Raw genomic sequence first — 66,617 nt, 5'->3', positions numbered from 1 at the left:
GGGTAACACAATAATGTAAATCAACTATGCTAAGTGCTAAGTCGCTTCAGTCGTGTCCGACTCTTTGCAACGCCATGGACTGTAGCCCGCTAGGCTCTGCTGTCCATGGGATTTTCTAGGCAAGAATACTGGAGTGGATTGCCATTTCCTCCTCCAGATCTTCCCCACCCAGGGATCGAATGTGTGTCTCCTGCATTAACAGGCGGGTTCTTTACCACTAGCACCATCTGGGAAGCCCCCAAATCAACTATACTTCAATTAAAATACAAAATGCAACTTAAAACAATTAGAATGTGCCATTTTTTGCCCACCAGACTTAAATTTTTTTTCATATTGGTGAAATCATGAGTGCACTTTTATATACTGTTAAGTGAAAATATAAATTAGTAGAAATTTCCTTGAAGAACAATGTGGTTGGTATCTCTCAAAATTTAAACACATGCTGTGAGGGTAACTGTTTACCCCAACTTGTGTATCCCATAAAGGACCTCTGCTCCTTCTAAGAAAAGTGTCCTCTACTTGCCAAGATTTCACTTGTGGTCTGCACTGAAGATTCTCTGATTTCTTTCTAAAATCACTTGTACTTAATTTTTTTTAATATTTATACATTTTATTCTTTGAATCCTTCCTTTTTAAATTGAAATACTGTTTATCATTCATCTCTAAATTAATAAACAGCTTTGTTCTCTTCAGTTCAGTTCAGTTCAGTTGCTCAGTCGTGTCTGACTCTTTGCGACCCCATGAATGGCAGCATGCCAGGCCTCCCTGTCCATCACCAACTCCCGGAGTCTACCCAAACCCATGTCCATTGAGTTGGTGATGCCATCCAACCATCTCATCCTCTGTCGTCCCCTTCTCCCACCCTCAATCTTTCCCAGCATCAGGGTCTTTTCCAATGAGTCCACTCTTCGCATCAGGTGGCCAAAGTATTGGAGTTTCAGCTTCAACATCAGTCCTTCCAATGAACACCCAGGACTGATCTCCTTTAGGATGGACTGGTTGGATCTCCTTGCAGTCAAGGGACTCGCAAGAGTCTTCTCCAACACCACAGTTCAAACGCATCAATTCTTTGGCGCTCAGCTTTCTTTATAGTTCAACTCTCACATCCATACATGACTACTAGAAAAACCATAGCCTTGACTATACAGACCTTTGTTGGCAAAGTAATGTCTCTGCTTTTTTAATATGCTCTCTAGGTTGCTCATAACTTTCCTTCCAAGGAGTAAGCATCTTCTAATTTCATGGCTGCAATCACCATCTGCAGTGATTTTTGAGCCCAGAAAAATAAAGTCAGCCACACTTTCCACTGTTTCCCCATCTATTTGCCATGAAGTGATGGGACCAGATGCCATGATCTTAGTTTTCTGAATGTTGAGCTTTAAGCCAACTCTTTCACTCTCCTCTTTCACTTTCATCAAGAGGCTCTTTAGTTCTTCTTCGCTTTCTGCCATAAGGGTTGTGTCATCTGCATATCTCTCCCGGCAATCTTGATTTCAGCTTGTGTTTCATTCAGCCCAGCGTTTGTCATGATGTACTCTGCACATAAGTTAAATAAGCAGGGTGACAATATACAGCCTTGACATTGTCTTAGTAGTGAAATATCATTGATTTTCACATTTGAAAATGTAAATCAGGGCTTGATACACTTTTTCTGTAGAAGGCCAGATAGTAAATATTGGATTCACCAAAAATTTCATTCAAATTTTTCCGTAAGATTTTATAAAAAAAAAAAAAAAAAACAAAACAGAATGAACTTTTTGGGCAGCCCAGTATTTCAGGTGATAAGAGCCATATGGTCTCTGTCACAACTACTCAACTCTCCTTCATAGTACAAAAGCCACCACTGACAATACATGAATGAATGTGTGTACCTGTGTGCCAATAAAATTTTCTTTTAAAAACAAATTTTATTTGTTTATTTATTTTTGGCTGTTCTGGGTCTTCCTTGCTGTGAGGGCTTTCTCTAGTTGCAGTGACTGGGATCACTCTCTAGTCTCAGTGCAAGGGCTACAGCTACTGAGCACATGCCATAACTACTGAAGCCCATGTGCCCCAGAGCCTGTGCTCCACAAGAGAAGCCACCACAATGAGAAGCCCTCGCATCACACTGCAACTCCCTGGATCTAGGGCACAGGCTCATTAATGGTGGCTCAGGGGCTTAGTTGATCTGCAGCATGTAGGATCTTTCCAGATCAGGGATCAAACCCATGTATCCTGCATTGGCAGGTGGATTCTTTACCACTGAGTCACCAGGAAAGTCCTGTGCCAATACAATTTTCTATGTGAACTCTGAAATTGTATTTCACATCTTGTTCTTGTCTCACTAAATATTACCAGCGTGCTAAGTTGCTTCCGTCATGTCCGACTCTTTGCAACCCCATGTACTGTAGCCTGCCAGGCTCCTCTGACCATAGGATTCTCCAAGCAAGAATACTGGAGTGGGTTGACATGCCCTCCTCCAGGGGATTGTCCTTACCCAGGGATCCAACCCGTGTCTCAGGTATCTCCTGCATTGACAGGCAGGTTGTTTTACCACCAGCGCCACTAGAGAAGCCATTAATCTTTTTTATTTTACTATAAAAAATGTAAAAGACATTATTAGCTCACAGTCCATTTAAAACCAGATGACAATTTAGACCATGTGCCATTTGTCCACCCCTAATCTTAGGGATGGAACTCTTTTTGCAGATGAGAGAAACAAGCTACAATATGGTCTTTTGTCCTTAACTCTAGATAGTAACAGAAAAATTCTCAACTAAATTTCTAACAGTTTTCTCAGCACTCTGTAATATGCATACATTACAGAAATATAATAAATTTCTTTTTTATAGTTTTGGGTGACATCCCTTAACAGTCACGCTGTTTCTAACATATGTGTGAATAAACTCAGGGATTGATTGGATTATCAAATAGTACAAACCAGGGACTTCACTGGTGGTCCAGTGGTTAAGAATCCACTTTGCAGTGCTTGGGACATGGGTTCAGTCCTTGGTGGGGGAACTAAGATCCCACAATGCCTTAGAGAAAACAACCCCATGAGCCACAACTAGAGAACCTAAGCACTGCATGGAAGACACTGCATGCTGCTACTAAGACCTGATCTGCTGTGTGCTTAGTTGCTCAGTCGTGTCCAACTTTTTGCGAGCCATAGACTGTAGCCTGCCAGGCTCCTCTGTCCTTGGGAATCTCCAGGCAAAAATACTAGAGTGGGTTGCCATTTCCTTCTCCAGGGGATCTTCCTGACCATGGATTGAACCCAGGTCTCCTGCATTGCAGTCAGACTATCAACTGAGCTACAAGGGAAGCCCTAAATAAATAATTTTTTAAAAATTATACAAACCAGTAGACATTTCAGACAGTACATAAAGGAATGAGATAAATATAGAATGAAAGAGGGTGAATTAATGTTTTAAGTGTTTTCCATTAAAAGCAGGGATTTTATATTAATATTTCAATAGAGTTGTTTTCATCACATCAGAGAAGGTAGATGCTAAAATCTCAGAACTGTCTTCTTGCAGGTGCACTGGTCAGGAAAGCAGAAGGAAACACACAAAACTGTTAAAACATTGGGAATTGTTTGGTGGTCCAGTGGTTAGTACCTCTCACTTTCACAGCAAAGAGCCTGGTTAACATAATCCCAAGTGTTTCAGGAAATCAGGGAAATTGGAAACCTTTCACTTTACACTTTAATCACTGCTTTATCATTTGAACTTGTTATGAAGTGCATGTATTCCTGCTTATGCATTAATCCAATAAACATTTATTTTAATGATCTTTAAGGTGTTGTCAAGAGCATGGTAGGAGTGTAAATCAGTCCCACCATTGGAGAGGGAAACTAGATCACATGTTGCAGAAGCCTGAAAAAAACAAACTCCTTTGACTCAGGGCTTCCCAGGTGGCACTAGTGGTAAAGAATCTGCCTGCAAATGCATGAGGTGTAAGAGATTCAGGTTTGATCCCTTGGTCAGGAAGATGCCCTGGAAGAAGGTATGGCAACCCATGCACAGAAGAGCCTGGCAGGCTACAATCCATAGGGTCACAAAGAATCAGACATGACTGAAGCAACTTAGCATGCATTAGCATGTGGGGGGAAATATAACCATGAGGATGTTCTTTGCAGCATGGTTTATAATATGGCCCTCTATATCCACAGGTTCCAAATTTAAGGATTCAATCAACTGCAGATAAAAAAAAAAATACTCAGAAAAAAAAATTCCAGGAAGTTCTAAAAAGTAAAACTTGAATTTGCTAAGCACTGGCAACTATTTACATAGCATTTACAATGTATTAGGCATTATAAGTAATCTTCAGTTCAGTTCAGTTCAGTTCAGTCGCTCAGTTGTGTCCGACTCTTTGAGACCCCATGAATCGCAGCACACCAGGCCTCCCTGTCCATCACCAACTCCCGGAGTTCACTCAGACTCACGTCCATCGAGTCAGTGATGCCATCCAGCCATCTCATCCTCTGTCATCCCCTTCTCCTCCTGCCCCCAATCCCTCCCAGCATCAGAGTCTTTTCCAATGAGTCAACTCTTCACATGAGGTGGCCAAAGTACTGGAGTTTCAGCTTTAGCATCATTCCTTCCAAAGAAATCCCAGGGCTGATCTCCTTCAGAATGGACTGGTTGGATCTCCTTGCAGTCCAAGGGACTCTCAGGAGTCTTCTCCAACACCACAGTTCAGAGATGATTAAAGCAATGGCACCCCACTCCAGTACTCTTGCCTGGAAAATCCCATGGACGGAGGAGCCTGGTAGGCTTCAGTCCATGGGGTCGCGAAGAGTCGGACACAACTGAGCGACTTCACTTTTACTTTTCACTTTCCTGCATTGGAGAAGGAAATGGCAACCCACTCCAGTGTTCTTGCCTGGAAGATCCCAGGGACGGGGGAGCCTGGTGGGATGCCATCCATTGGGTCGCACAGAGTCGGACACAACTGAAGTGACTTAGCAGCAGCAGCAGCAGAGATGATTAAAGTATTCAGGAAGATATGCATAGGCTGTATGCAAATACTGCTGCTGCTAAGTCACTTCAGTCGTGTCCGACTCTGTGCGACCCCATAGACGGCAGCCCACCAGGCTCCCCCCTCCCTGGGCTCCTCCAGGCAAGAACATTGGACTCGGTTGCCATTTCCTTCTCCAATGCATGAAAGTGAAAAGTGAAAGTGGAGTCATTCAGTCGTGTCCGACCCTCAGCGACCCCATGGACTGCAGCCCTCTAGGCTCCTCCATCCACGGGATTTTCCAGGCAAGAGTACTGGAGTGGGGTGCCATTGCCTTCTCCGATGCAAATACTATGCCATTTTATATAAGGAACTTGAGCTTCTGCCAGTTTGAGTATCTGAAGTGTGGTCCTGGAAGCAATCCCCATGGATACCAGGGGACGACTGGAATGAAAAATTAGGGCAAAATCTAAATTTGCAAGAATAAAAGGTTGGTTGAATGAATTATGAAGCCCAGACAGACTGAATAAAGGTATTCAACAGAAATAAGTGGAAAAAAACAGGATATAAACCAGTTCAAAACTTTATGTGATAATTTTTGCACAACAAACTTGGAACTTTAATTAGGCTGAAAAGTGTTGAGTTCTGTGATGATCTGGGTGCTATGGAATCAGCTGTTTCATTTTTAATAAAAGCACATTTAATAACGGTCCATAAGAATTTCATTAGTAACAGGTACAGAGTGCTGGAGATCTGGGGGTATAGCTTTGGTGTCCAATTAACAGATGAATAGGATTAACAAATGTCAAAATGCCCTCTGCTTTGGGGTTGCTTCAGCTACACCAAAGGCTCCAGAAGACCAAGCACAGCTTTTAAGGGACTGGCAGCAGCAGCCTCTGCAAGTGGGGAACGTGCTCTCAGTGCAGATGTCAGCATCCTTGGCATTACACATCCCTGGCCTGGATGGATGCGGCAGACCTAGGCAGGCATCACCTGCTGCAGTGGCAGCATGAACTGCAGGAGACAATGGTAAGAAGGGCCAACAGGGGAAACCCATGGTAACTGATAGGGCTGTCCATGAGTCCATGTGAGTCAACTGCACAATTTCCAAAATACACAGGGGACCCAGGGAAGGGAGCCAGAGCTCACATCACTGAAAGTATGTGCAGAGCTCGAGAAATACTATGTACAACTGTTGTTGGGTAGCTTCATTTTCCCCAGGCTTGCAGGGCTGGAGCTATACAAGTTCTATATCTGCATCACAGCCACTGGATACCAAGGGTATCTTCCATCTTCAACTTGTTCAGACAAGTTCTTTCCTAAAACAGGCTTCTGAAGACACAGCTGCTTGGAATTGCAGTTGTCGCCCATCCTTCTTACATTTCTTGCCTGTGTCCAGATGAGCTAAGAGGCGCTAAGTGTAGCTGAGGTCACTGAAAAGACTTTTAAATAAGCTATTTTAAAAGTTACTGACATCATCAGCTCAGAGCTGTTATTCCTGGGTCAGCAAAATGTCTTCACTGCAGCAATGCTGATCACTGCCTGACTGCACAGGACCACAGTAGGTACCAGATCTCAGTGGGTGCCAAGAACACAGTGGGATCACAGGCCTTCTAGAAGTTAACCTTCCATAAAAGACAGAGGAAACTATTTCCCAACAAAATTTAAACCAAGTGTTATATCAGATTATGGCTTGGTCCTGAAAATATTTGACACTTTAGAAATAGTAAGTATATATTTCATTCTGATTCAAACTGACTTCTCATTTCTTTAAAAGATGCCTTAGTCTCACAGGGAAAAAAGTTAAAATTGAGGTTTATTTAAATATTTAGTGAATAACTCTGGGAAGGAAAACTGGATCAGGTAACATCCAAATTATTTTTTGACACCTAGATTCTGTAATTCTATGAAATGGATAGGATTCACTCACATTTGCTTTGTTTAACTTTTTCAAGTCCCCATTTTCTGATGTTAAGGATGATAGCAAAAGAGAAATAATTCATCTCTTCCTGGGAAGGACAGAGGTCAACACATCTAAGACTTGTATTAACCTTCCAAATGCTATAAACCATTTTTTAAATGGCAAACTTCTAAACATTTGATCAACTTGAATAAATAACAATAATAATAAGCTAAGTTTTATAGAATGCTTACTATGTTTTGGCATTGTGCTAAAGCCTTCATTTATTTTAATCTCGTCTAATCCTCCCAATCTAACAAAGGCAAATGTGATTATTATTCCCCGCTTACAGATGAGGCAGCCAGCACAGAGATGTTAAATGACTTGCCCAAGGACCTACAGATTGTCATATTAAGTGAAGTAAATCAGACAAAGACAAATATAATATGATATTACTTATATGTAGAATCTTATCTGGAGTAGGAAACGGCAATCTACTCCAGTATTCTTGCCATGGACAGAGGAGCCCTATCATTTCATGGCAAATAGATGGGGAAACAGTGGAAATAGTGTCAGACTTTATTTTGGGGGGCTCCAAAATCACTGCAGATGGTGATTACAGCCATGAAATTAAAAGACGCTTACTCCTTGGAAGGAAAGTTATGACCAACCTAGGTGGCATATTAAAAAGCAGAGACATTACTTTGCCAACAAAGGTCCGTTTAGTCAAGGCTATGGTTTCTCCAGTGGTCATGTATGGATGTGAGAGTTGGACTATAAAGAAAGCTGAGCGCCAAAGAATTGATGCGTTTGAACTGTGGTGTTGGAGAAGACTCTTGAGAGTCCCTTGGACTGCAAGGAGCTCCAACCAGTCCATCCTAAAGGAGATCAGTCCTGGGTGTTCATTGGAAGGACTGATGTTGAAGCTAAAACTCCAATACTTTGGCCACCTGATGCGAAGAGTGGACTCATTGGAAAAGACCCTGATGCTGGGAAAGATTGAGGGTGGGAGAAGGGGACGACAGAGGATGAGATGGTTGGATGGCATCACCAACTCAATGGACATGGGTTTGGGTAGACTCCGGGAGTTGGTGATGGACAGGGAGGCCTGGCATGCTGCCATTCATGGGGTCGCAAAGAGTCAGACACGACTGAGCAACTGAACTGAAATGAACTGAATGGGCTACAGTCCATGGGGTCACAAAGAGTCAGACACAACTGAGTGACTAACACACACACTAACATATATATAGAATATAAAAAAAGATACAAATGACTATTTACAAAACAGGAATAGACATACAGACACAGAATACAACGTACAGTTACCAAAGGGGAAAGAAGGGAGAGGGATAAATTAGAAATTCAGGATTAACAGATACATACAATTATATGTAAAATACATAAGCAACAAGGTCTGACTGTAGACTATAGGGAACTATATTCAATATCTAGTATTAGCTTATAATGGAAAAAAATGCATATATAACTGAATCACTTTGCTGTACACCTGAAGCATTGTAAGTCAAATATACTTCAATAAAAATACTTAAAGGACAAACATTATTCATAAAAATAAATGAGAAAATACATACATACATACATACATACATACATACACAAATACATGGCTTGCCCAAGGCAGCTCAGCTCATGAGAATGATGGGCTGAGATTTGATTCAGGTCTACCTCTTTCTAGAGCCTAAAGCTCCATACAACACCTGGCATACAGTCACCTTAAGCTCTGGTGCTTGGCAGCCAAGAGAAATCAAGCATTAAATTCACATCAGCCTCCAAAAAGAGCCACCATTTCCACAGAAGGAAAAAAACTTCACTGATTCTTTATTTTTAAAAAATGCTTACTGTGTATTTTTCTATCAGTTCAGTTCAGTCACTCACATGAATCCAACTCTTCGTGACCCCGTGGACTGCAGCACGCCAGGCCTCCCTGTCCATCACCAACTCCCGGAGTCCACCCAAACCCATGTCCATAAAGTCGCTGACGCCATCCAACCATCTCATCCTCTGTCATCCCCTTCTCCTTCTGCCTTCCATCTTTCCCAGCATCAGGGTCTTTTCCAATGAGTCTGTTCTTCGCATCAGGTGGCCAAAGTATTGGAGTTTCAGCTTCAGCAGCAGTCCTTCCGATGAATATTCAGGACTGTTTTCCTTTAGGATGGACTGGTTGGATCTCCTTGCTGTCCAAGGGACTCTCAAGAGAATTGGAGAACCAGTACCACAGTTCAAAAGCATCAATTCTTTGGCACTCACCTTTCTTTATATAGAAGTCCCTGAATAAAATATCCCTACAATAAATGCAATCTTATGTTCTGGATAGCAATTTCTTAAAATTTCTCAACAAATCTGAGGTACAGAAATACTCACCTTCAAAAAGGTGTTAAAACAGTAGGAGTTATATATAAAGCTCTCTGCCATAATCCAGAAATAACACTTGAAAACACACACATGCACACACACACATATATAATCTGAAAGGAATATCTTTTAAGCAATTGTGCATGTAAATCATCTTTCATTAAAGTGCTTAAGATAAAAATTTGAGATTTTAGTCTTTGGCAAAGGACTTAGTGTATATATTCTAGTTGGTCAATTAGGAGCAGATGTATAAGCAGAAATAAGTCATTATTCAATAAATCAAAGTGGTGATAGCCATATAGAAAAAAACAGATACATTTAGATTCTACATTTCACACCTTATATCCCAATGACTTCCAGATGGATCAAAAATATAAATATTAAAAATGATATCAATAAAGTCTGATCAGAAAACACAAGATAAATTTATTTTTATCATCCTAGAGTGGTGATGCCATAAGAGATTGATGGATTTAATTACATAAAAGTTTTTAAAAATTATGTGTGAGAAAAGCATCACATACAAAGCAAAAAGATGTGTCAAGTCAAAAAACATTGTGCTACACATCCCAGACAAAAGACATTTCCTTCACACAAAGAAATAAAATATAGAGACCACAGAAAATGGGCAGAGAACATAAAGAGGAAAGGGAGTTCAAATGATTTCCTAAACTTATGAAAAATATGTGAAGCCATAAAAGGAATCACCAAAAAGAGATGAGATGCTATTCTTTACCTATCAGATGGCTCAGAGTCGAAACTTAGATAGCAGCTTGTGTTGATAGAGGTGTGGGGAAATAGGCACGTGGCTGGTAGGAGTGTAAAGGAGAGCGAGCTCCACAGAAGGAAATTCAGCTATATTTATGAAAATTCCCCAAAGCATATACTCTTTGACCCAGCAAATCTGTTTCTGAGCAAAAATCCTATGGATATATTTCAGTTCAGTTCAGTCACTCAGTCGTGTCCGACTCTTTGCGACCCCATAAACCGTAGCACACCAGGCCTCCCTGTCCATCACCAACTCCCGGAGTACACCCAAATCCATGTACATTGAGTTGGTGATGCCATCCAGCCATCTCATCCTCTGTCGTCCCCTTCTCCTCCTGCCCCCAATCCCTCCCAGCATCGGGGTCTTTTCCAATGAGTCAGCTCTTTGCATGAGGTGGCCAAAGTATTGGAGTTTCAGTCTCAGCATCAGTCCTTCCAATGAACACCCAGGACTGGTCTCCTTTAGGATGGACTGGTTGGATCTCCTTGAAGTCCAAGGGACTCTCAAGAGTCTTCTCCAACACCACAGTTCAAAAGCATCAATTCTTCGGTTCTCAGCTTTCTTCACAGTCCAACTCTCACATCCATACATGACCACCAGAAAAAACATAGCCTTGACTAGACAGACCTTTGTTGGCAAAGTAATCTCTCTGCTTTTCAATATGCTATCTAGGTTGGTCATAACTTTCCTTCCAAGGAGTAAGTGTCTTTTAATTTCATGGTTGCAATTACCATCTGCAGTGATTCTGGAGTCCCAAAAAATAGAAGTCTGACACTGTTTCCACTCTTTCCCCATCTATTTGCCATGAAGTGATGGGACCAGATGCCATGATCTTAGTTTTCTGAATGTTGAGCTTTAAGCCAACTTTTTCACTCTCCTCTTTCACTTTCATCAAGAGGCTTTTGAGTTCCTCTTCACTTTCTGCCATAAGGGTGGTGTCATCTGCATATCTGAGGTTATTGATATTTCTCACGGCAATCTTGATTCCAGCTTGTGTTTCTTCCAGCCCAGCATTTCTCATGATGTACTCTGCATATAAGTTAAATAAGCAGGGTGACAATATACAGCCTTGACGTACTCCTTTTCCTATTTGGAACCAGTCTGTTGTTTCATGTCCAGTTCTAACTGTTGCTTCCTGACCTGCATACAGATTTCTCAAGAGGCAGGTCAGGTGGTCTGGTATTCCCATTTCTTTCAGAATTTTCCACACTTTATTGTGATCCACACAGTCAAAGGCTTTGGCATAGTTAATAAAGCAGAAATAGATGTTTTTCCAGAACTATCTTGCCTGTATGCAAATAAGAAGTATGCAAGGCCTCTGCTCATTGAAGTATAAAGTAGCACCTTGCATCATTCTCTCTTTCTCCTTCTTGGTCATCATAACACTTAGTAACACTGTTCTTACAATACTCTAATCTGTTTTGTGTGTCTCCCCCTTAAGTGTGTGCATGTGAAGAAAAGGTGACCAGCAGGCTTGCTTGCAGAACTGATTCTGGGTTTGCTTTCTCACAGGGCTACTTCCTTTCATAAACATGGACTATTACATACTATGTTTTTGTTTTCTGTCTTGTTTACTGAGAGAGAAGCAGGCACTCAAGCCTTGGACTGACATATCCAGAATCATATAGAGAGACAAGAAGGGAACTAGAGCAGAAAAGTTTCTGTTTCAGGATGAATCACACATCTCCTGACCTTGTTCATGGAAACTGTTTGCACTCCCTGTTGGATCACTGATCAACCCGAAGATGCTTTGCGTGTTGCTTTCCATGACCTGTCTCTATGGACAGAGTAAGCTTAACACTAGACTCAGTCCCATTGAGTCCAGCCAGTTGGATTGCCAGTCTGAACCTGGAACTTCTCCTGGTAGAAGGACAAAGCACCAAAAAGCAGGCTGTGTGCCCAGCATCTAGAACAGCACCTGGCACATATTAAAGTTTTATAAATAGTACGTAAAGAATAAATGAATAGATGAATGAATATACTGGTAAGTGAAAAAGTGCAGGGTACACAATGGGGACACTGCATGCTGTCCTTTGTGCAAAAAAATTATATTGGTCCCATCTGCACAAGCTAGCTTCTGCATTTGGTGGTTGCAGAATGTTTTAATGTCAGGACAGAGATTCTTCTTGGAAAACAGTTGTTGGTCTATTATTCTTCCAAATATACAAATACGTAAATGACTAATCGAGGTTGTGTATCAGAAGCAATAATGATTTTGAACTAGAAAAGTCTCAAAGAGGATATTACTAGGATAGCTCTGTGATTTGCTTTCAGGAGTATAGTGTTCTAGTTCTCTGAGGGCATGAACATGCCACAGAAAGAAAAATTTTAAAAGGCTCTGAACAAAGCTGGGAGTGGGATGCAGTAGATAGGCAGATATGTAACAACATAAAGTCAAAGTGATCCCACCAAGACAGCAGGTTGGAAAGTAATATACCAAAAGTGACTAATCATATTGGTATTCTCTAAGAAATTGTTGAATGTCAGTCAATAAGTTTTGAGGGAAGGGACGCTGACAAAAAGTAATTGCTTTTAAGGAGCTTGTATTAAGCTTTCTGATCATAGAGAACAAAAATCACTGCTATTTCTTAACAACTAAAAGTATATCTATTGTAGCAGAGAAAGATTTTTTTTCTATTTCCTACATAACAAATGGGACAGATGAGGAGAAACTTACAGATGATCCAAGAGTTGTGAGAAAATCATTCAGAAATAAACTTAAAAGATAGGGTTAGAGCATTGCCTATCTTTATATCACTCAGAAAGATCATGTGATTTGATAGGTTCCTACTAACTGGTTATCATAGGATGAGCTCTTTAATCAGGCTCTAGGAATCAGCGAGCTGAAATGGACTGGAATGGGTGAATTTAACTCAGATGACCATTATATCTACTACTGCGGGCAGGAATTCCTCAGAAGAAATGGAGTGGCCATCATGGTCAACAAAAGAGTCCGAAATGCAGTACTTGGATGCAATCTCAAAAACAACAGAATGATCTCTATTCATTTCCAAGGCAAACCATTCAATATCACAGTAATCCAAGTCTATGCCCCAACCAGTAATGCTGAAGAAGCTGAAGTTGAACGGTTCTATGAAGACCTACAAGACCTTTTAGAACTAACACCCAAAAAAGATGTCCTTTTCATTATAGGGGACTGGAATGCAAAAGTAGGAAGTCAAGAAACACCTGGAGTAACAGGCAAATTTGGCCTTGGAATACAGAATGAAGCAGGACAAAGACTAATAGAGTTTTGCCAAGAAAATGCACTGGTCATAACAAACACCCTCTTCCAACAACACAAGAGAAGACTCTATACATGGACATCACCAGATGGTCAACACTGAAATCAGATTGATTATATTCTTTGCAGCCAAAGATGGAGAAGCTCTATACAGTCAGCAAAAACAAGACCAGGAGCTGACTGTGGCTCAGACCATGAACTCCTTATTGCCAAATTCAAACTCAAATTGAAGAAAGTAGGGAAAACCACTAGACCATTCAGGTATGACCTAAATCAAATCCCTTATGATTATACAGTGGAAGTGAGAAACAGATTTAAGGGCCTAGATCTGATAGAGTGCCTGATGAACTATGGAATGAGGTTCGTGACACTGTACAGGAGACAGGGATCAAGACCATTTCCATAGAAAAGAAATGCAAAAAAGCAAAATGGCTGTTTGGGAAAGCCTTACAAATAGCTGTGAAAAGAAGAGAAGCAAAAAGCAAAGGAGAAAAGGAAAGATATAAACATCTGAATGCAGAGTTCCAAAGAATAGCAAGAAGAGATAAGAAAGCCTTCTTCAGTGATCAATGCAAAGAAATAGAGGAAAACAACAGAATGGGAAAGACCAGGGATCTCTTCAAGAAAATCAGCGATGCCAAAGGAACATTTCATGCAAAGATGAGCTCGATAAAGGACAGAAATGGTATGGACCTAACAGAAGCAGAAGATACTAAGAAGAGATGGCAAGAATACACCAAAGAACTGTACAAAAAAGATCTTCACGGCCCAGATAATCACGATGGTGTGATCACTGACCTAGAGCCAGACATCCTGGAATGTGAAGTCAAGTGGGCCTTAGAAAGCATCACTACAAACAAAGCTAGTGAAGGTGATGGAATTCCAGTTAAGCTATTCCAAATCCTGAAAGACGATGCTGTGAAAGTGCTGCACTCAATATGCCAGCAAATTTGGAAAACTCAGCAGTGGCCACAGGACTGGAAAAGGTCAGTTTTCATTCCAATCCCAAAGAAAGACAATGCCAAAGAATGCTCAAACTACCACACAATTGCACTCATCTCACATGCTAGTAAAGTAATGCTCAAAATTCTCCAAGCCAGGCTTCAGCAATATGTGAACCGTGAACTTCCTGATGTTCAAGCTGGTTTTAGAAAAGGCAGAGGAACCAGAGATCAAATTGCCAACATCCGCTGGATCATGGAAAAAGCAAGAGAGTTCCAGGAAAACATCTATTTCTGCTTTATTGACTATACCAAAGCCTTTGACTGTGTGGATCACAATAAACTGTGGAAAATTCTGAAAGAGATGGGAATACCAGAACACCTGATCTGCCTCTTAAGAAATTTGTATGCAGGTCAGGAAGCAACAGTTAGAACTGGACATGGAACAACAGACTGGTTCCAAATAGGAAAAGGAGTACGTCAAGGCTGTATATTGTCACCCTGCTTATTTAACTTATATGCAGAGTACATCATGAGAAACGCTGGACTGGAAGAAACACAAGCTGGAATCAAGATTGCCGTGAGAAATATCAATAACCTCAGATATGCAGATGACACCACCCTTATGGCAGAAAGTGAAGAGGAACTCAAAAGCCTCTTGATGAAAGTGAAAGAGGAGAGTGAAAAAGTTGGCTTAAAGCTCAACATTCAGAAAACGAAGATCATGGCATCCGGTCCCATCACTTCATGGCAAATAGATGGGGAAAGAGTGGAAACAGTGTCAGACTTTATTTTTATGGGCTCCAAAATCACTACAGATGGTGGCTGCAGCCATGAAATTAAAAGACGCTTACTCCTTGGAAGGAAAGTTATGACCAACCTAGACAGCATATTGAAAAGCAGAGACATTACTTTGCCAACAAAAGTTCATCTAGTCAAGGCTATGGTTTTTCCTGTGGTCATGTATGGATGTGAGAGTTGGACTGTGAAGAAAGCTGAGCACCAAAGAATTGATGCTTTTGAACTGTAGTGTTGGAGAAGACTCTTGCGAGTCCCTTGGACTGCAAGGAGATCCAACCAGTCCATTCTGAAGGAGATCATCCGTGGGATTTCTTTGGAAGGAATGATGCTAAAGCTGAAACTCCAATACTTTGGCCACCTCATGTGAAGAGTTGACTCATTGGAAAAGACTCTGATGCTAGGAGGGATTGGGGGCAAGAGGAGAAGGGGACAACAGAGGATGAGATGGCTGGATGGCATCACTGACTCAATGGACATGAGTCTGAGTGAACTCTGGGGGTTGGTGATGGACAGGGAGGCCTGGTGTGCTGTGATTCATGGGGTCGCAAAGAGTTGGACATGATTGAGCGACTGATCTGATCTGATCTGAAATCAGACAGTGCTTGTCTATACAAGTTTTCTATAGACTTTGGCCCATTAACTGCTTGCTTCCACAAAGTCAAAGGTAAAGTCCAACAAAAAAAAAAGCAGCAAATATTACAAGGTTCTTCCAATCTGGCTGGTAGCAGTGCAAACCACTCCTGCACCCCCGCACCCCCACCCCAACCACCGCCCTTGAGCTCCAGGAATTATTCAGCCTTCTGCTTTCTGGTGGTTCTGTCCTAGTCTCATGGGATTTCACTCCGCACAGATTCAATCCATCAGCCAAAGATTCTTGAGGACTGCCCTGCAGATATCCAGAGTATTCTCTCTCACTCTCTCCCCAAACCTTTCCTCACTGATATTCTGTACTGTAAATTCTAGCCAGTTTCCACTAATTCTGATCTCTGCTCCTCAGTCCCACTGGAGGCCACTAAGCACTCTTTCCATTCTCCTTCCAGCTCCATGGCCTGGAAGTGGCTGTAGACAGCAAGCTGGGACAGCCGTTGAGCTTACCTTGTGTGTATTTCACAGTCTTATGCTCCCTGCCAATCCACTGTCTGGAAACAGTGTCATATATTTTGTTTAATTTTCTACCTTTTTTTCATTACAGGAGGAAAATTCTTGTTGCAGTTAAATCTCCTTGAGAGGAAGTACATGTCAAGTTTATTCTTCATAATTTCTCCAAGAGTATCTACTAGATCAACTTAAATGATATAATGATATCGTGGTCATGTTTTATACACATAGACACACCAATTCTTATCTTTTAGGGCTTCTGACTAAGTGATATAATTTCTGGGATTCGTTTCAAAAATATGGGTGAACGTGAAATTGCAATGGGGTGAACACTGACTATGAATGGATAATTATTGAAGTTGGGTGATAAGTACGTAGTGTCCACTTTTTAATGTTTAAAATTTTCCATAATAAAAAGTTTTCTGAGATCAATTATAAGAACCTCTATGTTTAAGGCCCACTACACAACTTCTACTATGTCAGCTGAGTAAGAACAAAGGAGCTGAGAGCAAGCCTTTATGGTCAAAAGGGGCAGAACACAAAGGAACATGGGGTGAATAAAAAAGAAACTGAAGGAAAAAGAAACAAGCTAATGGCAATCTTCAACTGCTGTATCTTATCAGTTCAGAAGAAACCCCTCCTGAAAGGGTATAAATGAACTTATCTACAGAAAAGAAGTGGAGTTACAGATGTAGAGAAGAAATTTATGGTAACCAGGGGATAACGGAGTAGGGAGGGATAAATTGAGAACTGGCATATACACCCTACTATACATAAAATGTGGGCTTCCCTTTTGGCTCAGACAATAAAGCGCCTGCCTACAATGTGGGAGACCCAGGTTCGATCCCTGAGTCGGGAAGTTCCCCTGGAGAAGGAAATGGCTACCCACTCCAGTATTCTTGCCTGGAAAATCCCATGGACAGAGGAGTCTGGTAGGCTACAGTCCATGAGGTCGTAAAGAGTCGGACACAACTGAGCGACTTCACTTCACTTCATATACACAATGGGCTTCCCTGGGAGCTCAGCTGGTAAAGAATCCGCCTGCAATGTAGGAGATCTTGGTTCAATTCCTGGGTCAGGAAGATCTCCTGGAGAAGAGATAGGCTGCCCACTCCAGTATTCTTGGGCTTCCCTGGTGACTTAGCTGGCAAAGAATCTGCCTATAATGCAGAAGATCTGGGCTCGACCCCTGGGTTGGGAAGATCCCCTGGAGGAGGGGACAGCTACCGACTCCAGTATTCTTGCCTGGAAAGGAGCTTGGCAGGCTACATATATCTACACATATCTATATATGTATATATCTATACATGCTGCTGCTGCTGCTAAGTCACTTCAGTCGTGTCTGACTCTGTGTGACCCCATAGGCAGCCCACCAGGCTCCTCTGTCCACGGGATTCTCTAAGCTAGGGAGTGGGTTGCCATTTCCTTCTCCATATATCTATACATATCTATATATAAATTATATATATATATATATATATAAGATAATTAGTAAGAACCTACTAATACTCTGTAATGGCCTGTAAGGGAAAAAAATATCTAAAAAAAGAGTGGACATTTGCATAACTAAATCACTTTGCTTTGTAGCAGAAACTACCACAACATTGTAAATCAACTGTACTCCAATAAAAACTTAAAAAACAAACAGAAGACAGCCCCTCCTGATCAACCCACACGTCCAGGACCTGGCACTAAGCCAGGCTGACAATAGCTTCCCCACTTTATGTGTGACTGGGAGGTCGCAGAAGCTCTACCCAACACCTTGTTGTTACTGCTGCCACCACTGCCTGGTCCTTAATTTAGAGAGTGAGATTTCACAAATCACAAAACCAATCTGTCCTGTTACAAACTCTGGCTAAATAGAACCTGGATCACCATGGTAACAGCAAAAGCAGGCGAGGGGGTGGAGAAGGGATACTACTTCATTACAGAGACAAAAAGGCTGGTGAAAAGCAAAAGTCAGAGAAAGCATCCCATCCATGCCTGAGGATCCATCCCAGAATTCTGCCCCCCTTTCAACCCTCCATGGCCTCCCTTATATAACTAGGTTTATAAAGAGCCTAGTCCGTGCACCGGGAAGCTATCATTATCTCCATTTTGCAGAAGGGAAAACTGAGGCTCAGTAAGGCCAAGAAATTCTCTAAAGGCTATTAGGCGCCAAAGCTAGGACTGAAGCCCAGATCTATCTAGTGCCAGGACTTATGTTATCCCACCCTGACCCTGTAGCATTTAGCACTTGAGACTGTCCATTTTGAAATTAGCCATATAAACCTATAAGTCATCCCTTATTAAAAAAATACACAATGGAAAACAAAAAAAGGCAAAAAGTAGACATAAAAATAATTCTTAAGCATTTAAAGGTCCAGAGTGTTTTCAGAACTCATATTTCATTTCCTTGCTCTCCCAAATTTCAACCATATAAGAATGAAATATTAGAGTATAATAATAAGAGGAAAGTCTCTTTCCATCATAGAAACCTGAAAAGAGACACAGAAACAAAGAGCTGAATTAAGGGTTGGCCAAACAAGCAATATTCTAAGACATTGAACTGTATTTAAAAATCATTGGGATAAATAAAAATTATACTATTCAGTTCAGGTCTTCTCATATAACTCCTCAAAGAGCACAATGTAAGTTAGTCTTATTCTTGTTCAGGGTCTATAATAAATCCTTTATTTATACATTTGAAAAAGTGGTAGAGAAAAGAATATTTATCATCACAAACTGGTTTCTACAGAAGGTATTTGTATTTGTTGTTGATGTTATTTTGGGGAATTGTTTGCTTGTGGATTTTTTATGTTTTGTTGAGCACAAATACAATTTTTATCTTCAGTATAGTTGCCTTGTCATACATGAAGAGAGAAATCTAGGTGTTCCATGGCCAAGAGGCTGCTAATATAGAACATCCAACACCAATCATTCGTACAGCTGATGAATTCTCATCATGTTTTAGTCTTTGCATCATCCATTCTAGATTTAAATCTAGAAAAGTTTTTATTTTTTTAAGTTTATTTTACTGAAGTGTAGTTGCTTCACAATGTTGTGTTAATTTCTGTACAGCAAAATGATTCAGTTATACATATATATATATTCTTTTTCATATTCTTTTCCATTATGGCTTCTCACAGGATATTGAATATAGTTCCCTGTACTATACAGTAGGGCCTTGTCCTTCCATCCTGTATGTAATAGTGTGCATCTGATAACCCCAAACTCCCACTCCATCCCTTCCGCATTCCCGCTCCCTTCGTAACCACAAGTCTGTGGTCTCTATGTCTGTGACTCTGTTTGTTTCCTAGATAAGTTCATCTGTGTCATATTTTAGATTCCACATATAAGTGATACCATATGGTTAAATCTTGAAAAAAATTAAGACCTATCCCTCACACTTTTCATAAAAAGTAACTAAAAATAGATAACAGCTCTAAACGTGAAGCCTATGGACAGGGAAGCCTGGCATGCTGCAGTCCATGGAGTCACAGTCAGACACGACTGAGCGACTGAACTGAACTGAAAACTAAAAAACTTGCAGAACAAAAATATGAAAAAACATTTTGAGACCTTAGATTAGGCAAAGATTTCTTAAATATGGCAGCAAATCATGATCTGTAAGAAAAACAGATTGGAATTCTTCTAAATTAGCAACTCTCCTCCTCAAAAAACACCGTTAAGAAAATGAAAAGACAAAGCTCATAACAGAAGAAAACATTTGCAGAGCACATTTCTGTATTAAGTCTAAAACATACGAAGAACTCTCAAAACTTAATAACAAATGCAAAAATTGTCCCAAAAAATTTAATCACTTTACAGTAGGCTAAACAATGGCTTCCCAAAGATGCCCACATTCTAATCCCTAGAGTTTGTGAATATGATACTGTTATCTTGCATGGCAAAAGACACCCTGCAAGAATATTTAAATTAAGGATCTTGAGATGGGAGATTATCCTGGATTATTCAGCTGGGCCCAGTGTAACTACAGGAGTCCTTGTAAAAGGGAGGCAAGAAAAAGCGATGTGACAACAAAAGCAGAGACATTGGAAGATGCTAGGCTGCTGGTTGGGAAGACAGATATTGTGTCCACGAGCCAAGAGTGCAGGCAGCCTCTAGAAGGTGGAAAAGGCAGGGAAATGGATCACTCAGAGCCACCAGAAGAAACACAATCCTGCCAACACCTTATTTCAGACTTTTGACCTCTAAAGTGAAAGGCCATAAATTTATATTGTTTAAAGCCACTAACTTTGCTGTAATTGGCTACAGCAGGAAAAGGCAGTAAACACATATGTATATATATATATATACGTACACGCATATACATGTATACACACATTCATTTCATAATTTTTCTTTAAACTGTTTATATGTATTATTCACCATTCTTTGTGGTAATATACACATATATATGTATATATGTATACACACATTTTAAAGAAAAACATTAAAACGTTTGTATATGTATGAGTAAAATATATAAACAGTTTAGAGAAAAGTTACAAAGTGAATATGTATGTAATCATCACTCACGTCTAGAAATAGAAGATCACCAGCAGCCTAGAAATTGCATACACTCCTCCCTATGGTACACTTCTCCTCCTCCCAGAGATTATCATTATCTTGACTGCTTGATAATAATTGTGTTTTCCTTTGTATTTCCTTATATGCACATAGAAATTCACATAGAAGTGCATCTCTAACTAGTACAGTAATTTTGCTTGTCTTCTAAAATTTTTTAAAATATAGGTAAAATACACTGTTACATTGTAAAATACATGTAACATAAAATGTTCCATCTTAACCATTTCTAAGTGTACATCACTGTACAACAGAGCTCCTGAATGTTTCATCTTGCTAAATGGAAACTTTATACCTGTTAAACAAGGACTCTCATTCTCCCTTTCCCCTAGTCTTGGTAAACCACGGTACTTTGTTTCTGTGATTTTGACCACTTTAAATACTTCATATAAGTGAAATGATACAGTATTTGTTTTTTTGTGGCTAGCTTATTTCACAAATCGTAACACCCTCAAGGTTCATCCATGTTCAATATGTCAGAATTTTCTACCTTTATAAGGCCAAACAATATTCCATTGTATGTCTACACCACATTTTGTTTATCTGATTATCTGTCAACAGGGCATTTGAGTTGCTTTCACCTTATGGTTATCATGAATAATGTTACTATGAACATGGTTGTACAATTATCCCTTCAATACCCTGCTTTTAGTTCCTTTGGATACATACCCGTATTGTGGGGCTACCTGGTAATTCCAATTTTTTGAGAAACACCATATAAGATATATGATTTACAAATATTTTCTCCCATTCTATGGGTTGCCCTTTCACTTGATTGTCCTTTGACACAGGGAAGTTTTTAATTTTGATGTAGTCAAATTAATCTATTTTTACTTTAATTGTCCATGCTTTTGGTATTATAGTCAAGAAATCATTGTCAAATCCAGTGTCATAGAAATTTTCCCTTATGCTTTGTTCTACCAGTTCTATAGTTTTAAGCCTTACACTTAAATCTTTGACCCATTTTTGGTTAATTTTTTATGGCTTTAGTTAAAGAGCCCAGCTTCTTTCTTTTGGATGTAGAAAGCCACTTTTCCCAACACCATTTGTTGAAAAGACTATTCTTTGCCCCACCGAAAATCATTTGAGCGTGTATGCAAAGGTTTATTTCTGGGCTCACTATTCTATTCCATCTGTCTGTATGTTTGTCTTTATGCCAGTACCACATGGTTTTGATTACTGTAGTTTAATTTTGCTTGTTTGAGAACTATATGGAATCTTATTATTTGTATTCTTGAGAAGCTTGTTTCTTTGATTTGGCATTGAGAGATGGATTTGTATTACTGCTACAGTTCTAGTTTTTATTGAAGTATGGTATTCTATTCTCTGAAATGTATCCATTCTATTGCTGGTGAATATTTGATTCTTTCCCCCCAATTTTTATTTATTTATTTATTTATTTATTTTGGCAATGGATTGCTGCTGCTTGGTCTCAGTGAGTTTTAAATTCTTTTTCATTGCCACCTGAGTCTATTTTGTAGCAGTCTCTTTTGACCTACCACATCAATGTGATTTTATCTTTTTGTTTCTTTAAGCATTTCATCCATAGCTATTTTATAGTTCCTGTCTGGTATTCTAAAATCTGCAGTTCTTGGTGGTCTAAACTTGTTTATTGTTTGTGTGGAATCTCGTTATTTTTTCATTTATCTATGTGGCTTTGGTGATGTTTGATTGTAAGCTGACATTTGGTTGATACTTATCTGCTTGAAATCTGTGGCTCAAATTGAGGATGCTTCCTCCAGATATGGTTTTTATTCATTCTTCCAGGAGGCTGGGACTGCTGCAAACCTGCAAGCATTTCTAACCCGTATTTGGAGCATCAGGAGTTGTAGACATCCCTGCCTTTCCATCCCTCCTCCATCATGTCGCTGACCCAACAGCTTGGTTTCTGGATTGTAGGACAGATCCTGTCCTTTCATTTGCCTTCTCAGAGGCATGAGATTCATTGAGCTGTTGTTTTTTCCTTTGGAAAGTTCTCTATTTGCTGTGACACAAGCAATATAACAAAACTGTGTTTTCTGTACATTCTAGGTGTTTTGTAAGAGATTATCTGGTCCATTGCCACGTCAAAAGCAGAAGGCTTCCAGGTCTCATTTCTTGATAGGTTGGTAAGGCACTAGGGTTGTGCTTGAGAACAGTAAATGGAAATCATTAGACTAACCAAACAAGGCTAATTTTTTTTTTAATAAAATAGACAAGAGCTGGCTTGTTCTCAGCTGAGGAAAAAAGCTAAACCTGGAAAACAGAGAGGATTTATAGTAATTTGGGGAAGAGAAGAAGAAAAAGCGGTAACTGGAAAGAGAAACAAACTCTATGGGATGAGTCTGATTTAAGCTTTTGCTGTTTGGTGAGAGATGTGACTCATAAACCAACTGCAAATACGTCTATGTTTTACAATAATGTGAATTCGTATCAACTTTGGAAAAAGCAATGAAATTCTGAATTTGGCTCTGAGGTAGGTGAGAGTGAGAGTCACGGTCCACTACCTACCGTTGATCATATCTGGAGAATGAAACTTACCTTAATCTTCTTATTTTGGTCTCTTGCAGAAATGTCTTCACTATATTAAGATGTAATATAAGTCTCATAGTTTTTACAGAATACTAATATAAAAGTTCATTTGAAGAATATTCTGTCTTTTACAAAAACACATTTTAAGATATCTATTAAATTACTCAGTGTACCTTAAACAGGAACCCACACATACAAAATTTCCCCTCAAATTCAGTGCCAGGAAAAATTTTGCCTTGTTAGAAAAATATGTTTGCTTCTTTTTATCAGACTAAATAACCCATATGTTTCCTGTCTCAATTCATTTTCCTTAACTCCCAAAAAAGTCAGATCTAAGCTAAGCTCACTTGGGTGCCTGGCCCATCTCTGTCTCTGATCCTGCTTGTGTTAAAAGTAGCTTGATTCATATTAAACCATAAGAGTAACACATATTCATTATTCACTGTAGAGAATATAGACACAGAAAATGAAAAACAAAAAACAATTGCTACTTTTGAGACCTTACTGTAGATTCTCTGGTTATACCATCCCCGCCCCCACCATCCCTGCCCCCACTCCAACTTTATTATTATTATTTGATGTCCAGAAGGAAAAACTGACTTGCACTTATGCAGGGGAAGGAATTTTTCTTTTTCTTCTACCCACTTAGGTTCACTGACTGGGACCCTGCAAATTAGACTGACAAAAGATAAGTTAACAAGGGAAAACAAACAACGGCATATTAACAAGTACATCACAGACTTGGGAGAACCCAGTGAGATTATAAAATATCTTAGCAAAGAACAATAATTTTGTAGAGAAGTGACAAGATAAAACGACTTTTAGTTTCTGGTGGAAACAGATTACAGGAAGGCAAACAGATGCGGAAATGAATGTTGGATAAGAGTTCATTTCAGCCAGGTTCGGTATAGAGGTAACTCTAGTGCCTTCTCTGGGCTGATAAGGGCCTACAATGGCCTCAGTGATTAACTTCTGACCTTTCTGATAGAGAGGAGTGGGGGTACATATTTATGAATTTACATCCTGCATTTAGGCAAATAGGGGAGGACAGAGAGCTTTTCTTGTATCTGCTCTTTTCAGATGCCTTCAGCTCAATGCCAAAGTGGCATATTTGAGGGTGGCAAATCCTGCTACCATTCAGTTATTTAAACAATAAAAGGTATTTATTAGAAAGATCTGGTAAGCACCCAGAGTTCAACTGGAACACTCAGGCCTCAGAATGTACAGGAACCATGGTAGTCTTCAGAAAATGGAAATCACAGACAATCTCCCTGGGACTCATCTCCAGACTGCCTGTCAGCCAGCACGGAGCACTGTGTTTGCAATCCCACCAAGACTGCAGGGAATCAGGCAGGGACTAAGAGCCGGTGCAAGTGAGTGTGGGATGCTTCTGTTACCACCAAAGTGAACTGGATAAAAAGGAGTGCTTTCGAACCACCTGTTTTTCCTCCTTTCTGTGGGGTCATAGCAAAGTGTTCATGAATTTATGTTGCCCCACACCTACCACCACTGCTTGTGAGAAAGAAACCCTGGGCTCTCTCTCATTCTGGTGGGTTTCTGAACAGATATCAGTGACTGAGGACTGTGGTTTTCTGCTCCCTCCAGGCTCCTCCTACCCTTTATCCTGCCAAAGACAACTGGGTGATGAGAGGAGTGAGAAGAGAAGTCCACACTGGACTGGAGGGTGTAGTCCCCGTAAGTACATTACACATATGCATGCTAAGTCGCTTCAGTTGTGTCCAACTCTTTATGACCTCATGGACTGGTCCTCTGTCTGTGGGATTCTCCAGGCAAGAATTCTGGAGTGGGTTGCCATGCCCTCCTCCAGGGGATCTTTCCGACCCCGGGATCGAACCCACGTCTGTTATGTCTCCTGCATTGGCAGGCAGGTTCTTTACCACTAGCACCACCTGGGAAGCCCATATTACACATAATTAAAGCAAAATAAAGTTGATTCTATTTATTTTAAAAATTATTAGGTGATCGGAGTCTATTCTACACTCTCAACAAATGAGAAATGAAAGGCAATATCCTCAGATGTGCATCTAAAGCAGTACTTTGCAATACTTATGGGCACATTCATTTATAGAATGCTAGTGCACTTGGTGATATTAATATTAATTTTGAGGAAGGAGTTTTGGCAGTCAACTACATTTGGGAAACATTGTATACTATGTTATATTTTTGGATATGCAAAGTGCCCTGTATCAAACTAAAAGCTCTAGGAAATTCTAGAATTTCTTTGCTGTCTCTCTAATATATAAATATATACACTAAAATTATACAGTGATTATATTCCACAGGGTAAGTAAAACTGCAGACATTTTTCTTTGTTTTGCTTTTCCTTTTATTCTGATTTTGATATTATATTCCAATTTTGATATTACATTCTGATTTTTATGTAACACATACATTTTAAAAGTTAACAATTTATACAAAATATATGACAATTTAAAGATTATTTTAAAACTAAAGATTAAATAGCTGTTAAATACAACAAATAAGGAGAATTTATTCTCATCAAACACCAAAAGTGTTTGATAATGTCTCCCATTATCTATTAAAATATAGCACACTGTCCATTAAATATCTGAATTGGATACGTGCTGAATGAGCATAGCAATATCATAATGTCTATAAGATTAATGTAGTATCCCTATATCATTACACAAATACTCATCTATAAGATATACTGCATTATCAATTTAAAAGGTCTTCATATTCTTTTACCATTATGAGTAACAAGGACATTATTTTAAATATCCTTTGAAACCAGCGATTGGCAAATTTTTTATATAAAGAGTCATATGGTAAATCTTTTAGAATTTGCAGGCTAGAGAGTTGGACTGTAAAGAAGGCTGAGCGCCAAAGAATTGATGCTTTTGAACTGTGGTGTTGGAGAAGACTCTTGAGAGTCCCTTGGACTGTAAGGAGATCCAACCAGTCCATTCTGAAGGAGATCAGCCCTGAGATTTCTTTGGAAGGAATGATGATAAAGCTGAAACTCCAGTACTTTGGCCACCTTATGTGAAGAGTTGACTCATTGGAAAAGACTCTGATGCTGGGAGGGATTGGGGGCAGGAGGAGAAGGGGACAACAGAGGATGAGATGGCTGGATGGCATCGCTGACTCGATGGATGTGAGTCTCAGTGAACTCCGGGAGTTGGTGCTGGACAGGGAGGCCTTGCGTGCTGTGATTCATGGTGTCACAAAGAGTCAGACATGACTGAGCAACTGATCTGATCTGATCTGAACTGATAGTCTCAGTTGCAGGGCTTCCCAGGTGGTTCAGTGGTTAAGAATCTGTCTGCTAAAGTAGGAGACACAGGAGATGTGAGTTCCCATTCCTGGGTCAGGAAGATCCCCTGGAGCAGGAAATGGCAACCCACTCCAGTATTCTTGCCTGGGAAATCCCATGGACAGAGGAGCCTGGTGAGCTACAGTCCATGGGGTCACAGAGAGTCGGACACGACTGAGCATGCATGCACTACCACAATCTCAGTTGCAATTACCCAACTCTGCTGTCTCAGTTAAGTGCAGTCACAGACAATACCTAAACAAGTGTGTACAGGTGTGTTCCAGGAAAGCATATTGATGGACACTAAAATCTGAATCATTTTCTTTTTGTATGTTATTAAGTATAATGACATTTTAATTTTTTTCCAATCATTTGAAAATGTAAAACCATTCTTACTTCACGGGCCATGTGTAGTCCCCGCCCATATCACAGTAGCACATGGGAGAAGTGATGCTACATAATGTCTAAGATGCAGTTTTAAGGACCATACATTTCTGTCTTGGATGCATGCTCTCTCTCAGGTCTCTGCCATGTTGTGTGGTGAGGCCCACAAGGCAAGGAGCCAAAGCCACTACCCAATGTTCACAGATGAACCGAGGCCTCCTGAAAACACACATGAGAGTAAGTTTGGAGGCAGATCTTCCTCTTCCAGTCGAGCCTTTAGATGACTGCAGCCTTGGCTAACAGCTTGCACACAACCTCATGGGAGATTCTGCAATAAAGTCACCCCACTAACTCTCCTAGAATTCTAACATCACAGAAACTGTAAAACTGTGTATTGGGCTTCCCTGGTGGCTCAGTGGTAAAGAATCCACCTGCCAAAGCAGGAGACACGGGTTTGATCTCTGGTCTGGGAAGACCCCATCTGCCACAGAGCAGCTAAGCCAGTGCACTACAACTACTAAGCCTGTGTTCCAGAGCCCGGAAGCCCTGACCACTAGAGCCCATGCACTCTAGAGCCTGTGGTCTGCAACAAGAGGAGCCACTGTAACGAGAAGCCCCTGTGCCACAACATAAGTAGCCCCCGCTTGCCGCAACTGGAGAAAAGCCCGCACAGCAATGAAGATCCCGCACAGCCGAAAAAACAAACAAACAAAAAGTGTGTATTCTTTGTAGCTGCTAAGCTTGGGGGTAATTTTTTATGATTCATAAATTAGTACAGTACGTATATTCGACCAAGGTCTGTTGGGCTCCTAACACTAACCCTTCACATATCGCTGCTCTCAAGAACACTCTGCTCTGACTCAAACCCAACAGCTTGTGCGGGTGCCCAGTCTACGAACCTTGCTGTACTAAGACACTCGCTGAAACCAAGCCTTAACTCCAGCCTTTGGAATGTCTGTGTGTTACATGTGGAAGTAGTAAAAGAAGAGGGGGGGAATGTTCCTACACATTATTTTCCATAAAACACTGGTCAGATTTTCTGAATCTTGTGGTTTAAAGTATCCTTCCCTCTCAAGAAAAAACAAGAAATTTAGTCACTGCTTCTTAACCTGCTATATAAATCTCCAGCTCTCCTCAATCACCCTTTTCAGTATCTTTCCACACAATACATTTTGTCTTTGAGAATTGTGCTTTATTTTTTGATCAGTCACCTGATTTTCCTTTAAAATGCACAATCGATTCCACTGTTTATTGCTTCTTACTTGTCAGTATTAAAGGTCCTGTGATTGTTCAAGATGACATTTTGTAAAACATAAGGCAGGAAAAGCAAGAAAATAATACTCTGCCAAGTCAATCACATGATCCTGACAGAAGCTTGGAGCCAGGCCTGTCGTCATTAGCAGGAAATCATCTTATTGTATTTTGTGGTTTCAGCACAGTGGAATGTTCATAAACCCCTTCTATACATTCAGAACGTGACTGGGATTGTGCATTCTGTTTCATTGTGAAGGGGTTTGTTAGTCCTGAGCATGTGGGCACGTGTATGCAGGAGGCAACAAGAGACAAGGAGTGGGAAGTGGGAAATACCCAGTTGTTCTAACTTCCCTTGTTCAACGTGTTTCTTAATTAATCAGAGAACTCTAAATTCAGAACAAACATCAAGAGGTCTTTAAGAGGGCTTCCCTGGAGGTTCAATGGTTAAGAATCCACCTGCCAATGCAGGGGACATGGTTCGATCCCTGGTCTGGGAAGATCTCGCATCGCAGGGGGTGGGGGATGGCTGAGGCAACTAAGCCCATGCACGGCAACTACTGAGCTCTCACACCCTAGAGCCTGTGCTCCGCAACAGAAGGCACTACAGTGATAAGTCTGTGCAGTACCTTCACTGGTCCTTCTTTGGGAAACAGCACCCTTTATTGGGGGAAATGGTTCTCTCTCCAAGCATTCAGTTTTAAAAATTCTAGTTCCAATGATTCCTGAGGTTCAGCTGAGCCTCTCCCTTTGCTACATATGGCTTCATTCACTCTTCATTTTGTTACATAATATACCCAGCTTTCCCTAAACTGGTTAGAACAGAGTTACTTTGCTAATGAATCCCAACTAATTCAGGTGTTGTGTTGTGATATAAATAAAAGAATAAGAAACACAAGGGATATTAAAAAGAAAAAAGTAGCGAATTGTGTAAGAGAGTGTATAAATATAATTACCTGCTGGTGCATCATGTGGTTTTCAGCTAAAGTGAATTTGAAAAAACAGTATTATATTTATGACAAAAATTATTAAAATTGCCATAACACCTGCATGCTAAAAGACATCTATTAGTAAGTAAAATATGCCCAGTACTAAACTTCTTACCAATCAGATACAACCTATAATACTGTGTTACAGCCAGACATTTTGCCATTGTTCTGTGCATTCACAGAGTAAGAAAGTTTGAACTGGGGATGATGAAAACATTCTGGAGATGGATGTGGGTGATGGTTGCACGAACAATGAATGTGTGTAATGCCACAGAACTATATTTGTTATTGTTAGTTTAGTTATTGTTGTTGTTTAGTTGCTAAGTAGTGTTCGACTCTTTGCGACCCCATGGACCATCGCCCAACAGGCTCCTGTTTATCAGTTTCCAAAAAAAATGGTAATAATGGTTGCCTTGTTGATTAACAACATTTAAGGTCATCAGTTAGAGGTAATAATACCAGACAACTTAAAACTATAGTTTTGTTTCAGACAAAAAAAAAATAGCTACAATGTATTGAGTTTCTATACATGACGGATACTCTTGTGGGTTTTATATATTCTCACTTGATTCTATCATTGAACAAATGATTTTAAAAAATAAGGGGGTTCTGATAGGCTAAATACCTTAGTTTGTTCAAGGTCAGCCAGCTTGTAATCAGCAGAACTGAGATACAAACACATCCATTAAATTCCATTCCCACTTTCTTTGCAAATTTATATCAATGACAAGAAATTTTCCTATTACTTTGACATTTATTAATTCTATCTTAAGAAGTTGCATTTTATTGTTCCACAAATGTTATTCCTAATGCAAGCTGCCCAGCATTTGTAAAACTTCATATTTGGAAAGTGATTTATTTTTTCAAATGCTTTCCCTTTTCTCATTTAATTTTCATGACATTGGGAAGGAAGTGTTTTAATTCCCATCTTGCAAAAAATGAAAAATGAAATGCAAAGATTGAAGTGCTTGTGTAAAAGAAACCAATTAGTGACTGAGCCAGGATTCAAACTGAAATACTCTTACTCCATGTTCAGCACCATCTTCAATATCTAGGTGGAAACTGGCTAGAGACTGTGGGGCTATTGAACAAAAAGTTAAGAAAAAAAGTGAAAATTTAAAAAGACTTTCAAACAATTCCAAAAAGTTATCTTCTTCTTCCCAGCCCCATCCACCAAAGTAACTAACATTAAGTTTGCTGTACACCCTCTAATTCTTTAATATGCTAATAAAAGCATATATAAATTTATTTGTGGTTTTATTAGTGTTTTTAAATACTATCATACTATAGATGTTATTTGAAATTATATATTTTTTCTCTTTATTATTCTACATAAATCATATGTATATAACTACTTTTCAAGATATGGAAAAAACGTATAAGGACATGTTTAAAATAAGACAGAAATTCAATTCAACAAATACAGAGTACCTACAATGAGCCAGGCACTGTTCTGTGCATTCTGGGGATGCAACAAAGAACTTAGCTTAGTCACTCAGTTGTGTCCAACTCTTTGCAAGCCCATGGAATGTAGCCCACCAGGCTCCTCTGTCCATGGAATTTTCCAGGCAAGAATACTGGAATGGGTTGCCATTTCCTTCTCCAGGGGATCTTCCTGACCCAGGGATCGAACCTACATCTCCTCTGTCTCCTGTGTCTTCTGCAGGAGGATTCTTTACCACTAGTGCCACCTGGGAAGCCCTAGATAAAAATGCATGCCCGCAGGCTTCCACAGTTTGCCACTGTGTAGCTGCCCCATCTTTATCATTAATAGTTTAAAACATATGTTTGCCAATACAACAAGCAATTTATTATGTTAACAGTGGTACAAATTCTATAGTATGGATATATGAGAAGCTTTTTCAGTCATTTATTCATTGGTTAACATTCAATTTATGCTTGGTTTTGATTTTCACAATCAGAACTGCAATAAGCACCCATAACACAACAACAACTACACATATCCAATTATATACAATGATGCCTTTATTTCTTCTGAAGGATAGGTTTTTTAAAGTAGGATTTCTAACTCTATATATACATATATATGGTTTAATAAAGTTGGAATAAATTCATCAGATTACTACTAGGAGGCCTGATTTCCCCACATCTTTACCAACACTGAATTTAAAAGCCTTTAAAATTTTTTCCTACTGATAGGCCAAATAGTTTGATATTACTGATTCAATCTGCATTTTTCTGACTCTTCTACTAGAGATGGTGAGCATCCTTGTGTGTGTGTTAGTTCCTCAGTCGTGTCTGACTCTTTGCAACCCCAAGGACTGTAGCCCACCAGGCTCATCTGTCCATGGAATTCTCCAAGCAAGAATACTGGAGTGGTTTGCCATACCCTTCTTCAGGGGATCTTCCCGAACCAGGGATTGAACCAGGATCTCCAGCACTGCAGACAGATTCTTCACTGTTTGAGCTACCCAGGAAGCCCAAATAGTGCCTATTTGCATTTCCACCTAATAATAGTTGTTAATATTAGATTCAGCACTGGAATGTGCATTATCTCATTTGATCCTCACAACACCCATATCAAAGAGATAGCATCTACTTCCCCCTCCCTTATTTTACAGATGAGAAAACCATTTCCAAAAGGTAGTGAAACTTACACAAGGTTACACAACTAGCAAAGTGGTCGAGCGTGGATTTTATGAAGTCCGATTGTAGTGATTCTGGGCTTAATCACTGCACCACCTGCTTCTGCTGCCAGGAACATTTTCAAGCCATTTCCTCCAGCATTACTCACTCCCTTCTAGTGAAGTCTGAACAAGTTGGTTAAATTAGCAAAAACTTGAAGAGTCCTTTTGCCGAAGACAGTATGGTAGACGCTATTGGGAAATCTGAAGAGGCAAAGATCCTGTGCCAAAATCTTCTTAGGGAACCAAAATACACTACATATAAGAAGCATATGGGTTCCCCGGTTCCTCAGACGGTAAAGAATCTGCCTGCAATGCAGCAGATCCTGGTTCAATCGCTGGGAGGGGAAGATCCCCTAGAGAAGGGAATGGCTACTCACTCCAGTATTCTTGCCTTCCAGGCTCCTCTGGGCATGGGGTCACAGTCAGAGAGGGACTAACACTTTCATTTTCACTTTTTTAAACAAATTAATATATATATATATGGATATATATCAGTATTTTTAGAAGGAAAATAACAGTAATATTAGTAACTGTGGTGTGGTGGGCAAATCTATCCAATGTCAGGGAAACAAATGGCCATACCCAATTCTGCAGCTCTACAGAATTTAATACCCTTCAAAGAGTAGTGTGGGGAATATTGCAGACCATCCTGAAATGAGAATTAAAGCTGATTTATTTTTTTTTAGATGACCAGGTTTTGTTCCTTTTAAAAAACAAAACAAAACAAAAAAGCTGATTTATATTTGTAGAATGTAGGAAACAAATCACCTTCGAGATGGAGCTATTTCTAAAGAAAATATTACTACCGTGAGTGAGCAAAAACCACCGAACGGACTCATCCCGCCCCTTCGTCCTCACTAACCTGCTTCTCCATTACCCAGGTGTGCTCTGCGGCCCTGGTACTATCCACGAAGTGGTGCTGAAGCAGGTGATCATTCCTGGCTATCCGAAGCCATTCCCAGTGGAGCCATAACACCCTTGGTCTCCCCTTGCCTCCAAAATCTCGAGCTGTCAACCGACTTATGCATGCTTAATATGCAAACCTGAACTCTGCGGGTGTCGCACCAGATGCCCTGCCAACAATTTTTTTACTGATCCCTCCTCTTGGCCACTGTCACCATGCCTTAGACCCAGGCCAATTCCTTTGACAGGGTTATAATAGCTCATCCTACAAGATCAGTGAAAATGTATGTGATTCATTATACGCTTTCATTCTTGAGACAAGGATATGCATAATGGAAATACACACCCAAGAGAAGATGTAGCTCCTTGAATATGTATTGGTTATTTTTTTTTCTTTTTCTTTTTCTTTTTTTTTTTTTTTGCGCGCATTACTAATCCAGGATGGTTTGTAATCCACATTACATGGAATTGCGAGTATCCTCAGCCTTGTCCCCTAAGCTTTGGAAAAACATGTTTCCTGAGATTAAAATCACTAGCTAACGGTTTCCTGCCCCGCTTTGGCCCCTCAGCTTCCTCCTGTCTGGCTGGGGCCAGATCCGCGAGCAACGGTGTCCACAGCTCTTCGCTGTGCGAGGGGATATCCAGATCCCGGAGTCTTGCGGCTGCCTCTTAAACCCAGGATCTACCCTGTCCCTCCCCATCCTCCCCTCCGCCCGCCCCGCGCTGCCCTAGGAGGAGCCTAAATGTCCGCTTCCCCCGCTGAAGGGGATTGTAATGCGTAAACAGGATTAACTCTCTCTCCTCCAGTTGCGCAGATCTGCCCGCGGCCTGCGGGCCGGAGTGAGCCCCATGGGTGCGCGGAGCGCGCGGCTCGGGGAGTGGGGGATGTGGGAGCATCAGACCTCGGAGCTGTCCCTGGGGCCCGCTTCTTCGCCGAGAGGGGCTGGGGACTACAGCCTGCGGAGCTGCTCCTGGGAAGCCGGGGCTGACGGCCGCGACAGCTCGGGCTCCTAGCGGCAGCCTCCGCTCCGCCACCTCCCTCTCCCTCCCCGCGCTTCCTCTCCGCCCACCGCGCTCCAGCCTCCCGGTCGCCGCCGGCTCAGTCCTCCGCCCCCCTGGAGCCGCCGCGCCCGCCCGCCCCAGCCATGGGAGACCTGCCGGGCCTCGTGCGCCTCTCCATCGCCCTGCGCATCCAGCCGAACGACGGCCCGGTTTTCTACAAGGTGGACGGGCAGCGCTTCGGCCAGAACCGCACCATCAAGCTGCTCACGGGTTCCTCCTACAAGGTGGAGGTGAAGATTAAGCCCACCACGCTGCAGGTCGAGTGAGTGCGGGCGCGCGCCGCGGCTAACCGGCCCGTCTCGGGATACGCTGGGTGGAACGAGGTCCCCGGGACAGCCAGAGCCTCTCCCGGGCACCTCTTGCCTCTCACCTCGCCCGGAGGGCCCAGGAGGTTTTGTTGGGGGGAGGTATGAGGTCAGCTGTCTGCTCCCTAGGTCATCTCCTTCGCTATTCTCGCTTCCCTCCACGCCTTAAGGGTGAGGTGTTTAAAACTGCAACTGGAAGCCAGGGGATTGGGGGTTTTTTCTTGTAAATTTCTCATCCCTTCTGTCCAGCCATTGATGCGGACCCTCAGGCGGCCGGGGTGGGGCGGAGGGGAGAAGCTCGCCCTGGGCTTCACCTACCGCAATTCCGGTTCATCTCCGCCGAGTTCTGCGAGACTGAAGGAGGAAAAGAGGCTGAGTTATGAGGTATAAAATTGGGGGTGGCTGATTACTGGGGCTTCTTAAGGATGCTCGCCACTCATCCATCAGCCATTATGAGCCTGGAATCCCGGGGCTGGAAGAGCAAGCCTGAGGGCAGCCTTCCCCACTTAGGCCTAGTTTTCTTTGCCTGGTGTGTTTCTTTTTCTCCTGAATTGTCTGTTTCAGCCTGATGATGGGATTAGCAGCATCCTTACAACAAAAGGATGGTGGTGTGTGTGTGTGTGTGTGGCAGAAACTATCTCGTCTCTGCTATCAGAGGTTGATGTATCCAGTAAACCTCGGGCTAGAAAGTCAGTGTAGAAGAGTGCAGGAACGGGGAAGTATCCTTTACCATAAGAGGTGGAGTCCTTTACCTCTCAGCTTCTGCCTAAGCATGGTGGAAAGAGGAAAGAAACCACCCCGTATTGTATCTACTACCATTTGCTGAGCTCAAAAGGTGGGGTGGAGAGAAAGGGCAGATAGGTTAAGTCTCCCCCTGTACACCTTAATTCAACAAAGTTGTATCGGCCAATAGACTTTAATTCAACAAAGTTGTATCCACCTTCTAGGTGCCAGGCTCCAGTTGAAAGACCTAGAATCAAACCTGGGTTGATTCTGATGCTCTTGGTCTATTTACTTATCAGCATCCCCAGCAGCTCCAAGCATCCATTATCCTCACATTTCCCAGTGTTCTATGCATCTAGATATGATCTAGACTTTTCCTTTCCCTTTTTTCCTGGCAAACTCTTCTACCAAGTTACCTGGTCTAGTTCCCTCAGGATAGTTCTCTATTTTTCAAGTTAATCTAAAAACAAATTTGTGTTAATGATAAAACTTTTTTTTTCCTGTTATACTTTAATTTTTTCAAAGCACTTCAATGCCCTAACTAGTGGTTCTCAAACCTGAGTGTACATGAGAATCACCTAGAGGGATCTTTAAAACACAGATGACTAAAAAAAAAAAAAAACCACAGATGACTGAACCTCACCTTAAGTAGATGTAGTAAACTCTAGCACTAGAGTGGAGCTTAAGAATTTGCTTTCTGATAGGTTGGCGGGTGATACTGACATTGCTGGTCCAGGGATGAGACTTCAAGAACCATTACCCTAACATGAGGAATGATGCAGTGAGAATTTTTGGTGTATGCCTGGCTTGAGGAAGTGTACCCCCCAAATCATGGACCCCTAATGTTCTATTGTTGCAACAGAAAAAAAAATTATTAGAGAACTTGTTCAGTGGTTCTGAATTCTACCTGTGCATTAGAATCACCTCTGCAATGTTAAAATAAATTTACAAATGCCCAAACCACACCCCAAGCCAAGTGTTTGAAATAGGCTGGGTATAGCTAGATTTTTAAAAGTTCCACGGATGAGAAACTAAAGAGGAAGACCATTGACAGAATCTGACTTAGCCTTGCACAAGTATTCTGGATGAGAATACTCATGTCAATCCAGAGAGATTAAGCATTGATCTAGGTTCACATGACTGGTTAGTTGGGAAAGACAAGCTCCCTAAAGTTTCAGAACTTTCTATCACACCACAGTGTCTCTGTTAGCCAACCCTGTATGGTTTCTGCCCAGGGTTATGGTCCAGACCAGGACAGGGTGCCTAAGCTAATATCTACCATATATGATCAACTCAAGTCCGTTGCAGGAACATTTCCATTGGTGGTGTGGTTGTCCCACTGGAACTGAAGTCTAAAGAGCCCGATGGGGACAGAATCGTATATACAGGAACATATGACACAGAAGGTGTGGCCCCAACCAAGAGTGGAGAACGGCAGCCCATCCAGATCACCATGCCGGTAAGGTCTACTTGGGAGTGTTGGGGTATGATGCCAAAGCAAATGGAAACCATGTAAAGGAAAATAATCACTATTTTCCCTTAAGAAAGGATATAAAATCAAATATTATGAAATGTTATATCAGCTCATAGTTTCATATATTTGTTCATAATGTCCCAGTTGTTGTTCTAGTCTCTAAGTCATGTCCAATTTTTTGTGACCCCATGGACTCTAGCCTGCCAGGTTCCTCTGTCTATGGGATTTCCCAGACAAGAATACTTCCCAACCCAAGGATCGAACCCACATCTCCTGCATTGGCAGGCAGATTCTTTACCACTGAGCCACCTGGGAAGCCCAGTGTCTCAGTACAGTTAATTAAATAATCCATGCTTCTCCAGTGATCAGTTTTATAGTAATTTCTTTGTGGCAAAAAATGAATTCTCTCACTACATTTTTGTTATCTGTTCCATTGATCTGCCTATACTTAATGCCACTGCTGCACTGTTTTTACAGTACATGTTTGTGTATTTTATAATTGGCCACCTTACTGAACTTGCTTACTAAAATTCTTCATTCAGTTATCTTGGATTTTTCAGGTAGATAGTCACAATCTATTAATTCATATCATAGTGTCATTTTCTGGGTTTTTTTTCCTGCCCTTATTGCATTGGCTAATGTTTCTAGAATAATGTTTTCTACTAATAGTGGTAATCCTTATCTCCAACATTTCACTATTAGATATACTGTTGGTTTCAAATATTTATCTTGTTAGAGCATCCTTTTTCTGGTTCATTAAGAGATAATTGGGAGATGTGTTGAATTTCATTTCATTCCTTTACCCATCTATGGAAATAATATAGAATACTAAACTTCTCATTTCTTCAAAGAAACCCTACTTAATGTCACTTATCATTTTTAATATGTTGTTACATTGAAAATGCTAATATTTAAGGGTTTTAATTTTTAATTTTATTATTTTTTTTATTTGGCTGATTTATCAGCAAATATGTAAAGACTTCCTCTATATATCAGGCATTGGGGGAAGAGTGGTGAACAGAATAGATTTCCCTGGCTTCATAGGGCTTCTAATCTAGAGGAGGAAAACATACTTTATACAAGATTATCAATAATAAAGTAAATAATTATTATTGTACAAAATGTACTAAAAAAGTAGTGGTACCCTTGGGACATATACCAGGGGTCTTAGTCTAGCCCAAGATTTAAGGGATGGCTTTCTTAAGAGCTGACAGAAGAGGGAACACTTGAGGAAAAAGGAGCTACAACGATCAACAGCTGGAGGACAGCAAAATGTGTTTCAAGGAATGAGTAGCCCAGCATAGCTTGAGCAGACAGTGAGGTACAGACTGACTAAAGATTAAGATGGATTTAACACAACATTGTCGGAGAAGGCGATGGCAACCCACTCCAGTACTCCTGTCTGGCAAATCCCATGGACGGAGGAGCCTGGTAGGCTGCAGTCCATGGGGTCGCTAGGAGTTGGATACGACTTAGCGACTTCACTTTCACTTTTCCCTTTCATGCACTGGAGAAGGAAATGGCAACCCACTCCAGTGTTCTTGCCTGGAGAATCCCAGGGATGGGGGAGCTTGGTGGGCTGCAGTCTCTGGGGTCACACAGAGTCAGACATGACTGAAGCGACTTAGCAGCAGCAGCAGCAGCAGCAGCAACCCAAGATTGTAAATCAACTATATTCCAATAAAAATTTTTTTTAAAAAAAGATTAAACTGGAGAGGTAAATAGAGCTTAGATGTTACAGGGCCTGCTTATTGAATTTATCTTCATGCCTCTGGGAATCCATTGAAAGTTTGTTAGTCAACTTTGGTATACAATTTACATAAAAATTTTATGTAAATATATTCACCAGGCTAGATTACTGGAGTGGGTAGCCTTTGCCTTGTCCAGGGGATCTTCCCAACCCAGGGATCAAACCCAGGTCTCCCACATTGCAGGCAGATTCTTTACCAGCTGAGCCACAAGGGAAGCGTAAATATATTGATACACCAATTTAAACTGTACAGTAACATAGATTTTGACTAGTGTATAATCACCACCCCAATAAAAATATAGAACATTTCTGGTCATCCTGAAAATTTCCTCCATGCCTATCTGTAGTCAGTGCCCCCAGTCTTAGCCACTCTGAGCTTTTTGTCTCAATAACAGTTCTAATGGTTCTAGAATTTCATGTAAATAGAATCATGGCATTGTGGCTGATTTCTTTCACTTAGCATTATGTTGTAGTATAATGTTTTTGTTTAAATAGTTGGTTCCTTTTGTTATGAGTAGTGTTTCATGGTAAGGATATATAAGAGTTTATTTATCCCTTTACCAATAAATGAACAGCTGGGTTGTTTGCAGCCTTTGGAGTTATAAATAAAATTGTTATGAATATTTGAGTATGAGTCTTAAAGTGAACATGTTTTCATTTCTCTTGAGTAAACACCTAAGAGGAGATTTAACAAATCACATGGTAAGTATACGTTTAACCATATAAGAAATATCCTGATTGTTGTACCATTTCATATTTTTACCAGCAATGTATAAGAATTCTAGTTACTTTACATAGTTAATTATATCAGTCTTTTAAGTTTCGAAATGCAAAAGACCTACAAGAGCTAAAACATTTTATTTCATGATCTATATTTTAGTCTTTAAATTGGATAGCCTAAATCTTTCAGCTTTGTTTATTCAAAGTCATTTTGACTATTCTAGGCCCTTGGCATTGTTACATAGATTTTAGCATGAACTTGTCAGTTCATTCTCCAATTCTCCAAGAACTGGAATATTAATTGGGTTTGCAAATTGGGCAGTTTGGGAAGATTTGACACTTAAATATTGAGTCTTCGGATACATAAATACATCTGTTTATTTAGGTCTTAAAGCTTTAATTTCTCTATATAATGCATTACAGTGTTTCCTGTACAGATTTTATATATATGTTGTTAAATTTTTCATTAAGTATTTCATATTTAAATACTATTATATATGGTGATTTACTATTTATAGAAATAAAATTGATTTTTTTCTATATTCATCTTGAATTCTGAGGCCTTGCTAATCTCACTTGTTAATCCTAAAAGTTGTTTGGGATTTTTTTTTTATAGAACACTTAAGCTTTTCCATGTTTGATATAATGTCTTCTGCAAAGAAAAAGTTTTTCTTCTTCTTTTTCAATTCATATTCCTTTTATTTCTGTCTTGATGGCAATGCCTAGGACCTCCAGTTTGATGCTAAGCAGAACTGATGAGAGTGGACATCTTTGTTCCTTAATCTCAGGAAGAAAGCATTCAGTTTTTCAACACTAAGTACGATGTTAGCTGTAGGGTTTTTTATTAAATGCCTGTTATCAGGTTAATGAAGTTCCCGTCTATCACTAATTTATTGAAATTTTACTGAGAGGTTTAAAAAATATGAATGTGTAATGTTTTCAAGAATACTAGGATAAATACCAATTGGTCAATGGTATGTTCCCTGTATATTTGACTGGATTTGATTCATTAATATTTTATTGAGGATTTTACATCTGTGTTCCTGAGAAATATTGGTCTGTGGTTTTTTTTTTTTTGTATTGTCATTGTCTAGTTTTGGTATCAGAATAATAATAAAATTATTTGAAAGTTGTTCACTCTTCTGTTTTCTGGAAGAGTTTATATTATTATTATTAAAATATTATTTTTATTTAATGTTGGATAGAATTCACCAATGAAGGCACGCATTTCATTTTGTTTAAAGGCTTTTAGTTACAAATTCAACTTCCTTCTTTGATAACGGGCTATTCAGGTTTTATTTCTTGAGTTAATTTGTATAATTTGTCATTGATATCATTGATTTATTTCAACTAAATTGTCAAATTTGTTGGCACAAAGGTGTTGGTAATAATCCTCCACCATCCTTTGATGTGTTAGGATCTCTAATAATGTCCACTCATTCTTTATGTTTACAATTTGCCATTCCTCCCTTATCCCCAACCAGTCTAGCTAGAGATTTACCAATTTTATTGGCTTTTTCAAAAACCCAGTTTTGTTTTCATATGCTTCACTGACCCATTTTTCTGTTTCATTGATTTCCAATCCTATCTGAATTATCTCTTTCTTTTGCGTGCATTAAAATATTTTAATTTAGGTTATACACACAGAGATAGAATTTGAGTCTATAATGTTCTTACCAAATTTGAGTTATTTTTAATTTTTATTTTGCCTCAAATTCTTTCCAACTTTACTCTCTCCTTTTCTTGTAGTGCTTCAATTACACATTGGACAGTTTGGTATTATCCTATAGGTCTTTAAGATCTTGTCCAATTGCTTTTATGGATCTCCAAATTATATACTTTCTATGGAGAAGGTAATGGCACCCCACTTCAGTACTCTTGCGTGGAAGATCCCATGGACAGAGGAGCCTGGTGGACTGCCGTCTATGGGGTCCCGAAGAGTCGGACGACTAAGCGCCTTCACTTTCACTTTTCACTCTCATGCACTGGAGAAGGAAACGGCAACCCACTCCAGTGTTCTTGCCTGGAGAATCCCAGGGACGGGGGAGCCTGGTGGGCTGCCGTCTATGGGGTCGTACAGAGTTGGACACGACTGAAGCGACTTAGCAGTAGCAGTATTGATATATACGCAAGTTCACTGTTTTTTTCATCTGCCCCAATTTACTCATGCTTGTTTTCTGATTTTTTTTCTATCATTATATTTTTCAGCTCTAGAATTTTTATCTGTATTTTCTATAGTTTCCATTTCTCAAGGTTCCTGATCTGTTTGCCCATTTTGACCATATACCCCTTTACCTCTTTGAGCATATTTATAATTGCTGGTCTGAAATATTTATTTGGTAAATCTGGTATCTAATCCCATTTAGAGCAGGAATGACTTTTTTCCTGAATATGGGTCATGCTTTCCTCTTTTGTTACTTGTTTGATAATATTTGATTAGAAACTAAACATTATAGATGGTATATTATTGATTTTAGTTTATTTTATTCTTCTGAGGATTATTCTCTTTTTGAGTTACATTCCTGGACTGAAGCAGCAAATTCTGTCTTTCCAGTAGGATAGCAGCTGAAGTCTCTGCTTACTTTTTTTCAACTTCCAGTTGCTGCTCTAGCCTAGTCCCCTTTGTCCCAGTGGAGTTTAGCAGTCAGCTAAGGAATTGGACAGTTTATACTAAGATTTTGGTATCATCCACCCTCAGGTTCCTCTAAATTTCCAGTTTCTCTGCCAGTCCTGAGCCCTTTGCTTTGGTACTTTCAAGCCATTAAGGCTTCAACTTCTCAGGTTTGGGAATGCATTCAATTAAAAAAAAAAAAAAAAAAGGCAGCAAACTTCCAAATCTTATTCAGCATAACTTTCTCTTTCAAAAAGAGACGCTTCACTTAGATGAAATCAACCCTGCTAACACCCTGATCTGGGGACATCTGAGGAGCCTGACGTCCTATAGTCCATGGGGTCGCAGAAGAGTCAGAAACGACTTAGCGACTAAACCACCACCAATCTCTTGAACTATGAAACAATAAACTTCTGTTGTTTGGTGGGGGGAAATAGACTCTTTACTGGTTTGTCCGCTTTTTCAAGCAGGAAAAACCCCCTCCCAGCAGCCTATACGTGCGATTAGCCTGTAGAATTATGGCATAGTCATAGTCAAGATTTTGGGTCTCACCTCTTCTGTAGCTCTCTTGCTTCCAGGATTTTCTCCCTAAATTTCCAGCTGCTCTTCCAGCCCAGGACACTCTTCTCCCTTTTCCAGTAGATAAAACTGCTGTTGCCTTCTGCGAGAACTGCCTGGGACTGGGGAGCACCCTCAGGCAAAAAACCACAGGGACAGTTCTTAATTGTTAGAATTGAGATCCTTCAAGAGGAACTGATTTCTGTCTTGTTTTCAGTTGCTCTTTAAAGGCATCAAATAGCTTTTGTTTGCATTTTGTCAGTTTCTTACAAACTTACATCTTTGTAAGTTTCATCTAACAGTTCCACTCCACTATTATCATCATTTTAAAAAAACATTTCAATGTAGGACTTCCATTTCCTGGTAACGGTGATAAGATTTGCCAGTTGTTAAAAATCAGTCTAGTAGCAATGTGTAGATTAGAAAGGGAAATGGGCAAAGGACAGAAGGTCTTCACAGTTTAAGATGGGTTGTTAGAGTTAATCGCTTTATAAAATGAATTGGGCACATTTTCATAGTTTGTGCTCTGAAACTGTTTACATGGTGTATGATTTAGCTGTTATTTGAAAGTCTGACAGAATTTCCCCATGAAAGTCAGGATCCAAAGTAAAGATATTTGGAAAGAATATCCATAACTTTCAACTTAGTCCATTAAGTTTGCCTTTGGAGAGGCTTTGAAGATTTTATTGAGTCCATTTTAGTTGGTTTTCTGAGAAAACTATCCATTTCTACAGAAACACATTTTAAAAGGTATTTTTAGACTTTTAAAAAAATATTTGAAGATCACATATCCAGTAAAGGGCTGGTGGATCAAAATAGATTTCTTTTGTATCAAACAAGTATGCTTCTATTCTAGTGTATCAAGAATAGCATATGTATCAATAATTAGAGTTAAAGGAATGATTAACTGGAAGCAGAATTGCAAATGCTTATCAGAATTTTATTTTTGTTAATTTTTTTAAAATTTTATTGAAGTTTAGTATATTTACAGTGTTGTGTTAATTTCTTCTGTATAGCTAAGTTACTCGGTCATATATGTTTATATTTTCCAGAAAATCCTGGAAGACTATATTTATATATATATATATATATATATATATATATATATATATAGTGTTTTTCATAGTCTTTTCCATTATGGTTTGTCATAAAATATTGAACATAGTTCCCTGTGCTATACAGTATGACCTTGTTGGTTTTCTATCTTATATATAATAGTTTGCCTCTGCTAATCCCAAACTTCCTTTCCTTCCCTCCCCTACCCTCTCTCCCCCTTGGCAACCACAAGTGTGTTGTCTATCTCTGTGACTCTGTTTTTCTTTCATAGATATGTTGATTTGTATAGTATTTTAGATTCCACATGTAAGTGCTATCATATGGTATTTGTCTTTTTCTTTCTGACTTACTTTGCTTAGTATGATAATCTCTAGGTCTACCCAAGTTGCTGCAAATGGCATTATTTCATTCTTTTTGATAGCTGAGTAATATTCATTGTATGTGTGCACCACATCTTATTTATCCATTCATCTGTCAAAGGACATTTAGGTTGTTTCCATGTCTTGGCTAAATGGTGCTGCTTGAACATAGTGATGCATGTATCTTTTAAAACTTTTATTTTTGTCTGGGCATATGCCCAGGAGTGGGATTGCTGAATCATATGGCAACTCTCTTTTCAGTTTTTTTGGGGAAACTCCATACTGTTTTCCATAGTGTCTGCACCAGTTTACATTCCCACCAATGGTGTAGAGATCTCCGCCCCCTGTCCAGCATTTGTTATTTGTAGACCTTTTAATGATAGCCATTCTGACTGGTGTGAGGTGGTACCTCATTGCAGTTTTGATTTGCATTTCTCTAATAGTGATGTTGAGCATCTTTTCATGTGCCTATTGGCCATCTATCAGAATTCTAATGAGAGCTCAAAAGGCCATAGAGCTGACTTTAAGTTGTTCATTCTTTCACTGAACTTGTACTGAGCCCTGGATTAGGTACAGAGGCAGTCACAGTAGATGAGACTATATCCCGTTCCAGGTGGTCACCGGACAGGAGAGGAGACCTCCCCTCCCCACCTTCTCCCTGGAGCCAGTATGGGCAGAGCTATAACTTCCTGGGGTTTTAAAAGGGTGTGGAGTCACACTTCTTTTGCTGCAAGTGTAAAAACAACACTAGGGAGAACAATTAACAAACAATTTAGAACTTGGTTAAAAACTTAATTGGATTTGTAAACTAAGAACATCTACATTATTTTGAATGAGACTGAAACACAGTATTTTTTTTAATGTGAGTATAATTTAAACACATCCATAAAAAGAAAGATTTTATTATTCACAGTAAGTCTGGATTGCCTGTCCAGGTACCTGCTAAAAGGCTGGAGAGCTTTTAAGTTACTCAGTGCCTTTGGGGTGTGTTTTGGGGAAAAGAATCTCTACGCTCTAACTCAAGAATCCTGAGTTCCATCTGTAAAGCCTAGATTCTTCCATATAATTTCCACTCTAGAAGAAGCAGGTGATTGATAGTTGAATGTTCCAGCAGTGATCACATAGCGTTAGGTTTGAGCATTGGCCATGCATTTGTGTTTTATTTGTAGTAGGCTGATTCTCAGGAAAACAATGGAAATTAGAGGTTTTCTGTATGTTAGCAGCTCTGGTATTGAATTCAAATGTTCATTCTAGTGGTGAAGCTTTCAGCTAGTTTCATCATTATCCTGTGACATTTTTAAGTTACCATTATTATGACTCAAATTTTAAAAAGTGTAGACATACCATATTCTCACAGGCAACACCAAAACCGTGAACTATCCAGGTAAATACAGTCAGTTAAGCAGCAAGTTCCTGGATTATTAAAATTACATACTTTATCAAGGGAAACATCAGTGGTGTGGGTGCCTGAGGAAACCTCTAGAATGTGAGAATTAAAACTGGAAGTTATGAAGGTATTAGGAGGCCATCTTCTTCTATAATTAACTGTGTGTTAGTCCCTCAGTTGTGTCCGACTCTTTGAAACCCCATGGACTGTAGCCTGCCAGGTTCCTCTGTCCATGGGATTCTCCAGGCAAGAATACTGGAGTGGGTTGCCATTCCCTTCTCCAGGAGATATTCTTGACCCAGGTCTTCTGCATTACAGATGATTCTCTGTCATCTGAGCCATGAGGGAAGCCCCATAATTAACTGTGATTCCAGGCAGTGGGATCCCAGGCTTAACTCAGTGGGCCTGTTTCTTTAATACAAATAGGTGGATTCTACTCTTTGATCACTAAGACCACTGTCAGCCCTAACAGGGTATACAAATTATAAACTTACCCATAGGGTATGATACTAGTTATTTGCTGAAGAAGTCAGATTCTCAAATACTGTCATTTACGATGACACCAACTAGGACTGAAATCCAACAAATCCATATAGGATTCCTTCCTGGTTGGGTACAGGCATGCCGAGAAGTGTGGCAATGCATCCCAGTGTCTCAGGGGATTTGCATGTTTCTTTAAAAAACTGTGAAATATCAAGACAAGATTCAGAAATGTGAGCAAACTTTTTTTTTTTTTTTGACTGAACTGAACATTTATATTCATGTAACATATCCCAGAATTTCAGCTTTTTCAATTATACTTAAAATAATTATGATTAGAATCTGTTCCTGGCTCAGACCTCTACTGCTGCCACAGCCAGACTAAGGCAGGATTCTCTGGTTTACCTATTCCTAATCATCAAATGGTTCTCAGTACATTGTGAACTAAGGCTTGCAGTAACTAAGAATCTGCACTCCAAGAAAGAATAATTTACATTGTTTTATATTCAAAAATATTCTGGAGTCTGAATACTCACTAGCATTCGTGGCTTATCTTTATACATAAAAATGACAACACTAATCCACCACTAGTAGAATAAATAGTATACTGAATTTATCTTTCAACTGCATATAAGATTTGGCTGATGTATTCTTTTTTTTCATCTATCTCCTCCCTTGAGATCAACAAAACTATGCAAATTGGGTAGGGATGAAATAAAGTTAACTAGCCCTCCCAGAAAGATCCCAGTTAAGCTCATACACACACTAACTGTCTTAAACACAAGCTCTCAATTCTTAGTCTGCTGATCTCACAATTTGATCTGAATCTGGGAGACAGAGAAGAAAGTCCATTCTTCCCCTTACTAACACGCTGTTGCTTCAAGTATGCCTGGTAAGCAGACATTGATCAGAAAACTACAAACCTAGCAGAAATCAAATAGACTCCTCATAAATCTACAAACAATGGAAAAATACTAATTTGAATAACATTGAACTCCCCTCCCCAAAAAAACCCCTCTACATTAGAAAAACAGGAAATCTGACAGCCCAGTCTTCTTTACCATGAAATCTATTTCACCTAAATTTCAAGAGAGAGAGAAAAATAAGGTACATCAAGGATTTCTTCATATCTTTTCGCCGTTCTCTTTAGATCATCTTCTTTCTCTGCAATTTTTTTATATAACTGATTTGTCTCTTCTTGATGGCTTTCTAAAAGTTCAGCCTCCACTTCCTGGGCTTTATTGATGGTCTCCTTTATGGTCATTTCCAGTTCTTGTTCCTTTTGTGCCAGCTGTGTATGAAACTCTCTCATCAGCTGTTTTAATGTGGAATTGTGCTTCAACTCAAGATCTTCCTGCTCCTGTTTGATTTTCTCTTCCATTTCTTTTTCATACTCTTTCTTCATTATATCCAGTTCTTGCTGATGCTCCTTCCGCAGCATTCGAATATCTTTCTGCAGTTTAACCACCTCCTGGCTCAGCTTCCGCTTCTCCTGCTCCGCCCCTGCTAATTTAAACTCCAGGTCATTGTGATCGGCCTCCATGTTACTAAGCGAGCTGGGCTGAACCACGTGTGATGTGGACTTTCCTTCAGCACCTTCTTCCAAAACTTCTGTGGGTTTACTTTTTCCATTCATCTGTTGTAGAGCCTGTAAACTTTCAAGTTTTGAGGTCAGCTCTTCGATTTCAATTCTGTGTCCTTCCCTCTCTTTCAATAAGCAGGAATCCAGCTCTTTCATTTTTTGCTCCAAGATCTGACAGGTCAAGTCCTCCCCTTGGAGCGTTTTCTGGACATTGTCAACCACATTTTCCAAGTTCTGCTTTGCCCCTGCGTTATTTTTGTCTCCTTCTGCTTCCAAATGCTGGGAAGAAACCAAGGAGTGTTTCTTGTTTTTTCCTTCAAGTTCTTCTTGAAGCTGATTTATCATCACTCGATCCTCATGTTGTTTTGCTTCGGCCTGTTCTATCTTTATTAAGAGCTCCTGGTATTTGCACTGTATTTCAGAATGAGAGGAAATTATTTCTTCTTTTTCCTGCTCCAGCCTCTGCACTAGCATTTCCTTTTCAATTAAATTGCTTTGTAAGACACCGAGTTTTTCTTCACATGCATTATGCACACAGCCTTGGGAATCTGCTTCTTCTTGCTCAGTACACACTGCCACATTTTCTGACAATCTGGGTACAACTGACGTTTCAGATTGTGGTGAACTTTCCGCGGACTTCAGTTTTTCTTCCAAGATGTGAATTTCTCTGTCTCTTTCCTGCAGTTTTGTAGTTAGCTCACTCAGATGGCTTTCTTTGTCTTTTCTGTATTGCTGTTCTTTCTCTTCCACTTGTGATAACAACTGCTTCTTGATGGCAGCAATCTTTTGTTCAGCTTTTTTCTTCAATTCTGCTAATTTCGCAGCACCTTCTGTGAGCAAACTTTTAAAGCACCAGGTAATCCCTACATTTTTATTTGGTTCATTTTCAGATTAACTTCCACATAAATACATTCTATAGTTGCAATCATTTTTAATATATATTGTCCAACTTTCTACATATTTTTAAAATTTTAATGGTAATATAAGACTCTATCACAATGTATCACGATTAGATTTACCCAGATATTAGATATATTGATTGTCCCATCATAAAAAGTGCTATAGTGTAAAATTTTATATATGTATATACATATATATCTACCTCAATCTGAGTAAAAATATTTGGTCAAAAGAACTGAATCTTTAAGGCTGTTCTCCAATATGGCATTTTGGTGTTTGTTTTTTTTTTAAGTTGTACATACTATTTTACAATGTTGCTAGCAATGAAGAAGCCTACTGACTTTGTTATAATTATGACATCACCAAGAATCACTTCAAATGTAATAGATTTTCCAGTTTACTTTTCACTATCACAAGAATGAACATTTCTACATGTCAATTTAATTTTGTTTCTTCTGTAGATTGTTCTTTCATGTTTTGTCAATGCTTCTGTTGAAAATTATTTTTTTAAATCACAGACTCCTAATAAAGAAAAAAATCTGTCATACCTATCCTATTTCTCTTACTTTTGCTCTGTTTTATTTTCCATTGTATAGGAATACAATTACACTAAAATTTTTCATTTTTTATTATGATTTCTTCTTTTAAAATGAAGATGGTTATTTTTTCATAGTCAACAGTCTATTTTGGCTTTCCCATAATTTTAGATTTTATGTGATTTAACTTTCCTCTAATTCAAACTTGATTTATGTTTATATTGTACATCATTTCCAAAAGATTTAAAATGGTATTTCACATTTTATGGGTTCAAGCAGTAAAGCCTAGGTCCTTAAATATAATTTCTACTCTAGAAGAAGCAGGTGATTGATTGTTCCAACAATGATCATACAGCTTTTGGTTTGTGCATTAGTCATGCATCTGTATTTTATCAGTGATAGGCTGATTCAATTACAGTTGAAATTAGAATTATTAACTGAAATTAGAAGTTTTCCTGATCAAGTATGCAGCTGAAATGTTAAGTGAAAATTTCATTTTAGTGATGAAAGCCTTGCATATGCTTTAACACTATCCTATGACAAAACTTTTGTCAAGCTTAAATATTACACATTGCTGGCACAACCAATTACACAAGTAATAATGAAGTCTTGAGATGTCCAGGTAAAGTCAATTAATCAGGTAGGTGAAGCTACCAAGGAAAGCTGAATTAAAGGGACACCAAAACAACTTCTTATAAGTCTAAGGTTACCTCAAAATAGTTTCTCAGATTTTTAAACGTTGGATAAATGATGCTAGGATAAATTGGCTATTTGGGAGGCTCTGTTCTTCTTTCCTGATGCCTTTCCTTCTTTCGTGATCAAAAAATATTTCAGATGGATTATGAGATTATCTCTAAAGCATCAACTTTGTAAAAAAAAAATCAAAATGAAAAGAATCTATCTAAACCTAAAAGAAATGGAAGAAATTCAAAGGTAAAAATGGAAGAAATCCAAAGATTAAAAATGGAAAACTCTGATTACATAAATGTAGGTTTCCTATTAAACATTGTAAGCAAAGTTAAATTAAATTTTCCTTAAAAGGCAATTTAAACTAAAAGGCAAATGATACTTGGTGACACGTGAAAAGCTTATTTATAACATGGATGGTTAAGCAGTGTTGCCTCGATTTACCACTGCCTGTGCAGACAATGCTGCAGCCCTGAAGCTGAACTCAGGATGTTATCAAATGCCATCTGACTTAGATTAGTGGCAGTGATCTCTTTATTCACATAATTCCAGAGGCCCTGGTACAGGGAATTAATGAATGATACCCAACTCTAAGTCCTTCGCTGACAGCTCAGTGGTAAAGAACCTGCCTGCCAGTACAGGAGACAGAGGGGATGTGGGTTCCATCCCTGGGTGGGGAAGATCCCCTAGAGAAGGAAATGGCAACCCACTCCAGTATTATTGCCTGGGAAATCCCACAGACAGAGGAGCCTGGTGGAGGGCTACAGTCCATGGAGTCACAAAAGAGTTGGGCACGGCTTAGTGACTAAACAACAACACCCAACTCTAAAAGCTCTCCACCCCCATTACAAAGAGTATTGCTGACTTGTACTTTAATGGGACTAATTCTCCACTTAGTCCCTTCAAGGAGAGAGCTCAAAGGGAGATTCTGTCTGCGTTATGATAGTCATCACATTATTCCCCTTTTGTCTGGCCCTCTTAGACAGGAGACTGGGGGTAGTTTGGAGGAATGAGGCAAGCAGTACATGAGCCTGTTGTGAACCTGTGTTGTGCCGCTTACACATACGTTCCCAAACATAAAATGTGTTCCTCATGTCAACTCTTTCTAATATTTTGGCACAATCTGTTACTTCATATATAAAGAATTCTTAGAAACCAGTAAGGAAGAGAACTTTACTGGACATAGGAAATTGAAAGAGAAGGACATGGGAAATTGAAAAATAAGCAAAAAGTAAAGAGGCTAAAGGAATGCAAATCATCAATAAATATAAAAAAATGATAATTTCACTATTGATAAATATATATATATAAATAACACAAGGCCAATTTTCACCCACAAAATTTGCCAAATAGTAAAAATAATACTACTAATTCAGTGCTAGTGTATTTCTTTATGAAATATGATTTACTCTAAATTGATTTTGGGTCCTGCAAACTTGCTGAATTTGCTTGTTAATTGCTTCATAGTTTTTGCACACATATTTTTATTGTGAATTGAAAGTTTTGTTTCCCTTTTTCCCCCTCTTGCCTTAAGATACTGACTTAGGGCCACTAAAAAATGCTGAACAGGAATAGAAGCAACTGCTCTCCTTGCCTTATTTCCATCTTATAGGGAAAGGACTCAGTTCACTTAACGTTGAAGGTGATGTTAGCTATTTTTTTTTAATGATGGCCCTTAATCAGACTGAAGAACTTTTCTTCTATTCCTAGTTTGGTGAGAGTTTTTATTATATATATGATAATAAAGTATAAGGATGGTAAAAGGTATAAATAAGGATGGTATAAGTATAAATAAGGTATAAGGCAGTTGAATTACCACATGTTCTTTCTGCATTTATTGATATGATTACATAGTGTTTCTCCTTTATTTTGTTAATATGGCAAATTACATGGATTTTCAAATATTGAACCATCCTTGAGTTCTGAAGATAAACCTCCAATGTAATATCCTTTATTATGTATTGGTGGATTTGATTTACTAATATTTCAAGCAAATAAAATTATATGTAAATTTTATGCATAAATCCATGAGGAATTTTTGTCTGCAACTTTCCTTTACCCGTAATATCCTGGTCAGGTTTTGGTATCAGGGTAACAGTGGCTTCACAAAATGAATTGAGACGTATTCCTTCCTTTGTTACGTAGAATCAGTATTTTCCCCTTAAGTGTATGAATTTATCAATGAAGGCACTGAGCCTGAAATTGTCTTCCTGGGAAGAATTTTAATTACAAATTCAATTTCTTTAGTAGTTAGAGATTTAGTGATAGTTTGTGTCTTTCAAAGAATTTGTACATTTGTACACCAAATGTATTGGTATATGTTGTTGTTTAGTCTCTAGGTTGTGGCCAACACTTTTGCAACCCAATGGACTGCACCCTGCCAGATTCCTCGGTCCTTGAGATTTCCTAAACAAGGATACTGGAGTGGGTTACCATTGCTTCTCCCAGGGATCTTCCCAATGCAGGGATTGAACCCATGTCTCCTGCATTGGCAGGCAGATGTTTTTACCACTGAGCCACCAGGGAAGCCCATTATTGGTATACCATTGTTCCTAATCTAAGGATCCCATGTTGTTACCAATATAGGATCAATAGTGATAGCATCTTTCATTCCTAATATTGGTAATTTGCCTTCTTTTTCCTGCTCAGTTTTATCAATTTTAAAGAGTTTTTAAAGAAGATTTTAGTTTCATCAGTTTTTCTTTACTGTTTTCCTTTTTCTGTTTCATTTGTTTCTGCTCTTTATTGCTTTTCTTCTTCTTACTACTATACAGTTAAAATTAAAAGAACTGGCAATGTCAGCTTTTGGAGAGAATGTATCAATAGAACAACTGAAATTCATATTGCTGGTGGGAAAGTAAAATGGCACAATCACTTTGGGAAAGTTTAGCAATTTCTTATGAAGTTAGGTATACTTATAAGACTTAGAACTTTTAACCCTATCTATTCAGCTAAGAGAAATGGAAAATAAGGATTTACTAATAAAACTTCAAACGATACAGGAATAGAGATGTTCAGAATCCAGTAGGAATTGGTAGGTCATACCACAGTAAAAGTTATAGATGCTTATTTACACTGAATTAGTTTACTAATGAAGTAACATCTATCAATACAGTAAGTTCATTCTGTGCTCCTAAGTCAATGAATTTCTGAGTCACTTTATTCTTGATGAATTTCACAAGTCACTGGTGAAATTGAGTAGAATGGTGAATAGAGAGAAGTACTCTGGGGATTCTAGGTCATATGGTTGTAAGACCACCACAGAAATTGTTTAAAACAAATTCTTCAGGACTTCCTTGGTGGTACAGTGATTAAATATCTGCCTTCCAATTTAGGAGACATGAGTTCAATCCACAAATCGGGAAGATTCCATATGCCATGGGGCAACTAAGCCCATGTGCTACAATTACTAAACCCACACTCTAGAGCCCATGAGCCACAACTACTGAACCCATACAACTACCGAGCCCAAGTGCTGCAACCCAGAGCCTTTGTGCCGAGAGCCTTTTCTCTTCAACAGGAAAAGCCACCACAGTGAGAAGCCCATGTACCGCAACTAGAGAGTAGCCCCTGCTCTCCTTAGGGAAAGCCTGCACAGAGTAACAAAGACCCAGCACAACAGAAAAAAAAAATTAATAAAATATTTACTGTTTATTAACAAGTCAAGATTCCTCACTTAGTACTGAGGACAACAAATGATTCTCCTCTCCTTAGAATCTGATGGGTTCCCCTTCACATTGGTTGTGAAATTAAAGTGTACCAAGGCTTGTAACTTGTAAGAACACTAAAGTAAATAAAATGTCCAGGTGTATAGTAGAATGTCAGTTTCAGAATACGATAAACTGGGTGGCTTAAACACCAGATATTTATTTCTCACAGTTCTGGAGGCTGGAAATCCAAGATCAAGGTGCCAGCAGACCTGGTGTCTAATGAGAACACTGTTCTGATTCATAGACAGCTTCTTTCTTAGCATGGGAGAAACAGATAAGGAACAGAGAAACAGATCATCCCTCTCATGTCTACTTTTGTAAGGGCACTAATTCTATTCATGAGGGCTCCATCTTCCCGCTGTAATTACTTCTGGAGGATCCCACTTCCAAATACCGTCACTGGGGATTTAGGCTTCACCATATGAGTTTTGGGGAGATACAATCAGTCTGTAGTGGCGTCCTAAAACATTCTACACATGACAATTCATAGATGTTCTTCTCATTCAGGGAGGAAAAAGAAACACTGTTCAGTAGCTTGTAGCTCATTTGCTTGTACACTGGTTATCAGTTTCTAGATGAAAATGAGGAAACCTAGCTTCTTGACTTGCTCCTACCACTAGCTGGCTGCACAGTACTAGAGCAACTCACGTAACCTCTCTGAATTAGTTCTTTCATCCACAAAATGGAGATGTTAAAACCAGTCACAAGACTGAATGAGATTAAATGATAGTAATTGTGTATTTTAAAAAAGAGAGCTATTAAATGCACAGAATTATACTGTGTCTAATTGCATCACTGGGGAGCTTGCCTGGGTAGATTTTCCTTGGAAGGCACAGATGGGTTGGGAGTGGGTAGAGAGCTGTGTAGTTGTTTCTGTTCTTCAAAAACAATGTCAGCTTTGAAGACCCCATCTGTTCTTAGCCAGAACAGAAGAAATCCTGAGTTAGGTAGAGATGGCCAGGAAATAGAGCTCCAGAAGGAAGACTACAAAGAGCGCTTATGAGAAGTTAAAACAATTAAGATGTGGGAGAGAGGAAAATAATGCCTAGTCACCAGCAGTTAAGTTTACTATAACATGGCCTTGAATCCAACATTAACAAAAGAGAAACAGAGTAGAATTTTTAGCTGTGACTTGCTGTCAACATATTTCTGTTTTGGTGTACTGTGTTACTGAGAATTCTTGGATGGAGACTTTCTTAGTTGTAAGGATACTCAGATGTAAGTGTAGTGCCTTAAGGGCTTTCATTTTTGTTTATTGCCTGTGGTCATAATCATCTTTATTTGTTTTTGTGACTAACTTTTATTTATATCTAGTTCCAAAAAGGCCGCAGTATTGTTTCTCCCACTTACCTAACCTTGTTTCAAGCTGCTCCTGAGAAAGTTTAGTTGGTGTTTATAAAATATTTTTATAACTTAATTCAGTTGCACTTAAAATGTACAGTATCCTACGTTGGTCAAAAGTAATAGTAAGTTATCTCGGTGATTTGCAAAATGAGATATCAGTTTATTATTACCACTTAAGGGTGGTATTATAAACAAAGTTGTAATGTTTTCATTAGGATATATGTATCCTTAATAGATTTTATTAAATCCCTAGGGTTTGAGGGATATTTATGTTAATTTTTCAGGGGTGATAGATCCATTTCACCATTTAAAATATTCTTTCTGCTTATAAGAGTAACATTTATTGCAGAAAATCTAAGTAGAAAGATAGAGAAAGTTTACTTTGGGAACTGTTGTTAATATTTTTCCTTTTTCTTTTCTCTATACATCCTAGTGTATTTGAGCTCATTTTCAGCCATCTCTTTTCTGTTAACATTGTTTTAATCATCTTCTGTCATCATTAAAACTAAATTCCTGGGCTTCCCTGGGGGCTCAGTGGTAAAGAACCCATCTGCCAATGCAGAAGACACAGTTTCAATCCCTGATGAGGAAGGATTCGACATGCCCCTGGGCAACTAAGCCCGTGTGCCACAGCTACTGCGCCTGCTCTCTAGAGTCCGCCGACCACAGCTACTGAGCCCATGCGCTGCAACTACTGAAGCCCACATGCCTCAGAGCACATGCGCCCAACAAGGAGCCACCGCAGTAAGAAGTTCGGGCACCACAACCAAAGCATAGCCCCCACTCGCCACAACTAGAGAAAAGCCTGCACAACAGCGAAGACCCAGCAGAGGCAAAACTAAATAAATAATACATTAAAAAAAAAACACCTAAATTTCTGTGTGGAGGTTATACATATTCAGGGTACAGATATACCACCATTTCTCATAATACTTTCCTAAGGTTTTAGGCTTAAATTGCTTCTGGTATTTGAAAATATTTGCTAAGTTGATAGGTGAACAAGTTACAAAACTCTGAAAGTTTGTATTTCTTTAATTACTAATAATACTACATTTGAATATTTTTCAGAGTTAGCTAATTGTTTTAATGAACTGTTCAGTTTTATCCAAGTGTTCGTAGTAGTTCTTCACATATTTTATGTTAAGGATATTAGCTATTTGGTAAAACTTGTAAATACAATTTGGCTTAACATTTTTTCTGATTATAAAAGTAAAATTTGATCATTAAATCTTTAAAGTACCAATAAGTACATAGAAGAAAATTAAACTTATTCTATCAGCAGTAACATGTATAATTTTTTAAATGTAATTTATTTATTGGCTGCACTGGGTCTGCGTTGCATGCAGGCTTTCTCTAGTTGCGGAGAGTGGGGGCTCCTTTCTAGTTGTGGTGCACCGGCTTCTCATTGCTGTGACTTCTCTTGTTGCAGAGCCTAGGTTCTAGGGCATGGGGTTCAGTAGTTGTAGCCCCTGGCTCAGTAGTCGCTTCTCATAGTCTCTAGAGCACAGGCTCATTAGTTGTGGCATGTGGGCTTAGTTGCTGCACGGCATGTGGGATCTTCCTGGACCAGGGACCGATCTCATGTCCCTACACTGGCAGGCAGATTCTTAACCACTGGACCACCAGGGAAGTCCGTAACATGTATAATTTTAATGAAATTAATGCTAGACAGTCTTATTGGTACTCTGCTTAGTTCAGGTAACAATACAGAATAATAGACATTTTTTATTTAAACATTTACATTTAGAATTGTTACATAGTATCCCACTATATAGATATGCCATAATTAATTAAGGATGGAAATTTAGTATTCAGTTTTTCACTATTCTGAACACTGTGATGTCAAGATAAATTATAAGTGAAATTGCTATACCCAAGTTATGTTCACAGCTTTACTTGATACAAATTACCCTTCCAAAAGGCTGTGTAATTCAGTTCCCACTGGCAGGGTTAAGAATACCTGTCTCCTTGTTGCTCATTAAAAATCAATATTTTTAATTTTTAATCAACATTGTTGTATAGTTTACAAAGTATACTGATCAATGAGTTTTAACAAACACATACATGTGCTCTTGTAACCACCACCCCAATCAAGATGTAAAATGTTTCCGTCACCTGCAAAAAGTTGCCTGTGGCACATTTTCATCAATCATCTATCCCCTCCTCCTACCTCAGGTAGCCTATGTAACCACAGATATTTCCTCTCAGCATAGATTATATTCTGGGGCTTCCCTGATGGCTCAGCGGGTAAAGAATCCACCTGCAGTGCAGGACACACAAGAGATGCAGTTTCAATCCCTGAGTCAGGGAGATCCCCTGGAGTAGGAACTGGCAACCCACTCCAGTATTCTTGCCTGGAAAACTCCATGGACAGAGGAGCCTGGCATTCTATCACTATAAACTATATAGATACACATATATATGTACAAACATATATGGAATCATATAGTACATATATTCTTTGGGGTCTGGATTCTTTTGCTCAGCATGACTTTGAAATCCAACCTTATTGCTGCCTGAATCAGTATGTTCTATTTTATTGTTAAGTAAAAAGCCTTTTTATATTAATAGATATACCAAAATGTGTCTATCAGCAGGTAAATGATGGAACATTTGGGTTGATTCCAGTCTAGGGCTTTTGTGAATAAAGCTGCATATTTGTGCACAGGTCTTTAAGTCATGCCTTTCTAAAAAGAGAGACTTCATTTTCTTAGCTGAGAGAAGATTTGTGGACTCGAGGTACATCATCCACTGTTACAAGTCAAGCAAATTTTCCAAAGGCAAGCCAAACCTTGTTTTGGGATCAGATTAACAAGATGAGGCAATGGTGCAGGATATAATTTTGAAAGCATCTTGGAAAGCTATCTGGGAAGCACCTGATCACCCTCCCCCTGTGGCAGCCACAAGCAGAAGGCTCCTATTGCTCCCTGCCCTCCCCCCTCCACGTCTTCTGGCTCCTGACAAGTCTAAGAACCCTAAGTCAGTGCCTGTCTCCTCCCATGACAAGGGAGGGTCAGAGGAGAAAATAACAGCAGGCATCATGCTATTTAATGCCAGGTCCCCTAAATAGCTCCAGGAGATGGCGGCAGGGTCAGGCTACCCTGCAGGCCACTTGAGCCCCTGCCCAGTGGCCTCTAGGGTATTCTGTACCCTCTTCTCAGCTACATGAGAATTGTGTGCTCATGACTCTGGAGGATTCTGTGCAGTGTTTTCAGGGCCTGTCTTCTGGAAGAAGAAGGCAAATTTCTTGGGAACAAGGAGCATCCCTTATACAAATTTTTCTATGTGCAAGGCACACAGTAGGTACTCAACTGTGGCTTTGGATAATGTATAATCAAAACCTGAGGCATGGGCATGGCTTATAAACAATAGTACTTGAAAGTTAGCGTCTTTAACAAGGAAATGCTTTCAATAAAATAGGTTTTCCTGGAGTTGAAATTAATGATGGGAGGGCAGTTGTATCTTATGTTTAGTCATGTTGTACACACGTTATTTTGTACAACTGTTTTTTGAAATAGAAACCAAAAACAATCAGTAAACACCATTCCCTCTCTTCTCTTCCCAATCTCCCTTCTGTGGCAAGCTCTGAAATTCTGAGATTCTAAGAGTCATTTCCAGAACTTAAATTTGGGAAACATATACATTTGGGGAGTTATTTTTATTAAAGGCAATATCATAGCAAATGCAATAAGTGTAATGTGAATATGATTTTATAGAGAAATAAATGACTTACAGATAGCTTTTCAGGAAAATCTCTCTTGTAACAAAGGAAGATCCTTCGTTAGAGTAAAAGGCCTAAGCTTTTATCACAGGAGCCTGGAGTAATTATACTGGTTACTAAAACGCAAGGGGGCAGAGTGTAGGGAGGAGAGTTAGTCGTTGCAAACCTCTTGGCGCAGGCTTCCTTTGTTCTTGCAGCAGTCCACATCGGTCAGGTCACAACGTTACCGGAAACCTCCAACAAGATGAATGTTACTCTCTGTTCTGCAACATTTTACCTCCATATGAGTAGAAAAGTGTACTCTTAAAAGTCAGAACCTTGAAAATGGGCTATCCTGTGTATTTCAGGTAACATTCTTACCTCGAAGCAAAAACAATAGAATGTGAAGGTTAAAGTAAAAGAAACAGCTCTAAAATGGAGTCAGATTTGTTCTTCCCTATTAACACCTCTCCCACGAACATCAGCTGTCTACTGCTAGTGGCAGAATGAGTTTTTGATGGGGTGTGCTTCTCTTCCCTCAGTTCACGGACATTGGGACCTTCGAGACGATGTGGCAGGTCAAGTTCTACAATTACCACAAGCGAGATCACTGCCAGTGGGGAAGTCCCTTCTCTGTCATTGAGTATGAGTGCAAGCCCAACGAGACCCGCAGTCTCATGTGGGTGAATAAGGAGTCCTTCCTCTGAAGACAGCACTTTCTGATGCTGCTGGACAGTCTCTTCAGAGATCCACTTTTAGACAACCCAGCACAAGCCTTCACCGAGGCACACCACACCACTGCTGTGTCCTGTCGGGTGCCAAGGACCCATTAGCCCCGATTATTTTTGAAAGTGTAATTCCCTTTGATTCAGTATCCCTGACACAAAAGATTGTGATGTTCCCTCCCTAAGGGGCTCTCTTTCTGTATTCTGTATTGATATCCCTGCCTCCAGTTGTTCCTGGTCACCCTGGTGACCTCTTGGAGGAGCTTCCTGGAATCTTCAGGCCCTGTCCCGCACTTAACTTCTCCAGTGATGACTGTGCTCTTTTGTTTCCAAGTTGAGTGCTTCCCTCTTTTTTGTTAAATGTTAAATAAAAAATAACAATGTGTGTGGGTTCCATCCCAAGTGTGCTATGGTAACATGTAACTTGCAATGTTTTCCAACTCTCAAAGCAGGCTTTGTGAAAATGTGATGCAAACAGCAGTCAATGGGACTCAAGTGTTGTGCTTTCTACAAACAGCTTGGCTTTTTCAGGGAAGGATAATGACAGAAGAAAAGGACAAATGTTTAAGGATTTATAACTTAGTAAAACCCAAGTAATGTATTGTGCTGTGGCCTAGTGAAAGTGGGAGAGAGCTTGCGTGGACCACTGTTAAGATGACCAAAAGTGACAAGGTTACCTTTTTGGTAAGTGATTGTGGTGTCCAAACAGGCATACTGATGGCCTCCCTACATTCCCCTCCACTTGAACTTTGTAAAACTGTGTATGGAAATGTAATCAACTTTTGATATTTCTTAATAAAGATATTGAAAATCATCCTTGACTTACCTTCTTAGTTTTGGCAATGTTCAGCAGGTAGACCTCTGCTTCAGGTCAATTCTACTAAGACTGTTCCCGAGTCCAAACTGGTACTGCTAACTGCGTGACAGGTCAATAAATCAAGAGATGACGTGTCGGGTCGAAGAATAGAACTTCATTTGGAAAGCCAGCAACCCAAGAAGATGGTGGACTAGTGTCCCAAAGAACCATCTTACCTGAGTTGAATTCAGGCATCCTTCAGAATACTAAAAAGGGAGGAAACGTGGCTGATTGTTGCAAACTTCTTAATGTCAGAGTCATTTTACTTGCAGCTGTCTGCATAGGTCAGGTCATGGTGTTCTGCAAACCTCCAACAAAACAAATGTTATCCTCTATGTTCTGCAACCTTTTAATCTCTCTATGATTAGGAAACTGGTACACTTTGAAAGGTCAGAGCCTTGAGAATAGGCTTTCCTGTGAATTTCAGACTGTAGGCCACATTCTTTTACAAAAGTACAGAGCCAGCATGACAAAGCACAGGCAACAGAACACAAAGATTGGAGCTAAAGGAACAGATCCAATATGAAGCCAAGTTTATTTTTCTCTGTTACAAGATCTCCACCTATGTTGCAAGGCCAGGGGGATATACCTGGAGTAGAATTAGCACACTTACTCATTGATCAATTCTGACCCTTACACAGGGAATACTCCACCTGGCTCCAACAAAGCAAACACAGGCTTGAGTTCTTGGTGAACAATCAAAAAATGTCCCTCTCCTTGTCTCCATTCTTTCTTCCAGGGTGACCAGTCCCCCATCAGCCAGCCATGTAGCTGAGCTGTTTGAGGATGTGGCTCTGTAACTGTGCGTGTCCATCAAGGTAGAGGCCTCCTTGCCTGCTCCCAGACACTGCAAGACACCTGGCACAAAGCCAATATTCCATGCAGGTTGAGGATAAATCTCTAAAAGGCAAAGAACCATTCTCTTGAAAAGTGACTTAATGGAAATTCCCTGACTGTCCAGTGGTTAAGACTCTGTGCTTCTAATGCAGGAGGGCTTGGGTTTGATCCCTGGTCAGGGAACTAGGATCCCACATGCCATGCAGTGTGGCCAAAAAATTTTTTTTAATATATATAAATATATTTGCACATAGATGAGGGAGAAAAGAAAAGTAACTTACCACTTGGTAACAATATGTAATGTTCACTTGGGAAGCACAAATCCTACTGGGTTGGAAAAAGTTGGGGATTTGTTTCTTGCTGCCTGTGAACCTTCCATGTAAGAATGAAAAGTGAAAGTGAAATTCACTCAGTCGTGTCCGACTCTATGCAGTCCATGGAATCCTCCAGGCCAGAATACTGGAGTGGGGAGCCTTTCCCATCTCCAGGGGATCTTCCCAACCCAGTGACTGAACCCAGGTCTCTTACATTGCAGGCGGATTCTTTACCAGCTGAGCCACAAAGGAAGCCCAAGAATACTGGAATGGGTAGCCTATGCCTTCTCCAGGAGATCTTCCCAACCCAGGAATTGAACCGGGGTCTCCTGCATTGCAGGTAGATTCTTTACCAACTGAGCTATCAGGGAAGCCTGGGACTGTTGTAGAAATGAATTTGGAAGACTGGCCGCGGAACTTCTGCACCTGTATGTTACTTACCTGCAATGAGGCTGGACTGCCAGCAGAGCCCAGCAATGCCTTGGATTTGGGCTAATCGTGAGTGGTATTAAAAGAGAAGAGTATGCTTCTCAATTCTCTTGTTTTTCAAAAATGGCAGTGTCTATTACAACTGCTGCTACATGTTAGCATTAATCCATTCCTAATTACTGTGTTTTAAAAGTTAACACTTGACTTCAAATATTGAGATATTTAAAGTAATAGATTTACTACAGGCAGAGGCTTAAGTTTTCTTCCAGAATATTCAGGGGAAATGCAGAGTTATTAGAAGGTGGAGTAAATGTGAAAACCACATATCTTAGCCTGTTGAAACATTTGCTGAGTCAGTATTCTCATTTGGGAAACAAGCTAGTGACTCATTCATCAGAGCCTTAGTATTTGTTTTGAGAGGTAGAAGCAGTATCGTGACTTTGGTCATTTTCCATGTTTTTGTTTTTTTTCTAACTAGAGGCTTCCAGTTTGAGTTTGGAATGACTTAAGGTAGGGCTGGGGGAAATATGGCCCATATCACTGGACACACCCTCCCACCAAAGAGAGAGAAGATGAACTCCGACCCAGAAGCTGGGGGGTCCGAGTCCTAGAGACATGCTGGGTGGGTTTCAGTGTTCACCATTATTCTGCTTGTGACTAAAATGAGCTGGCTAGTGGAATTCTAACACACATTAAGATTCATGGTTTATACCACTACTTTGTACCTCTTATTTTGTTTAAGTGTGTGTGTGTGTGTGTGTGTTTCCCTTGAGGCTAGGAGGTAAGGTTGAATCAAGGGAGGTGAGGAGAGGATGAAGATGAAGTAAACAGGAAATCTTAACAGCTAATCTGCCACGTTAAGTGATCTCTCCTGGCATCTCCTGTTCTACTTACGATTGGACTCAAGCCCAGTCTCTCTGGCTACTTCTCGGCATAGCTCGCCTCCTACTCCTAAATTCAAGTGCTCAGCTATATCAAGCTGCTGAGTTGTAACTTTGCCCCTGGACCATCTGGAAGGGCTATTTTTATACAAGTTGTAGCCACGTCTCTCTACTTCTAAGCATCGGATGGCTACACAGAAGCTTGAGGAACTAGGCCATCCTTCCAATTACCATGATGACTGAAACACTTTGGAACAGGTGGAAGAGTAGAAATGCCTTGAATTTCTATTTTGTGACACCTTGCTTATTGAGAAGTCACTTATCCAGCCATCTAAACCATCCAGAATCCCAGTTGAGGACAGAAAACATGCCCAAAAGTGAAGATCTCCATCACAGGTGTCACAAAGTCCAATCACTAAAGGCTTAGGTCTTCTCTCAAGACCTCATGACTCATATTTTAAAGACAGTTCTAACTTAAAGGGTGACCTGGTCTCTGGCTCTTAGAAAATTGGGAGCAGAATAACTAGAGGAAAGATGGCAATTTGTAGGTTTATATACTGAAAATAATTTTTTCACAGAGAGAGGACAAAGAGAAAAAATATTGAAAGAAGGTAAGTCAAAAAGCATAATAGATAGGGACATAGTTCTGAATTAAACAATAGTTTCTGTGGATATCAATAAAAATTGATATACATAATCATGACTCTGATTTATTTAGGACGGTGATCCATTATCTTCAGAAATGTTACATCGTGACCCAGTGTTTTTTAAGAGTTCAGTCTGGAGCCAAGATGCCTCGATTCATAACCTGACTCAGCCTCTTATTAACTGTGTGATCTTAGGCAAGTCACTTACTATCTCTTTGCTTCCATTTTCTCAGTTGGAAAATGGAGATAATAACAGTATTTACCTTAAAGAAAGAGTTGTTGTGAAGATTAAGTAAGTTAATGCGTATAAAATTAACTGTGACGGACACATAACATTATTACTTGGTGTGTTTGGGCCCAGTCATGTTCAACTCTTTGTGACCCATGGACTGTAGCCTGCGAGACTCCTCTGTCCATGAGATGTTATTTTAAAAGACAGGGGAAAAAATACATTTTCCACTAAAACCATTAAAATGCAAAGAGAAAAACTGAAGGTGTTTAAAAAGATGCTCCATAGATGGGTAATGGTCAAAGTTTGTGCTTTGATTTTATATAAAACATGAAGAAGGAGAAGGAGAGAAGAAGGAGAAGAAGAGGAAGAAAGAGAAGGGGAAGAGGAAGAAGAGGAGGAAGAAGAAGAAGGAGAAGGGGAAGATGAGGGAAAGGAGGAGAGGAGGAAAAGGAGAAGTAGAAGAAGGAAAAGGAGAAGAATGCATGTAAAGACAATATTTTTAATTACTTAAAAACAAATAGTTTGAATCAGTATATTTTCAGATATATTAGGGAAAGACTTTCTCCACCAACAGGCTTCATAGAATCTCTTTTACAAAGAGCCAGTTCTTGATAATATGTAAACATCAGGACCGAATCAGAAAACTTAAAACCAGAGAAAGGTTGAGATTGATGTCAAAAGTTCTGTTTGTTATTTCTTTTAATCCTCCCAACAGCTCTGTGAGGTAGGCAGCACATGTCAAATCTCTGTTTTATAGGGAAAAAACAATGTCTCAGATGTTGAAAAATAACGCTCAAGCTTAAACAGATGATTTTATAAGAAACTATTTGTTCCTCAGTTTTCTCATTTACAAAATGGTGATATTACTATCCACTTTCCAAAGTGTGTTAGGATTAAATAATATGTCCCATGCAAAAACCTTCCTCCTGACACATTGTATTTAAAATGACTTCATCATGTGCCCACATTCCTGCAGTGTTTACTTTTTTTAACTGGTGGTTTTGCCTTCCTTTATTTGCAGTCTACTAGGTCAATGCTTTTCCCTCAAAAAATTACTGTGGATTGATGAAATCTAGATAGCATATTCAAAAGCAGAGACATTACTTTGCCAACAAAGGTTCATCTAGTCAAGGCTATGGTTTTTCCTGTGGTCATGTATGGATGTGAGAGTTGGACTGTGAAGAAAGCTGAGCGCTGAAGAATTGATGCTTTTGAACTGTGGTGTTGGAGCAGACTCTTGAGAGTCCCTTGGACTGCAAGGAGATCCAACCAGTCCATTCTGAAGGAGATCAGCCCTGGGATTTCTTTGGAAGGAATGATGCTAAAGCTGAAACTCTAGTACTTTGGCCACCTGATGTGAAGAGTTGACTCATTGGAAAAGACTCTGATGCTGGGAGGGATTGGGGGCAGGAGGAGAAGGGGACAACAGAGGATGAGATGGCTGGATGGCATCACTGACTCTATGGATGTGAGTCTCAGTGAACTCTGGGAGTTGGTGATGGACAGGGAGGCCTGGCGTGCTGGGATTCATGGGGTCACAAAGAGTCGGACATGACTGAGCGGCTGATCTGATCTGATCTGATATAGATGACTCTAAATTATTGTCAATAAATAGAAGTATTCCATTCCTAGAAACTCTGTATTTAGTTAGAAACCTACAGTTCTCTAGAAACAGATTACTTGGAGAGAAACTTTACTCTTAAAAGTCATAGGAACTACTGTTAGAGCATTCAGTTCAGTTCAGTTCAGTTCAGTCGCTCAGTCGTGTCCGACTCTTTGCGACCCCATGAATCGCAGCAAGCCAGGCCTCCCTGTCCATCACCAACTCCCAGAATTCACCCAGACTCACATCCATCGAGTCAGTGATGCCATCCAGCCATCTCACCCTCTGTCGTCCCCTTCTCCTCTTGTCCCCAATCCCTCCCAGCATCAGAGTCTTTTCCAATGAGTCAACTCTTCGCATCAGGTGGCCAAAGTACTGGAGTTTCAGCTTTAGCATCATTCCTTCCAAAGAAATCCCAGGGCTGATCTCCTTCAGAATGGACTGGTTGGATCTCCTTGCAGTCCAAGGGACTCTCAAGAGTCTTCTCCAACACCACAGTTCAAATATTTTCTTAGCAAGTATGGTATTTATTTGGTATTAATACCAAATAAAAGTATGGTATTTTATTTACTGACAAGTGAAAAATATGACAATATTTTTGGCCCCAGTCTCGTTCTAGAACAGTAATCCTGACAGGCACTCCAGCCTCTGGCCATGTGGATCTCTGATTCTCCTTCAGATAGTCAGAGCTGGTTCAGTTTCCTTGGCACCACACAGCCTGTACCCTCTGCTTGGAATGCCCTGCTCCATTTTCTACCTAGCAGATGCCTTCGAGTGCCAACTTAAATGTCATCTCAGCAATGAAGTCTTTCCTGACTCCTTTAAAATGTTGAGTCCAGAATTTTTCTGAAATCATCTTTATTCAAATGCTTTATTTGATGACCCCATTTCTGAAAACTGTCACCAGCTCCCATCTAACTCCTGATTTTCTGAAGTTCCCTGGATGACTTCCATGTATTCTGACTAACTCGGTGAAAATGAGCTGACTCAATAAAAAAGCAATGAGATTCTAGAAAGAGCTAGCTGGCTGGCTGACTGGCTGAAAAAAAAAAAAAGCAGGAAATTTGGGATTTACTAGCCTTTAACAGATTAGTTCTGCTCCCTTTAAAGGAGACTGAAAGTAGGCAAGTGGATGAGAAAGGAAAAGCATCTGAGTTTTCTGTCCGACATTTCTTAAAGTGAATATGTCTTTTCATGTTAGTATCATTAATGATGACAGGATTAAGGTGCGTGGTTCTTCGAAAGAGTCTATTTATGTCAGGGTCGTCATTTTGTGCTGCCCACCACGTGTTTATAGCTCTTTGCTCTCTAGGCACGTGACAGGATTGCACTCTCATGACGGGGGTAGGGGCATGTGAGAGGAGTTCAGGTCAATGAGCAGAAATGACATGAGTCACCTCCAGGCTGAAATAGCCAACTGTCTGCACAATATCCAACAGAGCTCTCTTTCCTTCGCCATGGCAACTGGCCACTTTCAAGATGGTACATCATCCTGCATCCTGATGTGAGAAGATACAGAGCAGAGCCCTAGCCAACCTTTATTGGACGTGGAGCATAAATGAGAAATAAACTGTTCTCCCTAAATTTTTATTGTGAAAAAGTTGAAACAGAAAATGGAAAGACCTGGACAACAAAGACAGCAAAAATCCACATACCCATCACCTGGACTTTGTAATTAACATTTTGCTATGATTACTTTATCACTCATCTATCTATCCATTCTATCTATCCACCATGCATCTTTCTATGCTGTATCAATCTCTCTTTTTAGAGGGGGAAGAATGAGAAACTATTGCAAAACACTACTGAGATTAACTGCTTGTTTATTATCACAACATAGTCCAGGCTTTCCTTGGCTACAACATCTGCAGAGCCCTGGCCAGCTACTCTCTCTTTCTGTTGAAGATGCTGTTAGTGGCAACCTCACTCCTTGCTTGAAGAAGAATTTAAAATGTTAAAATTACTTGACAAGAATATTGTTGAATGTTCAGAAAAATTGCAAAGAAGCATTGTGAATTTCTCAAAGCTGAAATAGCTGGGTTTTTTCCTTTGGCTTTATCAGTCACTTTCTCTTACCAAAAGATATATATATACACACACACACACACACACACACAGATTCTATAATACCAAAATTTTTTTCTTAAGCTCAAAACCTGGTTGGAATCTTGACTTTCTGACAGTTTGTTCTTTGTGCTTGTATTTTGTCATGGAGCAAGAGTGTATTGGTATATAACTGTGCTGGATATCCCCCCAAATCTAGAGGATTACACCTTGAAATTGAATAAATATGATCACACTGACAGCTCATTTTCAGAAGTCTCATGACTCTAGCCTAATGATTGCAGAGTCATGTGAGTTATACTCAGAAGAACAGGTATGATGGGTGTAACTTTAAATCATCAAGTTCGCATTACAAGAATGTTTTTCCTGAGCTAAGTAGCTCTTGCTCGTCTGAGTAGGAGGGAATAACTGAGCCAACTTGCCTGGGAAGACAGCCTAAGAACCCACTTAGAACTTGAGATC

At 39.7% G+C, this 66,617-nt stretch overlaps 1 protein-coding gene and 1 long non-coding RNA gene across 3 annotated transcripts; one reads left to right on the top strand and one right to left on the bottom strand.

Moving 5' to 3' along the window:
• Positions 1-33,379: 33,379 nt before the first annotated feature.
• Positions 33,380-65,893, top strand: CNRIP1 (cannabinoid receptor interacting protein 1). 2 transcript variants are annotated; one of them, XM_061432836.1, is made up of 3 exons: positions 33,380-33,947; positions 36,022-36,172; positions 60,521-65,893. In XM_061432836.1, the coding sequence occupies exons 1-3, from the start codon at positions 33,769-33,771 to the stop codon at positions 60,641-60,643; spliced, it is 453 nt and encodes a 150-aa protein (XP_061288820.1). In that variant the 5' UTR covers positions 33,380-33,768; the 3' UTR covers positions 60,644-65,893. The 2 variants fall into 2 exon arrangements, with proteins under 2 accessions (XP_061288820.1, XP_061288819.1); XM_061432835.1 differs by lacking the exon at positions 60,521-65,893 and adding an exon at positions 58,110-59,106 and having other exon boundaries at positions 33,391-33,947.
• Positions 58,971-60,521, bottom strand: LOC133257234 (uncharacterized). The gene is made up of 2 exons (XR_009739464.1): positions 59,325-60,521; positions 58,971-59,208 (listed from the first exon to the last, which is right to left on the bottom strand). It is a non-coding gene; the product is annotated as an uncharacterized LOC133257234 (long non-coding RNA).
• Positions 65,894-66,617: the final 724 nt, after the last annotated feature.

This window comes from Bos javanicus, chromosome 11 (genome assembly GCF_032452875.1).
Source record: "Bos javanicus breed banteng chromosome 11, ARS-OSU_banteng_1.0, whole genome shotgun sequence".
In the NCBI taxonomy this organism is placed as follows: Eukaryota; Metazoa; Chordata; class Mammalia; order Artiodactyla; family Bovidae; genus Bos; species Bos javanicus.
The sequence above is the reverse complement of the archived record's forward strand: the minus strand, read 5'-3'. Positions and strand labels throughout refer to the sequence as shown.

Coding starts and splice junctions, on each gene's coding strand:
- CNRIP1 (XM_061432835.1), top strand. CDS start 33,769: ATGGGAGACCTGCCGGGCCTCGTGCGCCTCTCCATCGCCCTGCGCATC. Junction 33,948..36,021: donor CCCACCACGCTGCAGGTCGA/GTGAGTGCGGGC, acceptor AGTCCGTTGCAG/GAACATTTCCATTGGTGGTG. Junction 36,173..58,109: donor CCATCCAGATCACCATGCCG/GTAAGGTCTACT, acceptor CTCTTCCCTCAG/TTCACGGACATTGGGACCTT.